Source organism: Ranitomeya variabilis, chromosome 4, assembly GCF_051348905.1.
Source record: "Ranitomeya variabilis isolate aRanVar5 chromosome 4, aRanVar5.hap1, whole genome shotgun sequence".
NCBI classification, from domain to species: domain Eukaryota; kingdom Metazoa; phylum Chordata; class Amphibia; order Anura; family Dendrobatidae; genus Ranitomeya; species Ranitomeya variabilis.
Window position 1 is genome coordinate 666857849 of NC_135235.1, and position 57940 is coordinate 666915788.

Here is a 57940-nt window from a genome sequence, read left to right on the forward strand (position 1 = left end):
CGGCATTTAGGTCATAGAAAGTTGAATAAAATGATACCTTGATATAATATCGAAAAGGAGGAGGACCGGGAGCATAGAGTACAAATATATGTAAGAGAATCTTTATTTATACAAAACATTAAAATCAGGACATCAGTAATCATAACAGGTATTCCACAACGTTACATGAAAAGGGGGAAGGTACAAACCCTCAACCTCGCCACCCCGAAGCTATAGGGAGTAATTATATAGACAATTGGATATATCCCCTTGAGGAAGCGGCGTGTGTACGCTGCGAAACGCGCGTCGGGGTGCATCCAGTGGCGGGATCCTTTCTCCTCTCCTCCCCTCTGCATGGGTAAGCGCACTTTGCACTTTATGGCTGCTGTGTCATCGGCTACTAATTTTAATCAGTTGCCGCACTTGCCTTAGACCCTTTGTTGAAGTTTTGACACGGCAACAATTTTGCTTTCTTTTTTCCTTCCATGCGATTACCTCTAGCTATATGGCGTTTATCGTCTACCAATTGTCTATATAATTACTCCCTATAGCTTCGGGGTGGCGAGGTTGAGGGTTTGTACCTTCCCCCTTTTCATGTAATGTTGTGGAATACCTGTTATGATTACTGATGTCCTGATTTTAATGTTTTGTATAAATAAAGATTCTCTTACATATATTTGTACTCTATGCTCCCGGTCCTCCTCCTTTTCGGCATTTAGTGTTTGGAGCGATGATTTAAATAATCTGGGTTATCACTATATATATATACCAGTATTTTTTCCCAGATTTTCTTGCTATGTATTCGGATTTTTGGTTATTCTTGATATAATATATGCAATCCAATGTCTTATTCCAGGGTAATGTACATTTTTCTTAATATGTAAATGAGTTAAGGTCTATGGGCTGGACACAGATCTCCCTGATAATCTGCCTAAATAGCTTATTTTAAAAGGGGGCAGTAACAGTGAGAACCAAGTAATGACTGACCGTCATAATCACACACAGCTCTGCAGTGAGATCAGAGCTAACAGTACAGCAGAAGTGAACTTTGTCTCATTACAAACACTTGCAGCAGGAATGGCAGTACATCAAGAAATTAGAGTTCTTTCAGAAGGCGACACAGAATCTGATTGTTTTGTTTGTAATGAGACAAGGTTCAACTCTGCTGCACTGTGTAATCACATAAGCACAACTCTGCTGCAGCAATGCCAACACTATGAGAGGACAAATGCCTCTGAAAATGTTTGTATTAAGACAAAGCTTATGCTGTAGTGTTTCAGCTCTCCTGTACTATGCTAAGTCTGATCTCACTGCAGAGTTGTGTGTAATCATGAATGCAAAGTGTCAGTTACATGTCTCATAGTGGCAACTCTCCTTTTTTTAAATAAGTTCTGGAGCCAGATTCTAAGGAAGATCTGTGTCTGGACCATAGCTCTTAACAGCTCATTTTTGTACAAGTAAAATCTGGGTTGATCTGCAACAAGACATTGGATAGCAGATATCAAGGTATCATTTTATTCAATTTTCTATAATCTGCATACCCATATAGAAAATGTAGGAGGTTTGATCCTACTGGAAGATTCCTTTTAACACAACTTGATTTATCTACATAAAATGTCCCACATTCTGTACAAAAGAAAAATCTCTACCCTGTGTGAATTCTCTGGTGTCTCATGAGATTTGATTTATCTGCAAAACATTTCTCACATTCTAAACATGAAAAAGGCTTCTCCCCTGTGTGAGCTCTCTGATGTATAATAAGATGTGATTTCTGGTTAAAATGTTTTCCACATTCCGAACATGAATGTGGCTTCACCCCTTTGTGAATTCTCTGATGTGTAACAAGATACGATTTATCGGCAAAACATTTCCCACATTCTGAACATAAATATAACTTCTCCCCTGTGTGAGTTCTCTGATGTCTATCAAAATGTGATTTAATGGCAAAATACTTCCCACATTCTAAACATGAAAAAGGCTTCTCCTCTAGATGAAATTTCTGGTGATTAACAAAATTTGATTTCCTTGCAAAATATTTCCCACATTCTGAACATGAATATGGCTTTTCTCCTGTGTGAATTATTTGGTGTTTAAGAAGACTTGCTTTCTCTGCAAAACATTTTCCACATTCTAAACATAAATATGGCTTTTCCCCTGTGTGAGTTCTCTGATGTGTAACTAGATGTGCTTTATCTACGAAACATTTTCCACATTCTGAGCATGAATTAGTCTTCTTCCGTTTCTTTCCTCTGTGAATACTCTGGTGTTTATACAGATAAGATTTCTTTCCAAAATACTTTCCACATTCTGAACATGAATATGGCTTCTCGCTTGTGTGAGTTTTTTGATGTTCAACAATACTTGATTTCTGTGAAAAACATTTCCCACATTCTGAACATGAATATGGCTTCTCAGTTGTGTGAATTCCCCGGTGTCTAGCAAGACCTGATGGTCCTGTAAAACATTTCCCACATTCTAAACATGAATATGGCTTCACTCCTGCATGAGATCTTTGATGCGTAAAAAGATTTGCTTTATCTGCAAAACATTTCCCGCATTCTGAACATGAATATGGCTTCTCCCCTGTGTGACTTCTCTGATGTCTAAGGAGATGTGATTTCTGATTAAAATGTCTCTCACATTCTGAACATGAATATAGCTTCTCTTCTGTGTGAGTTCTTTGATGTCTTAGAAGATATGATTTATATGCAAAACATTTCCCACATTGTGAACATGAATATGGCTTCTCCTCTTTGTGAATGCACTCATGCCTAAAAAGATCTGATTTCTGGTTAAAATATTTACCACACTTAGAACAAGAAAATATGTTATCTTCTGTTTGAATATTTTGTCGTGTAACAAAATATTTTTGAGGGGAGTAACTTTTTTTATATATTGAACATGCAAGTTGTTTTTTTTCTGTTGGAGCATGCTGATTATTAATGTCCTTTTTGTTACTTTTATTGTCCATAATCGTGTGTGATGAATTAGAAGATAGGACCTGTTTCAAAGGATCAGATGAAAGTTTTTTGCTGTGAAGGGCTGATGGTATATCTGGAGTAATGACATTCACTTCAATGGTATTCTGTATGATATCAAGATCATCTGATTTAGATACTGAAGATGTCAGTTGTTCCTCTGATCTCCTGTCACCGTCATCTGCCAAGAATAAAACCAAATTATTATTTTTAAATAAATTATTATAGGCTATTTTAAAATATTTCTATATAAAATGTCCATAGAAATAGCAAGTTATTTGGCAAAATTCAATGATCTATTAAAAGAAAAACAGTTCACAATTTAATAGAAGCCCTCAGATCACGAACCAGTAGAGCATGGTGCCAAATAGTGGAATAATAAACCAACAACAATGTTATGTAGGCTAAGATGATTCCAATAAAAATTTCTCATCCAGAAAAAAAGGCCCCACTCAGGTCCATCATCTGTCAATGGAAAAGTCTTAGTTACTTACTGCTAATGGGATTTTTCGGAACCCATGACTGCACCACAAGAGAGGGGATCTGCCCACCAAGGACCCGAAACCTACAGACTAAAAAGGGTGGCACCTCTCCAGCATCAGTTGGATTACAGAGCATGAGAGGACCTCCAATGGCTATTGCAGCAACAACATAACCAACACCACATAACACCTATAAGTGTGGAATCTTAAGAATTTTTGTAAAAAAGCAGTGCTCACTGTTGTGAATTCCGCTTGGGCTCCCTCCGGTGGTTGTAAGTGGCACTTTTGTGAGTTCTGCTCTTGGGCTCCCTCCGGTGGTTTTAAGTGGTACTGCTGCTCCTTGGATTTAGTAGTCAGCAGCTGCTTCCACTGATTGTCTTTCTGGCTCGGCTATTTAGCCTGGTTCTATCCTTCAGCCTGGGCCAGTTGTCAATGGTTCCTGGTTGGATTCACATCTCTGCTTGGATTTCCCTGATATTCTGACCAGTTCAGCAAAGATAAGTCCTTGCTTTGTTCTTTTGCAGTCCACTTGTTGTGGACTTAATCTTTCTGCACTTTCTATGTTCTTTCTAGTCCAGCTTGTCAGTATGGATTTATTCAGTTAAGCTGGAAGCTCTGGGAAGCAGATTTACCCTCCACACCTTTAGTCAGGTGTGGAGATTTTTGTAAACTCTGTGGTGGATTTTTCTAGTTTTTAATACTGACCGCACAGTATTCTGTCCTGTTCTATCTATCTAGCTAGACTGGCCTCCTTTGCTACATCCTGGTTTCATTCTGCGTATGTCATTTCCCTCTCCACTCACAGTCAATATTTGTGGGGGGCTGTCCTATCCTTTGAGGATTTTCTCTGAGGCAAGATAGCTTTCCTGTTTCTATCTTTAGGGGTAGTTATTCCTCCGGCTGTGATGAGGTGTCTAGGGAGTGACAGGAACATCCCACGGCTACTTCTAGTGTTGTGTTAAGCTCAGGAACTGCGGTCAGTACAGGTACCACCTCCTCCAGAGCACGTCCCATGTTGCTCCTTAACCACCAGGTCATAACAGTTCACCCACACGAGACGAGAAGGAATAAAAGGGTGCTGTCATGAGTTCTGAAGAATCCCGTAACCGTTAAATAACTAAGACTTTATTCGATCACTTATGACAGCACCATGAAAGGATTACAGAGATCAAAAAATAATCTAGGGAGGGACCACAGCCTGTAGCACTCTTCTAAAAAAGGCGAGATCGGCAGAAGCACCAATATCTATTTTATACTGTCTATAGAATGTAGACATAGAGGTCAAGGTAGCATTCTTACAAATCTTTTCTGTAGAGACATCTGCTTTTTCTGCCCAGGAGGTTGCCACAGCCGGAGAGGAATCAGCCTTTAAGCCTTCCGGCACTTTTGCCGCTTGATGAGTAGGTTACTGAAATGGCTTCCCTAATCCATCTAGCAGTAGTAGGTATTGAGGCTCTACACCCCATTCTAGAGCCCTGGAAGGATACAAAAAAGACCTATCCTTTCTACACTCCTTAGTAGCTGAAAGTTACCTGCCTACACATCCCCTAACATCTAAAGTATGCAATCTCTCCTCCCCCTGGTTCTTCGGACTGAGACAAAAGGAGGTAAGAACGACTTCCTGTAGTCTATGGAACCGACTCGTCACCTTAGGAAGGTAGGCCGGATCTGGTTTAAAGATCACCCTATCATCTACAATCTGGGTAAATGGTGGGGCTTAAGAAAAGGTCCTGAATATCACTAACTCTCCAGGCTGAAGTTAATGCTACTAGCAGGGCTGATGTGAAAAAAAGAACCGGAAGGGTTGCTGACTCTAGGGGTTCAAACGGTGAATCAGTTAAGGCAGTCATGACCAAATTTAAATCCAATGGTGACAAATTTACATTTGAAATGCATCTAGATCTTAAAGATGCATTAATGAATCGTGATACCCAATAGTTACCTGCCAAGTCACAACTATACAGGGCTCCGAGAGCTGACACCTGTACCTTTAGCATGCTGGTGGACAACCCTAATTCAAGGCCCCTCTGTTAAAACGTCCAGATCTTTCCTATTGGTGCCACCTCCTCCACTCTAGAATTTTAGAAGGATAAAAACTTTTTCCAAGTTCTTGTGTATATCCGAGTCGTGTCTGATTTCCTACTCTGAAACAAAGTACATATGACATTGGCAGAAAAACCTTTCTTTTCTAACAGTATCCTTTCCAGTTCCACTCCCTCAAGTGGAGGCCGGTTACTTGCGGATGGAACATCGGCCTTTGGACAAGGAGGTTCGGGATTTCCGGTAAAACCCACGGATCTGACATGGACATCCTTCTCAGATATGAGAACCAAGGTCTCTTAGGCCAGAAGGGGCAAATCAAGACAATACTCACCTTGTCTTCCCTGATTTTTCTTACAACCAGGAGAATCAGTGAAACTGGAGAGAAGGCGTACACACCAGGCTGAAATCCCAGAGAATCAGGAGAGCATCTACAGCTAAGGGATCTTCCCTGGGGCTCAGGGAACAGAACTCCCTCACCTTCAGGTTTAGTTTTATGGCAAACAGATCTATCACCAGGAGGCCCCACATCCAAACTATCTTTGCAAAAAATGTCTTGATCCTGCACCCAGTCCCCTTGTCTCAGAGGATTGAGGCGTAGAAAATCCACCTTGGTATTTTCGTTCCCCCTCATATGTAGTGCCGTCAGGGAAAGGAGATGCTTCTCTTTCTGAAATAGTCAATCTGTCACTTCCATCAATGTTTTTGACCGAATGCCCCCTGGCGGTTTATGTAGGCCACAGATACTCGATTGTCGGAGAGAATCTTGACACTCTGGCCATGTCGCGATAAAAGGAACCTGCTTACAGCCCGTTCTATAGCTAGTAACTCTTTAACATTGGAAGAGAAGCTTTTCTCACTCTCAGTCCAGATTCCATAGACCACCTCCCTAGCAGATGGGCTTCACATCCTGTGGGACTTACATCCGTGGTGACTATCTGAGTGATATTATCAATCCAGGGAACCCCCCTGGATATGTGCCCTCTAAAAAGGAAAAACTTGTTACGTACCACATTCCACTGCAGCACACTGGAATAGAATTGAACCCATAAAGCCAATGGGAAGCATGATGTCAAAGTACCCAGCAGAGACATTGCATCCCTAAGACACATGGAGGGGACTTCTAGTTTTTTTCACCAGGCACTGGATTTTCTCTATTTTAGATAGTGGGAGATGATACCCGTGAAACAGAGTCCAGCATAATCCCGAGAAACTGCTGAGTTTTTCAGGGCACTAATCTGGATTTCTCTATATTCAACAACCAGCCCAGACATCTTAGGGTGATCATTATTTCCTCTAGGTGTCTATTACATTGGTGGGCCAAATTTCCTATCACCTAGAAATCGTCCAGATAAGGGATGATTAAGATACCTCATTCTCAGACATGAGCCATGACTTCCGCCACTACCTTTGTAAATACCCTAGGTCAGGGGTCTCATACTGCATTCCTTGAGGGATGCAAACCGTGCATGTTTTTAAGATTTCCTTAGCATTGAACTAGGTGCTAGAATCATTATCTGTGCAGGTGATTAAATTATCACCTGTTCAATAGAAGAAAATCCTGAAAACATGACCCGTTTGCGGCCCTTGAGGAATGCAGCTTGAGACCTCTACCCCAGGGGCTACGGAATTGAAAGTGCCTAATCAACCCATCCATGACCATTGCCCCCCCTAAGATATCCCCGATGTTCTAAATGTACCCAGGGGCTGCTGAATTGAAAGTGCCTAATCAACCCATCCATGACCATTGCCCCCCTAAGATATCCCTGATGTTCTAAATGTATGTGCACATTCTTTTAAAACAAGTACCACAAAATACCAACCGGAAAAAACAGGTTTATTGTCAACTTTATAGTACAAACATTTAAAATGGAGTCTATCAGGAATTTATTTAGGGCTTCTAATTAGCAATAGTCCTGAAAGATCCATCGGGTTTGGAAATCAGAAAAAAGAGGAGTAAAAACCCTTCCCACTTTGGGACATCTACAAGGACGGCCTTCTGGATTAAATTCAGGACTTCTTTCTGTAGGGCCGACTGCTAACTCAGGGAGGAATGTGAAGGGGACAGAACAAACATTTTTTTGAGGAACCAATTGAAACTCTATCCTTAGACCTTACCTAATCAAGCTGAAGATCCATTGACTGTCTGTAATGCTTTCCTAGGCAGGAAAGAAATAGCAAAGCCTTTCCCCTACCTGGGCTGGGAGTCATTGACTCGATTTTCGGAGCCCCTGAGAGGAGGACCCGAATAACAGCCTTCTACCTCTTCCTCTGCGATCTTGCCATTTATCCTGATCCTTAGAAGGCTTCCTTCGGTCAAATTTTTTATTCCGTAAAGATCGCCCATAGGTAGGTGTGAGGATACAGCATTGTATCTTAATTAACCAGACATTTACTTTCAGCAAGCCAGGAAGAATACTCTGTTGTCTATATGTTGACTTTTGAATTTGTGTTTATCTTTCTGGTTGGGCGAGAAAACAGACTGTTGCTTCTGTAAGCCTGTAATACAGTGCCTTGCGAAAGTATTCGGCTCCCTGGAACTTTTCAACCTTTTCCCACATATCATGCTTCAAACATAAAGATACCAAATGTAACAAAAATGTATTTATTGGTTATTTTAAATTTTTGTGGAAAATCAAAAACTGAAATGTGGGGCGTGCAACATTATTCGGCCCCTTTAACTTAATACTTTGTTGCGCCACCTTTTGCTGTGATTACAGCTGCAAGTCACTTGGGGTATGTCTCTATCAGTTTTGTACATCGAGAGACTGAAATTATTGCCCATTCTTTCTTGGCAAACAGCTCGAGCTCAGTGAGGTTTGATGGAGATCGTTTGTGAACAGCAGTTTTCAGCTCTTTCCACAGATTCTCGATTGGATTGAGGTCTGGACTTTGACTTGGCCATTCTAACACCTGGCTACGTTTATTTGTGAACCATTCCATTGTAGATTTTGCTTTATGTTTGGGATCATTGTCTTGTTGGAAGACAAATCTCCGTCCCAGTCTCAGGTCTTTTGCAGACTCCAACAGGTTTTCTTCAAGAATGGTCCTGTATTTGGCTCCATCCATCTTCCCATCAATTTTAACCATCTTCCCTGTCCCTGCTGAAGAAAAGCAGGCCCAAACCATGATGCTGTCACCACCATGTTTGACAGTGGGGACGGTGTGTTCAGGGTGATGAGCTGTGTTGCCTTTACGCCAAACATATCGTTTGGCATTGTTGCAAAAAGTTTGATTTTGGTTTCATCTGACTAGAGAACTTTCTTCCACATGTTTGGTGTGTCTCCCAGGTGGCTTGTTGTAAACTTTAAACAACACTTTTATGCATATCTTTAAGAAATGGCTTTCTTCTTGCCACACTTCCATAAAGGCCAGATTTATGCAGTGTACGACTGATTGTTGTCCTATGGACAGACTGTCCCACCTCAGCTGTAGATCTCTGCAGTTCATCCAGAGTGATCATGGGCCTCTTGGCTGCATCTCTGATCAGTCTTCTCCTTGTTTGAGATGAAAGTTTAGAGGGACGGCCGGTAGTCTTGGTAGATTTACAGTGGTATGATACTCCTTCCATTTCAATATGATCGCTTGCACAGTGCTCCTTGGGAGGTTTAAAGTTTTGGAAATCATTTTGTATCCAAATCCGGCTTTAAACTTCTCCACAACAGTATCACGGACCTGCCTGTTGTGTTCCTTGGTCTTCATGATGCTCTCTGTGCTTCAAACAGAACCCTGAGACTATCACAGAGCAGGTGCATTTATACGGAGACTTGATTACACACAGGTGGATTATATTTATCATCATTAGGTATTTAGGACAACATTGGATCATTCACAGATCCACAATGAACGTCTGGAGTGAGTTTGCTGCACTGAAAGTAAAGGGGCCACATAATATTGCACGTCCCACTTTTTAGTTTTTGATTTTCCACAAAAATTTAAAATAACCAATAAATTTCGTTAAACTTCACAATTGTGTTCCACTTGTGTTAATTCTTCACCAAAAATGTACATATGTTTGAAGCATGATATGTGGGAAAAGGTTGAAAAGCTCCAGGAAGCCGAATACTTTCGCAAGGCACTGTATATATTATCTATCTATAAACACACATACACAATTTTGAACATGTACATACAATATACAGTATTTGCTTATATTTTCTTCCCAACATATACAGTATGTTTTCCACATCTTTGCGGGCTCTCCTCCAAATTTCACTGTTTCCTCAGAGAACAATTTCAACGTAGTGGTGTAAAGGCAGAATGTTGATAATTTGAAAGTGATATGTCAGGACTACACCACTTACAAAGCAGCCACAGCCAGTGACTGAGAAGAATTTTCCCTGCATTTATTGGTTACTTCTCACCTGGGCAGTTATCTGTAGGAATCTCCTCTTTACAACATTCATCACTCCTCATATATGTCCCTGTTGTATTAATATGGATCAGATGTGCACCCTGAAACAAATATTGGAAAAGTCACAGACAGATGGAGAAGTCACATCTATGATCAGCTCTAATCCTGTCATTTCCACTGTTCTCATTACACAAGTACAAAACATATAATACTGGTGGATAAAACAAGACTGAGCACAAGACCTTCACAGCCGTCTACACATCATAGGGGAGATCTCATGACACCTTCTGTCCATCTACCTGATGATCCTGAGGAATATCGGGATCTTCTTGTTTACAGTCCTGTGGAAGAAGAGGACGGGGACATCTCTCTGGTGTTGTCCTCTTACTGGATAGAACTGGAAGAAACACATACAGGGACTGAATTCATTTTTTACATACAGATAATTATAGGCCGTGTGTATTTAGTCCTGTTATTACCTGGTGATGTGAGGAGCTGGGGAACCTCCATCATGACGTCCTCGTACAGATCTTTGTGTCCTTCTAAATACTCCCACTCCTCCATGGAGAAATAGACGGCGACATCCTGACACCTTATAGGAACCTGACACATACAATTATACCATGAACCCCCAATCCCTTCATAGCATTACTGTATAATGTCCCAGCATTCCCAGCAGTGTCACCTCTCCAGTCAGCAGCTCAATCATCTTGTAGGTGAGTTCTAGGATCTTCTGGTCATTGATGTCCTCATGTATCAGGGGGTGAGGTGGAGGACCCGTGATTGGGCTCAGGGGTCTTCCCCATCCCTCAGACTCCAGGTCCTGACAGCGATCACTAGAGGTCTTCTTCACTACTGTGTAATTCTGGTTATGGAGAGACACATTAATAAATCTCACTACAGACATTTCCAGAGTCCTCACCTCTCCAGTTCTGTCCATCTGTTATTCCCATAGATAAGAATGATGTAATGTGACGTCATCAGAATCTCTCACCTCTCCAGTAAGCCGGAAGAGGATCTCTAGGGTGAGGTGTAATATCCTTTCCGCCATCTTGTCTCTGTCCCTATCCATCCTTAATGAGTCAATAGTAAAATTCTCTTAAGTAGAAAATCTCCACTGAGTGGATCCAATATTGTACGAACCTGAATGGGAAGAAGACCTCCTTAGAACACCTTGGGTGTTGAACACCTTAGATACGGAGTTCATATGGGCTGTTGCTTATCTACATGGATAAGCATTAGACTTTGTAATTGCGGGGTCTCGATTGTTGCTGTTTTTTCCTCAAGACATGTGACATTTATTTTTTAAAAATTCTATAAATATTTGATTTCTCAGTAATTGTACATTTAAAATGCAAAGGTAATTATGTAATTTCTGCCTTTTCCATCCCTCCTTAGAAATCGATCTTTACATGTTATGTACCGCAAAGTGGCGACAAAACAACTCATCAAGGAAAACAATAGCTGCAATATAGAGACATGGGAGAAGAAAAAACACATGTAGAGATGCAAAACTCCAAAGATATGTTTAGTACTGAAGGGGTTACTGCCCCCCACCCAGTAATGGGGAATCTCCAGCACCTACCTCCACCTGCAGAGCCGCACACCACATATATGGCTGTTCTGTGCGCACAGGACCTGTGATGAGGTCACAGGAGGGGAGGAGTCAGGGGTCACATGATCAGGGGCCTCAGTGTATGCAGGACTGTGCTGTGCTGGTTGTCATGGTGCTGGATGAGGGGAAGTTTATGTGTGGGGTCAGGAGGGGTTTACAGTGTGGATGTAGCAGAGCCGTGTGTGTACGAGGTGTTCGGAGCAGAGCCGTGTGTATACGAGGTGTACAGAGCAGAGCCGTGTGTGTACGAGGTGTACGGAGCGGAGCCGTGTGTGTACGAGGTGTACGGAGCGGAGCCGTCTGCATGCGAACTGTACGGAGCACAGCCGTGTGTATACGAGGTGTACAGAGCGGGGCCGTTTCATGTGTATGAGATGTATGAAGTGAAGCCATGGGTGTATGAGGTGTACAGAGCGGAGCCGTGTGTGTTCGAGGTGTATAGAGCTGAGTCGCGTGTGTACAGAGCGGAGCCGTGTGTGTACGAGGTGTACGGAGCAGAGCCGTGTGTACTATGTGTACAGAGCTGAGCCGTGAGTGTACGAGGTGTACGGAGCTGAGCCGTGAGTGTACATGGTGTATGGAGCCGAGCTGTGTGTGTGCGAGGTATATAGAGCTGAGCTGTGTATGTGCAGGGCGTACGGAGCGGAGCCGTGTTTGTGTGTGTATGTGTAACGGTGGTGGAAGCTCATGGATTGCTCCCTGAGACCCAATGTCACAAGGGAACTAGGTGAGCGAGAGCTAATAACCCGGGCCCCTGCAATTTCCCTCAGACTAGGGAAATCCTGACTGACCCTCTACCTGGAGTTTACACTGATGGTGTGCATGTCCAGGCCTCGAACCTCACCCTGTCTCCTGTTTCAACCGTAGGCTGAAACCTCACCCACCACCCAGTGAAGAGGTAACACACCAATACCCACAGTTAGCACAGACAAGGATAAAGGAAAATATACACCACGCCGCAATCACTCAGGAATACACTATAAATGTGCAGGGCAAAATAAATACAAATATAGGAAGGAGTAAATAAGAGTAAGGAAAATACACCACCAGCAACGATACTCCAACTACTTAGCTCACCACTCCAGACCGAGATAACCAAGCACTAGACAGAAGCTATAATCGGCGACGCCCAATGATCAGGAGAACTATTTAAAGGCAATGGGCATGGCCCAGCTTCCAATCCGAGGATCAGGTAACATAACCCCGGAACAGCTAAAATCAAGCCGACGCCAATGAGCAAATAATGGTCAAAAGCGGAATTACCGCTGTCTGTCGCACGACCTGGTCTGAACAGCGTCCGACATGACAGTACCCCGCCTTCTACGAGGGACCCCAGGGCCCTCACAGCTTATAGGACCCGGCTTATCTGGATGGCGACAATGAAAAAACCTGACCAGCCGATCCGCATGAATATCCGAGGCTGGTACCCAGGACCTCTCAGACCCATAACCACGCCAGTGTACCAAGTACTGTAAAGTGTGACGCACTACACGAGAGTCAACCACCTTGGAGACTTCAAACTCCAAATTACCATCCACCAAGACTGGAGGTGGCATAGGCGCCGCGTCCACAGAACCCACCACCTTCTTTAGAAGAGACCTGTGGAACACGTTGTGTATCTTATACACCGTAGGGAGCTCCAATCGGTACGCTACTGGGTTAATGACGGCGGTGACCCTAAATGGACCAATAAACCGTGGACCCAATTTAAGGGACGGTATTTTGAGTCTTATGTTTTTTGTGGATAACCACACCCAGTCATCCACACTCAGGTCCGGACCTGGCACACGCCTACTGTCAGCCACACGTTTGTACCTAGCACCCACACTCAACAGGCGCTGTTTAACTCTCCTCCAGACTGATGACAATTGTGCTCCTAACTGATCCTCCTCCGGAACGCCGGAAGAGCCCCTCTGACTCAAGGTACAAAATTGAGGATGTAGCCCGTAAACACAAAAAACGGAGACTCCCCAGACGACTCCTGGCGGTGATTATTGATGGCAAACTCAGCCAAAGGAAGGAAGGTAGACCACTCCTCCTGGTTATCAGAGACAAAGCAGCGTAAGTACTGTTCCAAATTTTGGTTCATACGCTCAGTCTGACCATTTGAGGATGGAACGCCGAAGAATGAGACAACTTGATCCCCAGCCGTGAGCAAATTGCTTTCCAAAATTTTGCCACAAACTGAGACGCCCTATCAGACACGATGTCAGACGGAACCCCATGAAGTCTGACCACCTCCTGCACAAATACCTGAGCCAGAGTCTTAGTGTTAGGAAACGAAGGCAAAGACACAAAGTGCGACATTTTAGAAAACCGATCAACAATCACCAAGATGACCGTGTTCCCAGCTGATGAGGGCAAATCAGTGATGAAATCCATGGATATTTCCGTCCATGGCTTACTAGGTACTTCAAGAGTGATAACAAAATCAGGCAGCATATTAGATACAGACGGGGGGGGGGGGGAGAGAGAGAGACTAAGCACTAAATAGTGCAAACCAACCCCCCACCGAGAAGAGAAAACAACTCCATAGCAATTAATAATAAAGGAGAAAACTAGGAGCATGCAGATATATTTAGTTAAAACAAGGCTTTATTAGTAAGTATATAATTGAAACGCTTAATAGCACAGTACAAAAAACATACAAAGCACACATGAGTACATAAATAAAGCAAGGATGTGTTTTAAAAAAAAGAAAGTGGATAAACCCCCGGTGTACACATGCCAGTGAGCCTAATTGTGCATAGCTATGCTACACACAGGCAGCTGCTGCAGACACCCATATTAGTATGATGGTGAGGCAAATGCCAAGTGGCATAAAAGTGAGACACTAGAGTGGCAGCGCTTACCCGTCAGAGACACTAGGCAGGATACACCGGTTAGGGTCCACAGAACGCGACCCCCATGTTTTTTTTTAAAACACATCCTTGCTTTATTTATGTACTCATGTGTGCTTTGTATGTTTTTTGTACTGTGCTATTAAGCGTTTCAATTATATACTTACTAATAAAGCCTTGTTTTAACTAAATATATCTGCATGCTCCTAGTTTTCTCCTTTATTATTAGGTACTTCAAGAGGAAGTAGTGTGCCAACAGGACGGGAGCGGGGCGTCTTAGCCCTAGCGCACGTGGTACAAGCTGACACGTATGAGACCACGTCCTGTCGGATCTTGGGCCACCAAAACCGACGTGACACCAACTCCAAGGTACCTCTAACCCCTGGGTGGCCAGCCAGTACAGCATCATGATGCTCCGCCAAAACCTTTAAGCGGAGATGAAGCGGTACAAAAGATTTGTTGATGGGAAGCTCAGATGGTACCTCCTCCTGAGCCTCGGCAATCTCAGCCTCAACCTCGGTAGTGAGAGCCGAAACCACAACACCCTTTTGGAGGATGGGTACTGGATCTTCCCGAGGTTCACCCCCCGGAAAACACCTGGACAGAGCATCCGCCATAGTGTTTTTAGACCCCAGTCTGTAAGTGACAACAAAAATGAACCGCGTGAAAAACAATGCCCAGCGAGCCTGCGTGGGGGACAGACGCTTGGCTGACTCCAAATACAGCAGATTCTTATGATCGGTAATAACAGTAACCTGATGTACCGACCCCTCCAAGAAGTGTCGCCATTCCTCAAAGGCCAACTTGATTGCCAATAACTCCCTGTTGCCGATATCGTAGTTACGTTCGGCGGACGACAGTTTCTTGGAGAAATAGGTGCACGGACGCAAACCACTCAAAGATGAGCCTTGAGATAGTACCGCCCCCACACCAACCTCAGACGCATCGACTTCCACAACAAAGGGTTTTGATACGTCTGGCTGCACAAGAATGGGGGCTGAAACAAAACTGTTCTTAAGAAATTCAAATGTGCGCACAGCAGCCTCAGGCCAAATGGAGAAATTGGTACCCTTTTTAGTCATGTCAGTTAGCGGTTTAGCAATGATGGAAAAATCCTTGATAAATTTCCTATAGTAGTTAGAAAACTCAAGGAACCGCTGAAGTGCTTTCAGGTTATCAGGACGTTCCCAATGCAGCACAGCTTGCACCTTAGCGGCGTCCATTTTAAAACCAGAAGCAGACACAATATAACCCAAGAAAGGAAACTCTTGAACAGAAAATACACATTTCTCAAGTTTAGCATACAGCTTATTCGTTCTGAGAAGCTGTAACACCTGCCTGACATGATCTAAATGAGCATCACGGTCGCAAGAATATATGAGGATGTCATCTAGGTACACGATAACGAATTTCCCCAAAACATGCGAGAACACATCATTGATGAAATGTTGGAACACTGCAGGTGCGTTAGTCAACCCAAAAGGCATCACCAAATTTTCAAAATGACCCTCAGGGGTATTAAAAGCCGTCTTCCACTCATCACCTTGACGGACTCTTATGAGGTTGTACGCCCCCCTGAGGTCAAGCTTGGTAAACCACTTAGCACCCGCCACCTGGTTGAACAAATCTGGTATCAGTGGCATCGGGTATGGATCACGAACCGTTATCTGGTTCAACTCCCTGAAATCCAAACACGGGCGTAATCCGCCATCTTTCTTCTTCACGAAGAAGAACCCTGCTGCCACCGGCGAGGATGAAGGCCTGATGTGCCCTTTGCTCAAGCTTTCAGCAATATAATCTTTTAACACTTGTCTCTCCGGACCGGAGATGTTAAACATCCTTGCTTTAGGCAACTTGGCCCCTGGTTTAAACCTGATAGAACAGTCATAGGGACGATGTGGCGGCAACTCTGAACAACCCTTTTCAGAGAACACATCCACAAAATCCAGAAGTGACTCTGGAACGCTTGAAGTCACCGCAGCCCCACATGTGGCCAGGCAATTCTCCTGGCAGAACTCGCTCCACTGAATTATGTCCTGAGTTTTCCAGTCAATTACCGGGTTGTGCATGGACAACCAAGGAAAACCCAAAACCACCTGAGCAGGAAGATTCCTGAGCACCTTACATGTAACTCGCTCGGAATGTAGAACCCCAATGTGGAGTTTCACCTCAGCCACAAATTCAGTAATCTCCCCCTGAGAGAGAGGAGCAGCATTGATGGTGACCACGCGGATAGGATGAGACAGTTTTTCAATCCTAAAACCTGCTGTGCGCGCAAACTCCTCATCAATGAGATTTGTGGCTGAACCACTATCCACAAAAACAGTAATTGGCAGCTCACTGCCAGCGATAAAACCTTAGCAGGGAGCATGCATTGAGAAACCACCATGGAGGATATACATAAGCTCAGATTGGTCTCCTCCACACCCTCTGAGCTTAGAAGTTTTCCGCCGTTGCGTTTTTCTTATGTGTTGAAGGATAAGACGTGCACTCTCGCTAGTGCAGGTGCAGACTGAACATGGAGGGATACTCCAAACTATAATCCTGTACAACAACAGTCGCACTCAATAAAGGAATTTTTAGAATTTCTCGTTAATCAAAAAAACGTGATTTCTTTATTGTGAACAAACACCAAAATCAGGGTATCACCGCAGTGTTTCAAGGTAGGTAACGTTTCGACCCGCAGGGTCTTTCTCAAACCTTACTGAAACAAAACAAAACAAAAAGGTACATGGTATCACAAAATCTGGACATAACTTATATTACAAGACATGCAATACAAAACAATATTTACAAATACAAAGTCCCTATGTTGTAGATTTTTATGTTACGTCGTCATGGCAACAGACGGGGCGGCAGGGTTACAGGATACAATAAGTGGGATACATTGATTGGAGGTATCGAGGTTGTCGTAGGACGTAGTCTTGGCGGTGCAGTGCCCTAAGGACATCAGCGTGGCAAACTAGCCACAGACATGGGGTTCGCCATGGAAGCAATAGCATGGAGAGATATGGAGTCCCATAAAATTAGCCAGTACTTCAAATAAATAAGAGCAATATCAGTTAAACAAAATCAGATAGGCAAAAAGCCCTGATGCGAAATATATATATATATATATATATATAAACACATGTGAGAATCTGAACAACCCAGGTGGTGGATGCTAGTAGGGGTAAGAGACTTGCGTTTTTCTTAGACAGCAGAGGACAGATGTTAATAAAATGACCAGTTTTACCACAGTAAAAACAGGCTCCCTGCTTCCTGAGCTCAGGGGCTCGACGCTTCACAGGGGACACCCCTGTGATTTGCATAGGCTCTGTGGGCTCACCTGCAGCAACCTCACGTGAGCCTAAACCCTCTCCCATAGGCGGTGTCTCATGCTCCCCCTGATGCAAACGGCGATCAATGCGGACAACCAGACTCATAGCGGAATCTAGAGAAGCAGGAGTCTCGTACATCAGAAGAGCTTTTTTAACCCTTCCAGAAAACCCTGAATAAACTGACTCCGCAATGCTGGATCATTCCATTATGTATCGATCGCCCAGCGACGAAATTCAGAACAGTAATCCTCTGCAACTCGCTCCCCCTGGCGAATAGTGCGTATCTTAGATTCTGCTAGAGCCATTCTGTCCGGTTCATCCTTTCCAAGAGAGGACAAAAAACTCTCCAGAGTCAAATAGCAGCAGAATCAGATGGCAAAGAAAACGCCCATGCTTGGGGATCCTCGCTTAACAATGACAACACCAGGCCCACACACTGAGCCTCATTACCCGAGGAGATCGGCGCATACGGAAATATAGTTTGCAAGCTTCACGAAAAGAAACAAATTTACTACGTTCCCCAGCACATTTTTCAGGCAAAGGGAATTTAGGCTCAGCAACTCTTCCTGTCGCTCCAGCTTGCACATTAGATACTGCTAGTCCCTGTTGCTGAACTGCCCCCCTCAACTCAGTGACCTGTAGGGACAGCGCCTCCAACTGGCGGGTTATGGAAGTCATGGGATCCATGACAAAAGAAAAAAAAAAAACCCTTTTTTTTTTTTTATTCTTTTTTGTTGTTGGGCCGATTATAATGTCACGGGGGAACTAGGTGAGCGAGAGCTAATAACCCGGGCCCCTGCAATTTCCCTCAGACTAGGGAAATCCTGACTGACCCTCTACCTGGAGTTTACACTGATGGTGTGCATGTCCAGGCCTCGAACCTCACCCTGTCTCCTGTTTCAACCCTAGGCTGAAACCTCCGCCCACCACCCAGTGAAGAGGTAACACACCAATACCCACAGTTAGCACAGACAAGGATAAAGGAAAATATACACCACGCCGCAGTCACTCAGGAATACGAGGTGTACGGAGCGGAGCCGTGTGTGTACGAGGTGTACGGAGCGGAGCCGTCTGCATGCGAACTGTACGGAGCACAGCCGTGTGTATACGAGGTGTACAGAGTGGGGCCGTTTCATGTGTATGAGATGTATGAAGTGAAGCCATAGGTGTATGAGGTGTACAGAGCGGAGCCGTGTCTGTTCGAGGTGTATAGATCTGAGTCGCGTGTGTACAGAGCGGAGCCGTGTGTGTACGAGGTGTACGGAGCAGAGCCGTGTGTACTAGGTGTACAGAGCTGAGCCGTGAGTGTACGAGGTGTACGGAGCTGAGCCGTGAGTGTACATGGTGTATGGAGCCGAGCTGTGTGTGTACGAGGTATATAGAGCTGAGCTGTGTATGTGCAGGGCGTACGGAGCGGAGCCGTGTTTGTGTGTGTATGTGTAACGGTGGTGGAAGCTCATGGATTGCTCCCTGAGACCCAATGTCACAAGGGAACTAGGTGAGCGAGAGCTAATAACCCGGGCCCCTGCAATTTCCCTCAGACTAGGGAAATCCTGACTGACCCTCTACCTGGAGTTTACACTGATGGTGTGCATGTCCAGGCCTCGAACCTCACCCTGTCTCCTGTTTCAACCCTAGGCTGAAACCTCCGCCCACCACCCAGTGAAGAGGTAACACACCAATACCCACAGTTAGCACAGACAAGGATAAAGGAAAATATACACCACGCCGCAGTCACTCAGGAATACACTATAAATGTGCAGGGCAAAATAAATACAAATATAGGAAGGAGTAAATAAGATTAAGGAAAATACACCACCAGCAACGAATCTCCAACAACCAGCTCTCCACTCCAGACCGAGATAACAACGCACAAGACAGAAGCTATAATCGGCGACGCCCAATGATCAGGAGAACTATTTAAAGGCAATGGGCATGGCCCAGCTTCCAATCCGAGGATCAGGTAAATTAACCCCGGAACAGCTAGATAAAATCTAGCCGACGACAATGAGCAAATAGTGGTCAAAAGCAGAATTACCGCTGTCTGTCGAACGACCTGGTCTGAACAGCGTCCGACATGACACCCAAAGATTAAATGTATTTTTATGTACTTGTATGTAAAACAGACATAATACCCCCTGGGGCTGCAGCTAACTGCAACAATGTTAACTGAAGTGTCCAGCCCAGTTGGGGAGAGGGAACTGAGGGATAGTGACAGAGGCAGGAAGTGACAGTCAGTTAATGCGAAGGCTTCAATGAGTATGCTACAGGACTTGGTCTGCTAGGGAAAACGTGAGCCTAATACTCAGGGCAGTGGATCAACGTGAGCCTAATACTCAGGGCAGTGGATTGCCGCAAATACCCTTCTGTGATTCTAATGGCCAAGGGCAACCTCGAGATGGATGTCGGGGGCTAGGGGCACTCTCAGCTTGTGAAGCTACAGGAAAAGATGGACTCAGACCACATGGTGCGGAAGGTATTACAATGCAGATATACTGCTAGACTTGAGGAAGATCCCCAAGGGCTAAGAAAGCCAGAGAGGGGGATATGCCACCTATATCAAGAACCAGGGCTGAAGTTGTATCCGGGAATGAGAAAGATGTCAACCTGTTGTGCCTTATCCTTTGATCCTGCTTGTAAATACTGTACAGACTGACATTCACAAAGTAAAAGTTTGTTTTTTTATTAACCATGTAACTCCTGGATTATTTTCTGCACTGGTTCCAGAAGAAGGATTCCTGGAGTCAGAAGAGGCCTGCAGGGCAGAAGTGGAAAGCACCACATACACAGCAGCCCACCAGGACTGAGATACACCTTGTCTGTAGGATGCCAGAGATACCCCGCACAAAGGACGCGGGAAGATGTGGCTTATGGCACAGATGGAAGAGCTCCGGAAAACATGTGTACCAAGATGGCAGCAAGAAGCATGGATTCCAAGATGGTGACGGCAGTGGTGGAGAAGAAAAACTGCCTATCGCGGGCGTGGACGGCGCCCGAGAGCACAAAAAGATGTTCAGCCCCCACGAGTAACTTCCTGTAGAAGGATGGGCCCAGTGAAGAGACGTCGGCCCGGAATGAGAGGCATGTTCCGGAGAAAGGTGTGGTGCAGCGTGAGGCATGGCCCGCTGTGTGAGGACATGTGCTGGAAGGGGGCACAGCTGAGGGCGGAGCCAAGAGTGAAATGTGATGCAGCGGTCGCATCAGGAGTTCTGCCCAGGAAGAGGCAGAGACAGGCACGCAGGAAGCATGCCATTGGAAGGCATTTGGAGCCATTTTCTCTGCATCAAGTCGGTGAGACGTCCCACAGAGAGCTCTCAGTGAAAATTACTCATTGTCACCACATCCTAGCAAGCTGTATCGCAGTCTGGAGGATGTGAGCAATGATAATATGGAGATCGCCACCATGTAATAATTATAGAGGATAATTCAGGAGACTCTTTGCGTGGAACAAGACAACAGGACACAGTTTTATAAGTGGTAAAGTTTATATTATCACACGGTGATTCAAGCAGGTGCAGAGAGAAACTCAAGTCCACAACACTTGGTGCAAATAATAAACGCAGCTTAGCAGTCTATAGGAAACTTCAGAGGTAGATGCAAACAAACAGAAAGTCTATGAAGCACAGTTAGGCTGGTTTCACACTTGCGTTTTTTGCCGCTGCGTTTTAGCGCTAAAAAACGCATGCATTTTTTTTTCTATACTTAACATTAAAAACACATGCGGTTTTTTGCATGCGTTTTGACGCGTTTTTGGCAACGCATGCTTTTTTTATGCTTGCGTTTTGTTGCAGAAATGCAACCTGTAGTAATTTCTAGCGGCGTTTTTTTGCCGCAAAAAAGTGCATGCATTTTTTCGCGGCAAGAAAATGTATTGCTGTCTATGTAAACTCATGCGTTTTTAAGCACATGCGTTTGCATGCGTTTTTAAACGCATGCATTTCTATAGAAAAACACAAGAAAACACAAGAAAAAACAAGAAAACCTGAACCCTAAGGTTAGGATCCCTAGTAACCCTAGGGATCCTAACCCTAACCCTAGGGATCCTAACCCTAACCCTTAGGGTTAGGATCCCTAGGGTTACGGTTAGGGTTAGGATCCCTTGTAACCCTAGGGATCCTAACCCTAGGGATCCTAACCCTTAGGGTTAGGGTCCTAACCCTTAGGGTTAGGGTCCCTAGGGTTAGGGTTAGGATCCCTAGGGTTAGGGTTAGGATCCCTAGGGTTGGGATCCCTAGGGTTAGGGTTAGGGTCCCTAGGGTTAGGGTTAGGATCCCTAGGATTAGAGTTAGGGTTAGGATCCCTAGGGTTACTAGGGATCCTAACCCTAACCCTAGCTATTTCTGTTTATAGTGGGTTTTCTAGTTGATTTTGATGATTGGCAGCTGTCACACACTTCTCATCATGCGTTTCAAAAACGCAAACGCATGAAAAAACTTTTGTAAACGCATCAAAACGCAGCGTTTTTTTACCACATGCAAAAACGCATGCGTCTAAAAAACGCAGCGTTTAAACGTGCTTACATGCGTTTTTGCACCAAATGCGTTTGCGTTAAAAACGCTGCGTTTTTAAAAGCAAATGTGAAACCAGCCTTATTCTTGAGGAAACTTGACACGAATAGATCCTTAACTTAGTCCAGACACAGATAGATATGCTATTAGGCAGTTAAAATCATATGTTAGCTCAACCAGGGAGGCCTGGTTAATAGTCTCAGGTTTTGCAGAGCAGAAACAGCTTACATGTCCAGCAAATGCAGATGGAAGTAACACAAGCAGCAGATGAAGGAGGATTACTGAACATTGGTGTATGCAGCAGGAACTCAGAGCAGAATGGAAGGATCTCCAACACAGGTTCACAGGAGCAGGTGCAGGTGCAAGGCCAGGGAGTAATCAGGAGCTGGATGCAAAGCAGAATAATCTAGCACAGACTGAAGGCTGGGGTGGAGTTTTATAGCAGGAAGACAAGTGCACATGAGACCAAAGACGCCATGTTGGAAAAGGGCAGTAATGCACAAAAGGTAAAAAATGTTCAGAGTCCTGACACACCATTGAGGTCGCCGCGAGTAGTCAGCTGACCACGGGAACTATTCTGGAGACGGTGGTGCCACCACCAATGCTGCTCCAATGGTGATGCCTCAACCAGATGTGGGTCTCCTAGCACACGAGCTCCGCATTATGTGCAGGAGCTGGATACCAGCCGGAGTGGTCCCTTCGGCGGAGAAGGAAGAATCCCCAGAGTCTGATATGATGGGTTAGAGAGTTCCAGAGTAGGGGGATGCACGAGAGAAATCTTGCATGTGATTTTGGGAAGAGGAGATAAGAGGGGAGTAGAGTAGGAGATCTTGTGAAGATAGATTGGAGGTTGAGTGTAGGTAAGTACCGAGAGACTAAAACACAGATGTATGGAGGATTGTGGATGGCGTTGTATGCCATGGTTGGCGTTTTGAACCATAGTATCTAGGTGCTGGGGAGCCAGTGAAGGGATTGACAGAGAGGAGAGGCCATGGAAATAACTGGATTAGTCGGACAGCAGAGTTTAGAATAGATTGGAGGGATGAGAGAGTGTTAGAAGGGAGGTCACAAAGTAGGAGGTTGCAGTAGTGAAGGCGGGAGATGATGAGTACATAGACTAGGGTTTTTGCAGATTCTTGGTTGAGGAATATAGGGATCCGGGAAATATTTTTGAGTTGAAGTTGGCAGGAAGTGGAAAGGGCTTGGATATGTGGTTTGAAGGAGAGATCAGAGTCAAGGATTATCCCAAGGCAGCGAGTTTGTGGGACTGGGAAGAGTGAGCAGCCATTTACTTTAATGCATAGGTCTGTTGGGGAAGTCGAGTGATATGGGTTGAAAGATGATGAATTATATTTGGTCCATATTAAGTTTTAGAAATTTAGCAGAGAAGGATCAAATAGTGACAGACATTGTGGGATTTTGGTTAGTAGGGAGGTGATATCTGGTCCAGAGAGGTAGATCTGTGTGTCATCACCACAGAGGTGATACTGCAAGCTGTGAGATTCTAGGAGCTGTCCCAGGCCAAAGGTGTAAATGGAGAAGAGCAGGGGCATTAGAACTGAATCTTGTGGGACTTAGATAGATGGTAAGGTGAGGAGGTGGTGTGCAAGTGGGAGATGCTGAATGTCTGGTCTTTTAGGTATGACGAGATCCAAGATAGTGCCCAGTCTGTGATGCCAAGAGATGAGAGTATCTGTAGTAATAGGGAGTGGTCCACTGTGTCAAAGGCAGAGGACAGGTCCAGAAGGAGGACAGAGTAGTGTCTCTTGGATTTGGCAGTTAGTAGGTCATTGGTAACTTTAGTTAGGGCAGATTTGGTGGAGTGATGCGGTCGGAAGCCAGATTGTAAGTGGTCGAAGAGAGAGCAGGAAGAGAGGTGAGAGGACAGTTTGAAATGGACGTGTTGATCCAGTAGTTTTGAGGCATAGCGGAGATGTGATATGGGGCGATAGCTAGATACAGAGGGCTTTTTGAGGTTTCATTGAGGCATGTTTGAAGCATGAGGGAAAATACCAGTTAGTGATAGGTTGAAGAGATGGGTTAGGGCTGGGTGAAGACTGGTGATGTTTGGGATAAAGTGGGATGGGATCGGGTCAAGTAGACAGGTGGTGAGATGTGATCTTGAGAGTAGGGCAGAAAGTTGATCTTCTGTAATGGTATAGAAATTGGTTTTGGAGGAGGGCTGAGCACTTAGGAAGAGGGGTTGTAGGCCAAAGCTTTCTCTAATGTTATCAATATTCTGCCTGAAGGAATGAAGCAGTCTTCAGCTGAGATGAATGGAGAGGGAGGAGGTGCTGGGAGACAGAGAAGAGAATTGAAAGTGTTGAATAGTTGTTTAGGGTTGTGAGACAGTAAGGATATGAGAGATGAGAAGTAGGTTTGTTTTGCTGTGGGGAGTGTGGTCTTGTAAGTAGTGATGGACTGTTTGAATGCGATGAAGTGCTCGTTGGAGCAGGATCTTTTCCATCTCCGCTCAGCAACCCTGGTAGCCCATCTCAGTTCTTTGGTCAGGCTGGTGTGCCAGGGTTGTCTGTTGATTTTGCGAGCTTTGGTATGTGTGAGAGGGGAATTCACTGGCAACGAAATTTACTTTAGCCTCAAGATGGCGAAACAGAAGTCCTTGCCATCCTGCCTGCACAACTTGTACCCCAGAGAGGTAGCGCGCCTTGTGAAGTGTTAGTGCAGGTGGGGGTGTTATGCCGCCAAGGTGGAGCAGCCCTATGCCTGGGAGGATATTCTGGAGAGGGATTGGGAAGCCTTCGCCCAGAGGGCTCAGCTAGAAGCCCAGCAGAAACAGGCCGAGGAAGCCAAACAGAAATGGGCCAGGGAGGCCCCAAAAGGGTTCGTGACTGCTGCAAGAGGTAGCAATTTTGGCTCAGAAGCTATGGAGCCTGATCAGCTAAATGAAAAGCTGGTAACTGGGGACAGGCCAATCAGAGGACGGGACCCCGTCACGATCACTGGAGGAGTGCAAGCTGCTGACTTGCCCCTAAGATCTGAGAACCAGAGCCAACACCGGACAGTTAATCTAGGAATTTCATGTGGTTAGCTATGGGCCCACCCAAGTGGTCTGTGGACATGCAAGAGCTGTGGAGGAAGACCCCAGTGCAGAGAAATTCCCTGAACAGCCATGGAGATGGAAGAGACCACCATCTTCCACTACTTGGGCCTCCTTAATGGAGAAGAGGAAGGAAAGAGCAAAGCCCTGATTGGACGACAGGACAAGTGGTGTCTTTTATAGCAAAGTTAGAGAAAGCTGCTGTGAATTGAAAGTTGCAGCATAATACTGTTGGGGCAGTTCCCTGTCCTGAATTTTACTGACCTAGTAATGGACTTTTGTTTTATCTATGTGATACAACACATTGGACCTAATAAATCAGTCCCTAGGTCATGTTCACACGTCATCTTCTAGACACAATGTAGCCACAGAGTTTTGCCAGAGAAAGACACTTCAGTGTTTTTCCTGTACTGAGGAAAAGATGACACATATCCATGGTGGTTTAAAGGGAGATATATATCTTACGAGATTCCTGAATTGACTAGAATTATTAGAACGTCTGACTCTGGGAAAAGTTATAACTACCGGTCAGACTAGGTAGTCAATAGGTCCAGGGTCAGATACCAAGAGAGCTTGTCATAAAGGCATACGGGAAAGACATAGTCAAGAAACAGTTCGAGGTCAGAATTCCAGCAAGGTAGTGGATCAAGACAAAAGGGCAAATAAAGCGGAAAGTCAAGGAAAGGTCGGGTAACAAAGATCAAAAACAGAACAAGCTAAATAGCCAGGTAATCACGCGAATATCAAGACACTTGGAGGAAGCTCAGGCATGTTCTGGCCCTGATTGGATAGTTGAACTGTCACTCAACATACTGACAGCTCAGCACTCCCCAGCCTCCGATTAGACAGCTGAACTGTCCATCAATATACTGACAACTCAGCACACTCCTGTCCTAGACTGAATTGCTGAATTTTCACTCGCTGCTTCCAGACACACCTATAGGAGGAATTGTGACATAAGTGACTCAGTGAACATAATGTTGAATTTTGAGTCAAATACCAGGAAATTCACAAGTTCTTGATCTTTTTTGAGAACCTGTGGTCATTCCTCAAAAAGCAAGCCGACAGAAAACTCAGAAAATGTGATAAATTCCAAGCACTGATTAGACATAAATGAGTCAGGATTTGGCCAAGAAACTGATATCCAGCTGCCAGGTCAAAGGGCAGAAGTCTGGAAAAATAAGGGTCAACACTGGAAATAATAAGACTTTGCATAAACTTAATGTATTTGTCAATAAAAGTGTAAACTGATGAAATGCTGATATGTACCTCGGTAATAGAAACATCAGACTAAAAGATCAAAAAACACTTAAACAGCAAACAGTATTTTTAATGATGGAGTCTGTCTCCAATTTAGTTCATAGTTCAGACAACATCAATCTCCTGGTAGGTTTGTTTTAAGACTCCAACTAAGGTAAATATTGTAGTAAAGTTGCCTAACAAATTTCACAGACCAAGATCTATAGTGTAAATCTCTCACTATTCATATCCAAAATGTCTACTAATTCTCCCTTAAAGAGAATGTGTCAGCAGGATTTTGGTAAATAAACTACAGGTATTGTCATGTTAGGGCTGTTACATTGATTAAAATGACACCTGCTATGAAGAAAACCATTTTGTGCTTCTTGTGTAATTAGTGTTTGAAGTTTTTAGTATGTGCTTTGGGGTGGGAATGTAGGTAGAGTCTTGATGCTCTACGCCAGAGAAACCAGGAAAAGACCTTCCCACAGGCCCGCCCCGAAGCAGGAGCATGTTCCTCATCATAGAGACAGAGCGCAAGCCTGGGAGCCAGCCAGTCAGAGTCAGAGAGGCAGCCATGGAGAAAGCCAGCCAGAGTGAGAGACACTCAAAGACAGTCTGTCTCTCTCAAGCTGGCTGTCTCTTTCTCTCACACTCTGGCTGTATCTCTCTCTAGCCGTCTCTTTCCCTGTCTCTCTCTTTGGCTGTCTCTTATACTATGGCTGTCTCTCTCTCTGGCTGTCTCTGTATGAAGAGACTCTGAAAAATGACGCCTATGGGCATTTGAAATGTTTGTTGCCGCATGCCTTGTCATGTGAACCATTCTTTCTGCCAGCAATTTTTAAAAGATGTTCTAATAAATTTTGGATTTTAAGAAAGAAGCTGGAACATACTTTTCTCTCTCTCTCTCTGGCTGAGTCTCTCTTGCTGGCTCTCTCTCTGGCTGTCTGTCTCTATGATGAGGAACATGTTTGTGCTTCCGGGCGGCCTGTGGCCAGGTCTTTCCTTGGTTTCTCTGGCCTAGGGCAGGAAGACAAGACTCTGCCTACAGTACTGTCCCAGAGCACGAGCATCTCATTACCTGAAAACTTCTAACACTGATTACACAAGAACCACAAAATGGATTTCCTCTCTGCCAGTATCATTTTAATTAGTGTAACAGCTCTAACATGACATTACCTGTAGTTTACTTAGTAAAATCCTGCTGAGAGGTTCTCTTTTGCTCAATCTGGGGTCTATGGGATGTTTATTGGACACAAAAAGATCACTGAAAGATGGTAATTTTGTTTTTGGCAACAGGCTTATTAGCTATACCAGGCTTCGTACTTATTAGCATAATCACCCCCTTTGTGTCTGAATCCTGTCTTATGTGTATGTCTTTAATGTATTACGTTTTTGGTTAAGCTTTTTCATACTGTTATTCCTTAATTTTGATTGTACTCCATTTTATTGAACTGGATTACGTTTAATTTAACTTGTTTTTAAGATTATCTGGATGCATACTGAAAAATCTAATAAATGTACAGTTATAAAAAAATAAAATAATGAAAGATGGGCACGAACAGAAGCAGACATGCTTATAAAGGAAATTGTCACAATTCCACCACTCACTGTGTCCGCAGGTAGTGACAGCTCAGCCGCCCTATAGAATCCGGGTCACACTAAGCTGTCGGTATTGTGAGTGACAGCTCACCCATCCAATCTGAGGCAGGGGTGTGCTGAGCTTTCAGTATTGTGAGTGATAGTCCAGCCGCCATTGAGGGCATGGGCGTGCTGAGTTTCTTCCAGGTGTCTCCTGCTCTGGGTGACTACCTGGCTATTTAGTGGCTGTCAGTAATTTTTGCCAGTCGCAGCTTTAGCTTGGTGGTGTGTGTGCGCCTTGTATTCCAGTGCTTGGTTTCTGATCTTTTGCTGCACCCCCTTAGCTTTGATCATCCGTTTGCGTAGCCCCTTTGTCTTGATCGGTTACCTTCCTGGAATTCTGACCTCGGACTGTGACCTGACTACACCTTTTTTACCTGTTTTTGACGTGCTCTCTTTGCATCTGATCCCGGACCTCTTGACTAACCTGTCTCATGGCTTGTTTGCAGTAGTAACTCAGAGGTACATTTGTGACACAGCATCACAGACATATTTTGTAACAATTGGTGATATGTCTTGACACCAGTTATACATTGATGCGAATAGTCAATGCAATACTGTTTTGATTTTATTAACATACTGTATTCAACATGAAAAGCATGAATACAGTAACGACAAACACGCGTCGGGTTCTTTCTGCCCTACTTGACTATGTGTGCTGTTTATACCAGCGTCATGACTGCTCCATATCATCCATGGGCAGCTACCTCAGCATTCGCTCAGATTTATACATTTTTTCTATCCTTCGTCTGATGCCCCACCTAGCTCTTTTCTCTATTAGGTCCTATTTTGGGCCATGAAGGACCTTTTTCCCTTTGTGGGCCTACTCACTTATGTAGGATCTACTGTTCATATTCTGGAGCTTGTATTTGGTAAGCTACCTATTGCTTTTTTCATTCGAGCATGGCAGGTCTGTTTCATTGAGGGTTATTATGTGGGTGTCTCTTGCATTTTCATTGTGTGGGGGATTAGTCATGTTTATATAGCCACTGAACACATCCGAGTCTGGTTTAAGGTTTAAAGCTTTATTATGAGCTTATGTAATGTCTTGTTATGGCACATGTATGACTATTTTAATGTTTTTATTGTGCGTCTTTTTGTATCCAATAAAATTTCTACATAATATCCATGCTTTTGTGGGGATCCCCTCCTTATGGCCTATATCTTTTTCTTGGATGATTTGGTGTTACTACTACTATAGGCCGTGGTTGGATCCCATTAAGATTTTCCTGTGGTGCCCCCTCAATCTATGTTACATCAATATGGAGATCCGCGCACCTGTGGTGGTTGTCAGTGAGCTGGTTTTGATTTTTTCTCATCAGTATGACTTCTCTGATGCATAATAAGATCTATTTTAGCCCTGTAACATTTCTCACAGTCTGAACATGAATATGGCTTCTCGCCTGTGTGAACTCTCTGATGTATAACAAGATGTGATTTCTGATTAAAGCGTTTCTCACATTCTAAACATGAATATGGTTTCTCCCCAGTATGAGTTCTTTCATGTGTAACAAGATTTGATTTCTGCTTAAAATATTTCCCACATTCAGAACATGAAAATGGCTTCTCCTCTGTGTGTTGTCTCTGATGTCTAAGAAGAACTGATTTCTTATTAAAACAATTCCCACATTCTAAACATGGAAATGGCTTCTCCACTGTGTGACTTCTCTGATGTGCAAGAAGATTTGACTTATTTGTAAAACATTTCCCACATTCTGAACATGAATATGGCTTCTCCCCTGTGTGAGTCCTTTCATGTATAAGAAGATGTGATTTCTGCTTAAAACATTTCCCACACTCTGAACATGAAAATGGTTTCTCTCCTGTGTGAATCCTTTGATGTCTAACAAGATCGGATTTCAGGTTAAAACATTTCCCACAGTCTGAACATGAAAATGACTTCTTTCCTGTGTAAATACTTTGAATTTTATCATCTTTTTTAAATTTGTTATCAGTCTGTAATGAGTCAGAAGATGGGACCGATTTTAACGGGTAATAAGGCAGATCTTGGCTGTAAAAGGTTGAGGGTATATCTTCGATAATTACATTCTTTTCATATATATCTGGTGTGATGCCAAAGTTATCCGATTTAAAAATTGAAGATGTGAGTTGTTCCTCTGATCTTCTGGTACATTCATCTGCTAAAAATAAAACTAATTATTATTTAGAATAAAATAACCTTAAACATTATATTCCTTACAACATTTTTTTCTAATAAATGTCTACACCAAGAACAAGTTGTATAGAAAAAAATTTAATTGTTCACTAGCTAAGACATCGGTGACAAAACACTTGACATTCTAAGATCTGACCTCTGAGCAAGGACCAGTAGGTCATAATGTAAGACCTCCAGGTGAGTTAGTCTCTATTAGTTTTCCAACTCAGAGTTGAAGCCAGCATCTTCATATTTTCATGATACACTGTTCCTGTGACCAATATTTGTAAAGAAATGTTTCATTGGAGAATCATTAAGGGACATGTTAGTACCATTATGTGGTGTCTCTCTTGCTCAGTCAATGATAGGTAAATGCCTTATAGTGTAGAACAGAGGAGATCTGTGTTAATGTTCGAAAAAGTAATGACTTTGGAGAAAGTGCATGTGTATCACATGTGACTTGTATCTTGTATCCTCAGGCCAGTGATGTGCTGCAGGGACCACATGGACATTGTAGCTACAGTGAAGTACAGAAAGTTTGGAGAGAAGCATTGGCGCAGCACTCGAAGAGAAGATGAGGAGACTAATAAGTAATTTTTGTCTTATTATTTCATCACATTTCACTCCCGCTATGTGAGGAGATAAGTTGAATGGCAAGCAAGAAGTTGGCAAAATGCTTTGACCACTGTGTAAGCCCATTTCATATAAATCCAAAAATGTTAGATGTGTAAGTGGATCCTTAATGAAAGTTCATTAAATGTAGAAGCATAGGTGACATCTGGGCCAGAGAGGTAGATCTGAGTGTCGTCCGCATATAGGTGGTACTGGAAGCCATGGGACTTTGAGTTGTCCTAGGCCAAGTGTATAGATGAAAAAGAGTAGGGTCCCCAGGACAGAGCCTTGAGGGACTCCAACAGAGAGAAGGCGGGATGAGGAGGTAGTGTTGGAATGGGAAACGCTAAATGTGCGGTCGGAAAGGTATGAGGCAATTCAGGACAGGGCAAGATATTTGATGCCAAGGGAAGAAAAAATCTGTAGCAGTAGGCAGTGGTCGACTGTGTCGAAGGCAGAGGACAGGTCAAGAACGAGGAGGATGGAGAACTGTTTGTTAGCTTTGGCTGTGAGTAAGACAGTAATTTTAGTCAAAGCAGTTTCGGTGGAGTGGTGGGGGTGGAAGCCAGATTGGAGGTTGTCAAGAAGAGAGTTAGAAGAGAGGTGGGAGCAAAGTTGAGCATGGACATGTTGCTCAAGGAGTCTGGAAGCAAACAGGAGCAGTGATATTGGGCAATAGCTGGGCAAGGCAGTTGGTCCAAGGTTAGGTTTTTTGAGGATGGGTGTGATGGTGGCATGTTTGATAGCAGAGGGGAAGGTACCAGAAGATATCGATATATTGAAGAGATGGGTTAGGACTTGGAATGAGCGTGAATTGAATGTGCTGAACAATTGTTTTGGGTTGTAGGATAATGAAGATACAAGGTTTGTGAAATAGGTCTGTTTAGCAGAGGTGAGGGCTAATTTGAAGGCAATTGTAGCTTGTTTGTAAGTGGTTATTAACACATTTCCTAATAATTATGGTGCTGTAACTGTAAAATCTTTCTTTCTGTCTTCTACTTCCAATAACCTGATCTTTTCAGCCATTATATTATCAAATAAATGTCCAGAATCTGGTTTATAATGCATACTTTAACATTCGAAAGTGTTGGAGGACATGAGTATTCTGATCTGAATTCGGACCTTAGCCTTGTTCTTACCTGGTAACTGTTGGTGAAGTGTGAAGAGTAATAAAATTTTGATCCTTTGCATTGGTCATCCTGATGGGCCGAAGAGGCTGGTACATGTTATTCACTTTTAAACCCGAAGGTGCGCATTTCAAGGTTTTCAAACCTCTTCATCAAAACCAAACCACAATAAGGTTTGGTTCTGATGAAGAGGCTTGAAAACCTTGAAACGCGTTGACAAAGTAAACCGCATTCATGTTCCACATGTGTGTGTGATTGTATCTTTGAACCTTGGTCAGTGCGGATTCTGAACCAATGTATTCCAACGTATCTCCTCCGTGGTCCTTCTGTAGCCTTCACATGCTTCTGTAGGAGATGTGACTGTCACAATCTCATCAGGTGAAAGTACCTATAATATTTTCTACCACTTGGTTATCAGATAAGACCCTATTTGTGCGTTTTGTTTCTCCAGATTTACCATTTGATTTTCTCTTTTAATCCTGACAGTCTTTGAGGAAAGATGGAGAATATTCAGGTTCTGTGATTGTTCTATTGAATATTAAAAGTTTCAGAAATTTCAAAGGCTTTCTTTCTCTTATTTCAAGGGAGAACAGACAACAAAAACAAGAGAATTATTGAAAAGTATGCTACAAGTTAGAAGAGATACATTTATGTAGAATTAGGGTGCGGTATAGTGGTATCCATAAAGAGACTGGTGTCTTCCAAGACATGATGTTAATGTTTCATGCTCAGGAAATGAAAAAAACCTCTTGTATGTGATGAAGTCTAGAATGATTATTTTACCGAGGAGACAGAGAAAAATCTACAAAAATCAAACTGAATACTCTAATAGTATAATTGTCCAGAAATGTTAAACTTTATCATAAGATCATACAAACATTGTATTGAACTTACATCCTGTGTGCTAAATAAAAACTGACTATAGACAATAAATTAACTACTGCACTGATTGCGCTCCACGTCCGCAGTCTTCATAGTCAATGGTTTAGTAACTAGTGGCGAAATATCTCTGGGTAATTATACAAGTGTCAGACTTTGGCAAACAAAACTAAACTACACAATGTCAGAAAAAGTATTGTTTCCCCTCCACATCTATGTACATACACTTTTATGGCATCCATATCATGATGGTGTTGGGACTTTAATTGCTAACCAGGTCGCTAGAACTAGGGGGCGCCCTAATTCTATCCCTGTCCCCAAGATTACTCCTGAAGGTGGAGAGGTCAGGTTCACATGTCTTGCTATGCTCTTATATCGACCCTGATCTGTCCCCTCCCCCACCCAGGGTAGTGGGAAGGTTAAGGTTAATACAAACAAACAAAAACAAACCAGACAAACAAGGGAAGATGGACAGGGATAAATGAAAATAACAACCAAACAAAATGCTCAAACAAAACAACAGAGTGGGAGACAGGGGAGTTAAAGGAAGGAGAAATCAAATAGTAGAAAATTGGGATTTGCACCCAGACAAAACTCCAAGCAACAATCTCCTGAACAATCTCCAAACACTAACTCCAACGACGAACAACACCTCCAACTCCAAAACCTGGCCGTATGAACTAACACTGGCAATCTCTAAGTGCCAGAGGCAAGCTTATATAGCAGAGGAGAGTAGCCAACACTGAACAGCTTTGACAATCCAAGTAGGAAAGCTATAGCAGCCTCCACTAAACAGATTAACCCTTGCGCTGCCAGCAAGGGAAAAACCTGCACTGTTTAATTTGATGGTGAAGTACTTCTAACCAGTGCAGGAGTTCAAGAAACCAGACACTGCGGCTTCTAGCTCCTCTCTGTTGCGGTAATCCTGTGACAATCCATAGGTGTTAAGATAAAGGTGGTCAACACTTTAAAGCTATAACAGCGTTAACTCTTCAAAGCTTTGAAACTCCTGAAATACTGTCTCTGAGTTTCGCAATATACACTAGAACAATCACAAAAATGCATTATTTTCTGTCTTTCCTCAAAGACAAATACAGTATGTTGTAAAAACAAACCATATCCGTAAAAATAACATATGTATGGGGGAGGGAGTTCTAACACTAAACCTGAGTTGCGGTCATTTATTATAGACCATTGGAACTCCTATGAGTTTTAACATGGAGTCATGCCACGTAGCCAGGGTTGCAAGCCATGTCAATGCATCAGTCAGGGCTTTGAAAAAAGATATGTATTCATTCTTTTCATACAGATAATTTTAGGCTGTGTGTATTAGTCCTGTCTACTACCTGGTAATGTGAGTGGCCGGGGAACCTCCATCATGACATCCTTGTACAGATCTTTGTGTCCTTCCAAATACTCCCACTCCTCCATGGAAAAATATACGGTGACATCCTGACACCTTATAGGAACCTGATACATACAATGATACAGTTATCTCCCGATCTCTTCATAGAGTTACTGTATAATATCCCAGCATTCCCAGCAATGTCACCTCTCCTGTCAGCAGCTCAATCATCTTGTAGGTGAGTTCTAGGATCTTCTGGTCATTAATGTCCTCATGTATCAGGGGTTGAGGTGGAGGCCCCGGTATGGGGCTCAGGGGTCTTCCCCATTCCTCAGACACAGGTGCCTGACAGCGCTCACTAGAGGTCTTCTTCACTACTGTGTAATCCTGGTTATGGAGAGACACATTAATAAATCTCATTACAGACATTTCCAGAGTCCTCACCTCTCCAGTTCTGTCCATCTGTTATTTCCATAGATAAGAATGATGTAATGTGACGTCATCAGAATCTCTCACCTCTCCAGTAAGCCGGCAGAGGATCTCTAGGGTGAGCTGTAATATCCTGTCCATCATCTTGTCTCTGTCCATATCCATCCTTGACTGGTCAATCAGGAAAATTTTCTTATATGGACTATCTCCATCCGATATCCAGGATCCGATATTGTGGGACCTAAATATGAAGGAATAAAGTATCCTGTGTAATAAAATTACTGAAAATAATAAGGTAATATGGTGGCTTCCACCTTATCAGTGTCCCTATACAGCCTAGAAAGGTGTTTGGTGGGGAGGGTCTCACCTGTGTGTTGGCAGGCAAATAGAGAAGGTTTAATAGGTGGCCAGGTAATGGGGGACGATGTATAATGTAGGGTCAGGTTTGGGGGTCAGATAGATTATAGTGAAGAGGGGATGAATAAGTGTGTTTGCCGCTGCTTTCTCTAACATTTATTTTTATATATTGGTCAGCATTAGTGATGAGCGGGTATACTCGTTGCTCAGTTTTCCTGAGCACGCTCGGTTGGTCTCCGAGTATTTGTGACTGCTCGGAGATTTAGTTTTCCTTGCTGCAGCTGCATGATTTGCAGCTACTAGACAGCTTGATTACATGTGGGGATTCCCTAACAACCAGGCAACCCCCACATGTACTCAGGCTGGCTAGCAGCTGCAAATCATGCAGCTGGGTCAACAAAAACTATATCTCCGAGCACTCACAAATACTCGGAGACCATGAGCAACGAGTATACTCGCTCATCACTAGTCAGCATGTTTTATTTTTGATAGGGGTGAGGATAGACAAAGCAATTCGGACTGGCAGTGACTTTTTTTATTTTTTTATTTATTACCTTTCTACTAGCTTTCTTCACTTTATTTATTTCACATATAATGCCTCTTGGAAGACCTTTGGGTAACTTACATTTTGGGTTCTCTCACACTGCCATATAACACAGCCGAGCACTATGTGATGTTTTATCAGATAGCACGCGGGCCAGTGTAATTCTATGGGGCAGCTCAGATCTGCGATTATTTTCTCATGCAAATTCGGAGAAAGCAATCGAGTGGCTGCGAGACTTGGGTCACATGCACCCATACAAGTCTATGGGTGCATGAGAAACATCTCACTGCACTCGGATGTCATCCGAGCTTCTGCTGCCTCCTGGGAACATGGTGTTTACGTGACGAGAAAAGGTCGAGCTGTCAGCCTCACCCAATCTGTATATATGGAGATCCTTCAGTGCCCTGTAGGCAGAGATGGTAACCAGGAGTCCGGCCATTTCCGACAAACGGCCATATGGCAGGGCCATATTTATAACTAGGCATATGAGGGCACGTGCCTAGGGTGGCAGTGAGGATGGGGCGGCTCTTTATAGCTAATAAATCATGTATTTTCCTTTTAACACATAAGCATTGCCGCCAACTTTTTTACTATACAACAGCAGCAGGAAAAGAGGGGGCAGGACTTTAGTATAGTGTCTGTCACGCCAAAGAAAGCCTAAGCTCAGGTCAGCTCGATGCTGCTGACATGAAATGTCAGCACCCAGTCTGACTGCGAGCAGTGGAGCAAGCGACCTGTGAATTAGAATGGAGCTGATAAGTTGTGACGTACCGAAATGTGCGCTCACAGAAGGGGAAATAATGTCTGCTCCACACAATGTATGCCCATCCTGCAGGAGCCCCAGCATCCCCCATCCCCTCATCCTCCTCCAGTGAAGTCCTGCTACAGTCTACAAAGATCCAGAAATTAGCAGGTATATTGTTTAAATGCAAAGGAGGTAAATGTATGGGTGCATTATGCATATGTTAGGAGTAGTAGAACTAGTGGTGGGAAGAATGGAGGCTGTAACTGCTGCAAGACGGATATTCATTGAGTGGAGCAGACCTGCACATAGGTGATCACCTCTTCTGTGAATCAGAACCAAAGACTATGCTGAAGTAAGGTGAACAATTGGACAGTGATGTTTTTTTCCCTTCTATGAAAGCTCTTTCACACTGCACTAGTTATCAGCTGCAAGTTTTCAGTGTGGTATATACACACACACACCTGCATTTAAGTGATTAAATCTGCACTTAAGGTATATACCCCTGTGCAGTCGCACAGCTTGCAACCATTATGTGTCTTGGCTTCAGTGTACAAGTGGATGAATGGCATGTTAGAGCGGAGTAAGGCTAGTTTCACACTAGCGTTAACTGCAATACGTCGCAAATGCGTCGTTTTGCCGAAAATACGCATCCAGCAAAAGCTCTTGCTGGATACGTTTTTTCGTCATAGACTAACATTAGCGACGCATTTGCGACGCATTGCCAAACGTTGCGTCCGTTTTGCGACGCTTGGGCGTGTGGTAGCGGACCGTCGGGAGAAAAAAACGTTACATGTAACGTTTTTTGCTCCCGACGGTCCGCTTTTTCCGACCGCGCATGCGCGGCCGGAACTCCGCCCCCACCTCCCCGCACTTCCCCGCACCTCACAATGGGGCAGCGGATGCGTGGGAAAAATGCATCCGCTGCCCCCGTTGTGCGGCGGAGACCACGCTAGCGTCGGGAACCTCGGCCCGACGCACAGCGACGGGTTGTTCCCGACGCTAGTGTGAAAGTAGCCTAAGAAGATTCACAAAATCCTGTCCCAGCTGCCACATACGTATACTCGGCTTATACTCAAGTATATATGGTAATAGATCTTAGAATAAAATATATGGAATAATACAATGTGTTATATATAAGAGCTGTAAAAAGCATATGGCCCAATGGCCTAATTTAAAAGTGTATTAAGAAAGGATAAAAAACCTTGAATAATACAGATAATAAAGTATGATGCTAACAAAAGTTCCCCGTAAGCACATTAAGATACCCCGCAGTAATTTCCTCCACATGCATGGTATGATGACCCTACTGTACCGCCCTGACATAAAATGGTGACCCATCACAGTATGATTCTTCAACTGTAATCCACACACCTCCCTACAGTATACAGTATAATGGCCAAAAAAAGTGCTCCATACAGAATAATGGGCACCACCTAGTCCTCCATACATTATAATGGCTCACATAGTGCTCCATACAGTATAATGTGCCCACATAATGGTTCATACAGTATAATGGCCCCGCATAGTGCTCCATACAGTATAATTGCCCCACATAGTGCTGCATATAGTATAATGAGCTCCACGTAGTGTTTCATACAGTATAGTGTGACACACATAGTGCTCCATACAGTATAATAAGCCCGATATAGTGCTCCATACAGTATAATGAGCCCCATATAGTGCTCCATTCAGTATAATGAGCCCCATATAGTGCTCCATACAGTATAATGAGCCCCATATAGTGTTCCATACAGTATAATGAGCCCCATATAGTGTTCCATACAGTATAATGAGCTCCACATAGTGCTCCATACAGCATAATGGGCCTCACATAGTGCTCCATACAGTATTATTGGCCTCATATATTGCTCCATACAGTATAATGGACCTCACAGAGTGCTCAATACAGTTCAAAGGGGCGCTACATAGTCCTCCATACAGTATAATGGCCCCACATAGTGTTCCATTTAGTATAATAGCCTCACATTTAAAAAAAAATAAATACTCACCTCTCCTCATTCCCTCGCTTCTTCAATCTCTTCATGGTGTCTACACATCCTCTGCACACCTAGATACAGGGGGCGCATTGTAACGACATCATTGCGCCCACTGTGCTGAGATGCCAGATGCAGAGGAGGAATGATGGGAAAGGGAGTGTCACCTGACACTCGCTCCTCCATCGTTACTGTCAACTCTATAAGCATACAGGATGCCGATATAATTAAAAGTGCGATGACAGGCTGTCCCCCGCCCGGTGTGCTGGGCCAAATATACTCACCCAGTGGGCCAGAGGTTGACATATGTGTCCTAGCTGGTAGAGCCTATGGCCGTTATTTGGCTGTGGATTGCCATGGCAGCCATCAGGGTCACGCAATCATGATCTTAGGGTGCCAATTAGGGAGCCACCACACTGTTAACCATCTAGATGTTGTAGTCACTACAGATAACAGCATCTAAGGGGTTAAACAGCCATGGTCGGCGCTAACCGTGATCACTGAAGGAGAGCTTACTCACCTCCTTTCCAAATCACACCTCACCACCTGTGCACTTGACCCCATCCCTTCCCACCTGCTCCCCAACCTCACTAACACACTCATTCCAGCCCTAACCCTTCAACCTATTGCTATCTTCTGGTACCTTCCCCTCTGCCTTCAAACATGCCACCATCACACCCATCCTCAAAAAAACTAACCTTGACTCAACTGCTATGCCCAGCTATCGCCCCATAACACTGCTCCCGTTTGCTTAAAAACTTCTTGAGCAGCATGTCCATGCTCAACTTTCCTCCCACCTCTCATCTAACTCTCTCTTTGACAACATCCAATCTGGCTTCCGCCCCCACCACTCCACCGAAACTGCTATGACCAAAACTACTAATGACTTACTCACAGCCAAAGCTAACAGACAGTTCTCCATCCTCCTCGACCTGTCCTCTGCCTTCGACACAGTAGACCACTGCCTACTGCTAGAGATTCTTTCTTCCCTTGGCATCAAAGACCTTGCACTGTCCTGGATTGCCTCATACCTTTCTGACCGCACATTTAGCGTTTCCCACTCTCACACTACCTCCTCATCCCACCCTCTCTCTGTTGGAGTCCCGCAAGGCTCTGTCCTATGGCAACTACTTTTTTCCATCTATACCCTTGGCCTAGGACAACTCAAAGTCCCATGGCTTCCAGTACCACCTGTATGTGGACGACACTCAGATCTACCGCTCTGGCCCAAATGTCACCTCTCTGCTATCCAGAATCCTGGAGTGTCTGTCAGCTATATCCTCCTTCTTCACCTCTCGCTTCCTAAAACTCAATGTAGACAAAACCGAACTCATCTTTTTTTCTCCAATCTCGCGTAACCCCCCCTACCTGATCTATCTATTTTGGTAAACAGCATCACGGTCTCTCCCGCTCCTGGAATCCGCTGCTTCGGGGTAACTCTCGACTCTGCCCTGTCCTTCAAACCGCACGTCCAAACTCTTGCCAGCTCTTGTCGCCTCCAACTCAAAAATATTACCAGAATCCGTCCATTCCTCAGCTCACAATCTACCAAAACTCTTGTGCATGCCCTCATCATCTCCCGCCTCAATTACTGCAACACCCTCCTCTGTGGCCTCCTCGCTAACTCTCTTGCACCACTCCAGTCTGTCCTCAACTCTGCTGCTCGGCTAATCCACCTCTCTCCTCGCTACTCCCCTGCTTCTCCCCTTTGCAAATCCCTCCACTGGCTCCCAATTCCCCATCGAATCCAGTTCAAACTACTAACACTGATCTACAAAGCCATCAACAACCTGTCCCCTCCCTATATCTCTGAACTAATCTCCCACTATCTTCCCTCACGTAATCTTCGATCCTCCCAAGACCTCCTACTCTCCTCCACACTTATTCGTTCCTCACACAACCTCCTCCAAGATTTCTCCCGAATATCCCCCATCCTCTGGAATTCCACGTCTCAACACGTCCGATTATCCACCACCCTCGGATCCTTCAGACGGAACCTGAAAACCCATCTCTGCAGGAAAGCCTACAGCCTGCAATAACCATTCTGCTGCCTCACCACCACCAGGGCCGCCCACCCCTACCTTCTGTCTCTACCCCATTATCTCATAGAATGTAAGTCCGCAAGGACAGGGTCCTCTCCCCTCTGTACCAGTCTGTCATTGTAAACTTGTTTACTGTAAACGATATCTATAACCCTGTATGTAACCCCTTTCTCATGTACAGCACCATGGAATTAATGGTGCTATATAAATAATAATAATAATAATAATCATGGCTGATGCAGCAAGTTGTCAGCTAAAGTATATAGCTGCCAGCTACAGGATTGTCACCTGTGGTGGGATGTCATTCTCCTGTATCTCAGGTCAGTATAACAATGTACTAGTGGTCACTAAGCACCTACCTCCACCTGCAGAGCCGCACACCACATAAATGGCTGCTCTGTGAAGTGCACAAGGACCTGTGCTGAGGTCACAGGAGGGGAGGAGTCAGGGGTCACATGATCAGGGGCCTCAGTGTATGCAGGACTCTGCTGTGCTGGTTGTCATGGTGCTGGATGAGGGGAAGATTATGTGTGGGGTCAGGAGGGGTTTACAGGGTGGATGTAGCAAAGCCGTGTGTGTACGAGGTGTACGGAGCGGAGCCATGTGTGTGTACGAGGTGTATGGAGCGGAGCCGTGTGTGTACGAGGTGTACGGAGCGGAGCCGCGCGTGTATGAGGTGTATGGAGCGGAGCCGCGTGTGTATGAGGTGTACGGAGCGGAGCCGCGTGTGTACGAGGTGTACGGAGCGGAGCCATGTGTGTACAAGGTGTATGGAGCGGAGCCGCGTGTGTATGAGGTGTACGGAGCGGAGCCGCGTGTGTATGGTGTACGGAGCGGAGCCGTGTGTGTACAAGGTGTATGGAGCGGAGCCGCGTGTGTATGAGGTGTACGGAGCGGAGCCATGTGTGTACGAGGTGTATGGAGCGGACTCCCATGTGTACGTGGTGTATGGAGCGGAGCCGTGTGTTTACGAGGTGTATGGAGTGGAACTGCGTGTGTACGAGGTGTGCGGAGCGGAGCCGTGTACGTACGAGGTGTATGGAGTGGAACTGCATGTGTGCGAGGTGTACGGAGGGGAGCCATGTGTGTACGAGGTGTACGGAGCAGAGCCGTGTGTACGAGGTGTATGGAGCGGAGCCACGTGTATCAGGTGTACGGAGCGGAGCCGTGCATGTACGAGGTATATGGAGCAGAGCCGCGTGTGTACGAGGTGTATGGAGCGGAGCCGCGTGTGTATGAGGTGTATGGAGCAGAGCCATGTGTGTACGAGGTGTATGGAGTGGAACTGCGTGTGTACGAGGTGTACGGAGCGGAGCCGTGTACGTACAAGGTGTATGGAGTGGAACTGCATGTGTACGAGGTGTATGGAGCAGAGCCGTATGTGTACGAGGTATATTGAGCGGAGCCGCATGTGTGCGAGGTGTACGGAGCGGAGCCGTGTGTGTACGAGGTGTACGGAGCAGAGCCGCGTGTGTGCGAGGTGTACGGAGTGGAGCCGCGTGTGTACAAGGTGTACGGAGTGGAGCCATGTGTGTGCCGTGTATGGAGCGGAGCCGTGTGGTTGATTTGTTCATTCTGCCTCCCAAAGATCACAGTAAGGCTCGGCGCACACTTACCGTGCATTGAGCACTTACATCGAGGTTTCCATGTAAATCTCTGAAATACATGGTTCAGACAGAAGATTCCCTATACTGAAGCAGATGGAGGCACTGTGGACGCTGTCTGGCCTATAATTTGATAGTGTCCTTCTGAAAATAAAGACAACACTGAACTAAACAGATACCAGACGGAGTCCAAAGTAATTCTGCTGCCTCATTATAGTGAATGGATCCCTCATGGATCCTGTCATGTCACTCAGAGATTTAGATGGAAGCTCCGATGTAAGTGCTCAGCGTAGAGCGCCGGATAAATGTGATTCCAAATGTTATGTAAAACGTTCCCAATAAAAGCTTCAAATTGTAGAGATTTGACTGAAAGAATCCATTGTATCTTTCTTCTGAGACATCTGGCTCATATCAAGAAACTTGAGCAAGTTGACATTTCCTTTTTATGCACGCATTCCTTCTGTTATTATAGCCTTTTACCTACATACTAGAGGTTGTAAATTTCACAGTATAGATAAGCTTTGTAAGAGAATGTGAAATAATGAGCGCTTGTGCGCATGTCTGTAAATGCATAACTCTTTTTCTTTATAAAGGAGGGGTAAAGCCCAGAGAGTCAGACGCGCTCCTGAGCTTCCCCTGTATATGATCACACAATACTTTGTTTGCGTGTCATTTACCTGGAAGCTTACCTCCAGTAAGCCAGGGACTGAGAAGGACTTAACATTTCTTTGGCGCATCGAACAGGGACCTGAGATAAGAGTATTTGCTCGAGATTTACCTGCGGATACGGACAACGGAGATCTGGGATAATGGACGGCAAATGAACTGAAAAACCTGGCCAGGTAAGAGACATTATTAGTTCTCTTTTATCTGCCCTGTATTATCCGAAAGATCTCTATGAGCCGTGTCACGCTGGGTTAGTCTAGTAGTGAGTAGATACCTATAAAACTCGGGTTACCATATTGTATAGACTTATGAGTCCTGTCCCTGGCAGTGTGTGAACAGTGTGAAGGTTGTGGTATGTTGTGAAAGAAGAGCAAAAGTGCATAGAAAAATAAGCCGAAATAGTTGGGGTATAAGCCTTATACACGGAAGTCAGCCTAACTGGGTCATGTGGTTGCGTCCTTCTGGGAGACCTCCGCCCATGCTTGACTATTCATTAAGTGCTTAACCTCCTTCATTTCTGGATAAGGTTTGATAGAATGAGCCCAGGACGCGGGTTTTCATGAGCCTGGGACAAGTATGCTAACTGACACAGAAAGTTTTGTGATCTGTATGGTGTTGATGGGTCTGTTTGCGTGCATAATAGCACTTAAGTACGTCCTGCATATTAGAAGAAACGGAGCAGACGAGCCCTTCAATATTTTAGCTCCCTAGGAGAGAAGGCAACGAGACGCCACCAACAGAGGAAGTGGTTGTCCAAACGTCACCTAGGGTAGTCATAGCTAATATTGAAAAGAAAAATGGGAAATAAACAGACCAAAACTGTCTTAGGACAAGTGGAAGCAGCAGATATCATACAGGAAAGATGTGGAAAGACAGTCAGAAGGCAGATTAGAAGGGTAAGAGGAAAATTGGGAATTTCAGAAGCACTTATGTTCAGTACAGAATGGGAAAGACTGAGTAAAGAACGAGGTGGAATTATCAAAGACAATGGGTGGGAAGAAATCATACATTGTATGATAGAGGTCTCAAAAACAGCTAAAGAGGAGAAATGATTGCCTAGCCTGTGGTACACCTAGATATGGCGCTGTACTTGCCCCTGTTAGGGTAGTACCAAGACCTTTTAGAGAAGCTGGTGCTGACGGGGTAATGAACACCAGATATCATCAGACCAGACAATACTTTCCTTGGTCCCCTGCTGAGGGTATGTCCCTCCTGCATAATGCGCCTGATCCCACTCAATACCCCATAAGGTTTGCGCAGTATATACAACAAATCATGCAGACTCATGCTGGGGTCTGGGCGGACGGGGAAGAATTATGTAGAATGAAAATGTCCCCCGGACTTTTTCAGGAATTATTGACACACCTACAGCCCAATAGACCAGTGGCAGAAGGGGGTGCCTTACAGACAGAAGCATCAGGTACCCAGTTCACAGAGGCATTAATAATTTTCATGAGAGGAAAACAGAGGGAAAGGGGGTCTACAGGTGTGATTATGCAGAAATTTGGGCAAAGTATTGAAGAATATAGTCAAGAACTAGAAAATAGCTTTAGGGATGAAGGATTGGATTTGACTGATGCTTCAGTAAGGAGACTTTTTACAAAACAATTAATAGAGGGGCTAGATCCGAAAATCAGAGAAAAATTTAAATCCTCTACTCCAGATTGGAGAACAATTGAACAACCAAATATTGTGAAACAACGATGTTTAGGAATAGCCATGGATATGAGAGAGAATCATAAGCCTGTTAGAATAGCACAAGCTAATACAGGAGGAAGAGTGAGACACAATTTTCTTTGCCACTACTGTAAAAAGCCAGGTCATTTCCAAAGAGAGTGCAGGAAGAAGTTGGCAGATATAAAGTCAGGCAAATTTGTTCCCAGAAATAACCCTTCCCAAACGGACAACCAGCAGAAATCTACCATCATAGATGGTCCCATACCAGATTCAGATTGACTCGATGTGTTACAAACTTCCCTACCAGCTAGAAGACCTATGATACAAGTGCAACTTCCTCAATTTTGAATCAAGATTTTCTTCCGAATCCGGAAGATATTTCAGAACAAACAACTTTTGCTGAGGGTTATGATGGGGTAATTCGAACACTGCCATATACTGTGCCCCTAGAGGTCTCATTAGGACCTAAATGTTTTGCATCCAGATTTTTGTATGCCAGAGGTGCCCCAACATGTCTGTTAGGAACTGATGTACTAAAGAAATTAGAAGCTAACATCAATTTTAGGGAAGATGGCACAGTTATGTTGACTATCCCTGATGATGCAGAATCATTAGAACAATATGTCAGAATTCAGGCTTTTGAGGATTATACTGAAGAAAAAGAGTACAACACAGATCTAGACCTCTCAACGGTCCCAGAAACACTGTGGGCACAGGGTGACACTGATGTGGGATTATTACATATCTCTCCTGTAAAATTATCTGTGCAACCAGGAGCTGTTCTCCCACAGCTCAGACAATACCCTGTGAGTGCCCAGCAGGAATTAGCAATTACAAAACAGATAGAGGGATATAGAGAGAAAGGAGTTCTGGTAGAGATACAATCACCTGCTAACACTCCTCTGTATCCAGTCAAGAAGAGAACTCTTGATAAGGGTTCTATGCCCAAATATCGTATGGTACATGATCTAAGAGAAATAAACAAAGTTCTAGATCCAATCACCCCAGTTGTACCCAATCCTCATACGTTACTATCACAGATACCAGCCAGTTCTCAAGTGTTTACTGTAATAGATCTTTCAAATGCATTTTTCTCGGTTCCTTTACACCAAGATAGTTGGCATTTGTTTGCATTTACATTTAAGGGCAAACAGTTGGCGTGGACACGCCTTCCACAGGGAATGATACACTCCCCTACTCTTTATTCAAATGCCCTACAAACAGTCCTTCAGAGGTTTGAACCCGAACCACAGGTAGTAATTTTGCAGTATGTGGATGACCTACTACTTTGCTGCCCAGATCTAGAAACTGCAGAAAGGTCCACTGTGAGTTTACTATGTTTTCTAGAAAAAGAAGGGTGTAAAGTGAATAGACAAAAGCTACAAGTTTGTCAGATCAAAGTGGTCTTTCTAGGTCATTGCATTTCTCAAGGTAAAAAGCATCTTACACCTCAAAGAACTGAAGCAATAAGACAGATGAATGAGCCTAGAAATCATAAACAGCTACGAGCATTTTTAGGAATAGTGTCTCATTGTAGACAATGGATTATACATGCCAGTCAACTAATGCAACCACTGTATGACTGTGTAAAAAGTGAACCTTATTTGTTGACAAAAGAAGGTCAGATTTCGTTCCAACAATTAAAAGATGCCCTTGTTTCAGCTCCAGCGTTAGGGCTACCAGACTACACCAAACCATTTCAGCTTATGGCTGCAGAAGTTGATTCCCATGCTACAGGAGTTCTTACCCAGAAGCATGCAGGGAAACAAAGACCAATTGCATATCTTTCAGCAAGGTTAGATCCAGTGGCTAAGGCAGCGCCAACCTGTGTACGTGTGGTTGTTGCTGTCTCGCTATTGTTGGACAAAGCATCAGAAATTGTCCTAGAGCATCCACTCACAGTTCAAACTACACATGATGTTTATGGGATATTAAACCAGGTCCAACCAAAACACATTTCCATGGCCAGACATTTGCGGCTACAGTGTTCTTTGCTGCTCCCCTCTACTATCACATTTGTAAGGCTTCAGACTCTCAATTTAGCTACACTGCTACCTCTCGAGTCTGAAGGGGGGAATAAGGACACTGATCCACACGCAAATTTTTTTCCCTACAGACACACATGATTGTACAGAGCTCATTTTACAAGAAACAGCAGGCTTACCCAATGTATCCGAAACACCACTTCAAAATCCAGATTTAGAGCTGTTTATAGATGGTAGTAGGTTTGCAGATGACACAGGTAACTTCCATACAGGGTATGCAGTTGTGTCAGAATCTGAAACTCTCAAAGCAGAACCACTTCCACCGAAACAGTCTGCATAAGAAGCAGAACTAACAGCATTGATTGAAGCGCTAAAAATAGCTGAGAATCAGACAGCTAATATATACACTGATTCTAGGTATGCACATGGTATTGTGTTTGACTTTGGAGTAATCTGGAGAGCTAGAGGTTACATGACAGCGTCAGGCCAACCTGTAAAACATGCTTCTCTGATCAAACAGATCTTAGAGGCTGCACAAGAAACAAAAGAAGTAGCAGTAATTAAGGTAGCTGCACATGTGAGACTCGACACTAGGGAATCTAGGGGAAATGATAGGGCTGATAAAGCAGCCAAGGCAGCAGCGGTCAAACCCTTACAGCAAGTTCATACTGTAAACCCCACAGAAAATACTGAAGATAGACTGAGACAAGCACAGGAAGATGCAGGAGAAGAGGAGAGGGACAGGTGGAAAAAGGAAGGGGCAGAAGAACAAGCAGGAATTTGGAAGAAAGATGGACTAATATGTCTACCTAGAGCCTGGTACCCGATTGTAGTTGGTGGACTGCACCACCCTACTCATGTGTCTGCAAATGCAATGACACTACTGGCAAAGCAAGTCTGGTTGGCTCCAGGTTTTGGCAACTACGCAAGAGACTATTGTGCTGCATGCGTTATATGCCTGGCACATAATCCCGGACAGACGACAAAGACCCCTATGAAGCACCACGTCCGACCTCTCTATCCGTTTCAGCGATTACAAATAGACTTTATCCAGCTGCCAAAAAGTAATGGGTATGAGTATGTGTTGGTGTGTGTGGACATGTTCTCAGGGTGGCCAGAGGCCTATCCAGTTCGGAAGGCTTCAGCTAAAAACACTGCTGTAAAGCTAGTTGCCGAACTGATACCCCGTTACGGTCTCCCTGAAGTGATCGAGTCAGATAGGGGTACTCATTTTACTGGAGAAATATTTCAAAATGTACTGAAAATGTTGGGTGTTGAAAGTCAGTTACACACTCCATACCATCCTCAAAGTTCTGGTAAGGTGGAACGCATGAATGGAACTTTAAAATTAAAAATACAGAAAGCCATGGCTGAAACAGGAAAGCCTTGGACAGAATGCCTTCCACTGGCCCTTTACTCAATACGCAATACCCCAAGGGGTAAGACTAAACTGTCTCCATATGAAATTTTGTTTGGCAGGACTGCCAATTTAGGATGTTATTTTCCACAACAACTTGTGTTAAATATTGAGTCATTGACTTCTTATGTGCAAAACCTCCAGAAACAATTAACTAAGGTGCATGCACAAGTTTTTGCTTACCTTACAGATCCTGACAACATTGAAGGAAGTCACAAGTTGGAACCAGGTGATCAAGTCTATGTAAAAAGACACACCAGAAAGGCTCTTGAACCAAGATTTGACGGACCCTTCCAAGTCCTGTTGACAACACCTACATCAGTCAAGCTTGAAGGAAAGGCATCATGGATACATGCAAGCCACTGCAAAAAAGCAGTACAAAACTCATGATATTGATGTTAATAATGTTAACACAGATGTGGGATAAACTGGTTAGGGCCACAGACTATCTAGATGATCAAATTTGGGATATATTGGATATACTAAACACTAGTATAGCTGTACAGAATCAGCTTATAATAGTCATATACGTACTATTCCAGATTGTGCTCAAGGGTATCTCAGTATGCACAGATAAACTTTGTGTAATAGATGCAAGAGTATAAAGTTTGTTTTTTTTTTTTTTTCTCTTCCTTCTTATGTTATCCTCTAGTGATTCTAATTAATATTACTGTACTAATTTTTGTTTTTATATTTTAGTATACTGCTAAAGAAGAAAATAATTTGCAATAGAAGAATTAATACTAGATTTGATTCTCTTATTGAATACAAGCATGTACATGTGTAATACCAAAAATAAAGGCTTTGTCTTTGGCCCTATGGTAATAAATAAAAGGAATATGTCAAAGGGGGGAATTGTAGAGATTAGACTGAAAGAATCCATTGTATCTTTCTTCTGAGACATCTGGCTCATATCAAGAAACTTGAGCAAGTTGACATTTCCTTTTTATGCACGCATTCCTTCTGTTATTATAGCCTTTTACCTACATACTAGAGGTTGTAAATTTCACAGTATAGATAAGCTTTGTAAGAGAATGTGAAATAATGAGCGCTTGTGCGCATGTCTGTAAATGCATAACTCTTTTTCTTTATAAAGGAGGGGTAAAGCCCAGAGAGTCAGACGCGCTCCTGAGCTTCCCCTGTATATGATCACACAATACTTTGTTTGCGTGTCATTTACCTGGAAGCTTACCTCCAGTAAGCCAGGGACTGAGAAGGACTTAACAAAATCAATCCACAAAAAAGCAAGTCCTAACTCAGGTCCGTCACTTGTCAATGGAAATATAGGGGGCTTCCACGTTACTGGTAGCACAAAGCCTCTGTAAAAGCGAAACGGCTCCTCACCCCCAAAAGAAATTCAGCAAATTCTCCGCTCCCAAATCCAAATGCACACTCCCTCTGAACCTCACACTGTGAGTAAACCATATTAAGCGCCCACATGTTTGGGATTTCTGTAGTGATGAGAGCCCCCCTAATTTACAGGTGCGTATCTCCAGAAGCACAGGTTGGGCATAACTTACTGGTGACTGCGACGTACTGGTCACTACAACGTCAGTTTGCAATTTTCACTCAGCAACATCAATGGCTGCTTATTTCTGAAAAACACCCATGGAGTCAAAATCGTCACTACACCTGTAGATAAATTCCCAAACATGGTATAATTTCCAAAAAGGGGCTCTGTATATGGAGTCCTCAAACTGTTCCAGGAAAATCTGCGCACCAGGAGGCAAATAGCTCTCAGTCCCTAAAGAGTCTCGCCCTATGGCTAGGCAGTACTGTACAGCCATATATGGGGTATTGCCACATTCAGCATAAATTGTGCCACACATTTTAGTGCCATTTTTACTCATTTCCCTGTGTGAAAATGTGAAATCTGGGGCTAAAACTAAATTTTGGTGTTAAAAAACGTAATTATTTTTTAATTCACATCCCAATGGTATAAAATCATGTGACCCACTTGTGGTGTCAATATGATCACTGCCCTCCTAGATGAATTCATTGATAGGTGTGTTAGGTGTAAAGTTCCGAAGGCTGAACAGTGGGAATCTCAAACCATGTCCGCCGCAGTCTCCCATTCTCCTTCAGCCTCAATGGAGCCTGCTCAGCAGAGACGTCAGTCCCAGGGTCTGGCTCAAGCTGTGCGTTTTGCGTTCAGTTACAGATACCATTCCAGGCTCAGCCTTTGTAACCAGCATTGATCAGTGGCGAGCAGACATTCCAGGGACCAAGTCCTGCTTTTCTTCTACTGAGCATGCCCACGGGACGACCTCTCATTGGTGGTCGGGGGTCACATGCTCAGGTCCTGTAGCGGCTCCGATTGGAGCACTAGGAAGGTCCTGGAAGGATACAGATATAAAAAGTTCGCATGGCCGCTCGGCCATGCGCTAGTATAAATCAGTTATTGTGTGTGAGGATGTGTGCCTGTTCTGGTGAAAGCTCGGAATCATTCCTATCCCTACTGTTGATGAATGCTTGCGAATGTTGGAGCTGTCTAGCGCCAGTTAGTGCCATCCAGCACCAGGCACAATCTATAGCGTCTAATAGCAGCGTTAGCCAGTGCGGCACCGTGCGCAACCAGTGCGCTTACCTGTTCTTAATTAGGATGAAGTAAAAATGTTCCGGTCATATGGAGCGCAAGCGACACAGTTCAGCTGGCATTAAAAAGTCTTCATTTAATATTTCCACAACGCGTTTCAGCAGAATAGTTCCTTCTTCTTCAGGTGGCAGTTAACTGGCACCTGAAGAAGACGGAACTATTCCGTTGAAACACATTGTGGAAATATTAAATGAAGACTTTTTAATACCAGCTGAACTGTGTCGCTTGCGCTCCATATGACAGGTACATTTTTACTTCATCCAGACTTATCCTCTTCTGAGGCATCCGGCCGGAGCTTCAGCGTGCAATCTGCACTAAAAAACTCCCATCACCAGCTTGGCGCTCCTGTGAAGCCGCCTATTCTGACTCTGTTCACAATCTATCCCTAGTTAGGGCGGTTAGTGGTGTTCGCCAGAGCGGCGCTGCATGCAGTCAGTGTGGTAAATATTTATTTAGGTTTTTCCCTGGCATCGCAGTTGCGGGCCGAGCGCTAATCGTCTAAAGGGACTCTTAACCGTGTGTCCTTGGGGCAGAGTCCTGTGACCCAATACTAACGTTCACTTTGCCGTATTGCGGCCCTGTGACGCAACAGGGTTCGCTTCCTTACATACCGGGTGAAGCTAACCCGTGTGTGTTCACATTATACCGCCATATACTGTCCGCCATTACCGAGCAGCATGTGTCATCTCTGCACGGTGGACCCTGGGCTGCGAACGCACCTTATACCATCCTTATAATTATTTGGTGCGTTCCTCCAGCCCTAACATTATACTAGCGCCAGGGCCTGGCTTGTAATGGCGGAGGAACAGCGACTACAGCAGTACATCCAGCAGCTGGAGGGCAGGTTGGCGGCTCTCGAGAGCACAACCTCAGCCATGGATGTTACTGCAGTTGCTGTTCAGGCTGCTAGCGTGGCTGAAGCTACTTTGTCCACTGCCACCCCTGCTCCAACATTATCCCATCTCCCATTGCCAAACAAGTTTGCTGGTGACAATAAACTGTGTCGGGGTTTCGTGAGCCAGTGTGCTATACATCTAGAGCTCCTGGCTGCACGTTTTCCCACAGAGCGGGCTAAGGTGGGATTTATTATATCCCTCCTGTCGGACAGGGCGTTGGAGTGGGCAACACCAGCTAGATGGTCCTTGTTCTTCTCCTGTTTCCACTTCACTCTCCATTATCTTTCTGGGGAGAAGAACATCTGTGCCAATACTCTCTCCCGCTCCGTAGTATCATCAGTGGAGGAGGAGCCTTGGTTAATTGTCCCTTCGGAGAGTCTGAGGACCGTGGCCCCGGTTTCGCTAGAGCCTGTGTCCCCGGGCAAGACTTTTGTGCCATCTAATTTGCGACCAGAGGTCCTCTCTTGGGCTCACTCATCCAGGGTGGGTGGCCATTTTGGGACTAAGAGGACAGCTGAGCTTCTGGCGAGGACTTACTGGTGGTCGCATATGGCCCGTGACGTCGGAGACTATATTCGGGCGTGTACAAAAAAAGGTTGCACTCTATCGTGCCAAAGCATGTCGAATATGAAATACCTGAAATATGTATAGAAAAATGGCTTTTTGAACATTAGGAAAAATATTTATGAGACGCTTTGCACAGAATTTGGCCAAATATTGTGAGCCCATCAACCATCGTCAAGGTGGCCTCATTAATCTGATGGGTCCCTGACCTCCCTGTCCAAATGTGATCACTTACCTAAGGCTATTGTCTGTATGCATGGGTGAATGTGGACACCTCTCTCAGTAAAGCCTACATATATGGGTTGGCCGGACCCATCAGATTAATGAGGCCACCTTGACGATGGTTGATGGGCTCACACTATTTAGCCAAATTCTGTGCAAAGCGTCTCATAAATATTTTTCCTAATGTTCAAAGCCATTTTGCTATTCACATTTCAGGTATTTCATATTCGACATGATTTGGCACGATAGAGTGCAACCTTTTTTTGTATATTGTATATGGCAGTAGCTGCTCCTGGTGTGCACCTATTCACACTAGTTTGGATGTGCCAGACGTTTTTCTGTCATTTCTATGTTAGCTTACTGACTGAGCACTCCTCCCTTCACCATGTGTTTTTTAATTACATCTAATCACACTTGGTTCCGGCCAACCCATATATGTAGGCTTTACTGAGAGAGGTGTCCACATTCACCCATGCATACAGACAATAGCCTTAGGTAAGTGTTCACATTTGGACAGGGAGGCCAGGGACCCATCAGATTAATGAGGCCACCTTAACGATGGTTGATGGGCTCACACTATTTGGCCAAATTCTGCGCAAAGCGTCTCATAAATATTTTTCCTAGTGTTCAAAAAGCCATTTTGCTATTCATATTTCAGGTATTTCATATTCGACATGCTTTGGCACGATAGAGTGCAAACATTTTTTGTATATTGTATATGGAGGTAGCTGCTCCTGGTATGCACCTATTCACAATAGTTTGGATGTGCCAGTCATTTTTCTGTCATTTCTATATATTCAAGCGTGTGTCTCCTGCGCCAAGAATAAGTCTCCTCGACAACGGCCTGCTGGGTTACTTTACCCCCTGCCGGTGGCAGACAGGCCCTGGGAAATGGTCGGGATGGACTTCATGGTGGGCTTACCCAAGACCCGTAACTGCACCATTATTTGGGTAGTCACCGACCACTTTTCCAAAATGGTGCACTTGGTGCCTCTTCCATGGCTACTTTCTGCATGGGCCTTGGCAGCGTTGTTTATCAAGCATATTTTCCACCTACACGGCAATGCCAGACAAAACTGTCAGTGACCGGGGTCCCCAGTTTGCGTCTCGGTTCTAGAGAGAGCTTTGTCGTCTACTCAGATCGAGCTGAATCTCTCTTCAGCATACCATCCTGAGACAAATGGGTTGGTAGGGAGGGCCAACCAGACCCTGGTCACATACCTGCGACTTTTTGTTTCAGCCAGGCAGGATGACTGGGCATCCTTGCTACCATGGGCGGAGTTTGCACTGAACAACACCGAAGCCGACTCCACTGGGCAGACCCCTTTCCTCCTTCACTACAGCCAGCATCCGTGGGTTCCTGTGCCCATTCCCATATCTTCCGCCGACTCCAGGGTGGCAGACTGGGCTGTGGAGGCACGTGACATTTGGGACAGCACACAGGATGCTATCCGGGCATCCAAGGAGAGAATGAGGGCCTCCGCCGATGCACATCGGCGCCCCGCTCCGACCTTTGCTCCTGGCGACTTTGTGTGGTTCTCCGCCCGTAATATCAAGCTGCGAGTTGAGTCCACTAAGTTTGCACCTCGCTACTTGGGTCCCTTCAAGGTCCTGGAACAGGTTAACCCTGTGGTCTACCGGCTGGCCCTTCCTACTCGCCTAGGTATCACCGACACCTTTCATGTGTTCCTCCTAAAGCCCCTTCACATGTCCCGGTTTTCCGAGTCATCTGCCGGGACATCGGGTTCATCCACAGACGATTACAAGGTGAACGCTATCATGGGGTGTGAGGTGGTACGTGGAAAAAATTCTATTTCGTGGATTGGAAGGGTTATGGCCCAGAGGACAGGTCCTGGGAGCCTGTTGAGCACATTCAGGCTCCGCAGCTCATTGCTGCCTTTGAGCGTAACGAGGCCCAAGGAGGGGGGGCATTGTTAGGTGTCGAGTTCCCACCACTGCACAGGGGGAATCTCAAACCATGTCTGCTGCGGTCTCCCATTCTCCTTCAGCTGCAGTGGAGCCTGCTCAGCAGAGACATCGGTCCCAGCGTCTGGCTCAAGCAGATACTGTGCATTTGGTTACAGCTACTATTCCAGGCTCAGCCTTTGTAACAAGCAATGATCAGACGCGAGCAGACATTCCAGGGAATAAGTCCTGCTTTTCTTCTACTGAGCATGCCCGCGGGACCACCTCTCATTTGTGGTTGGGGGTCACATGCTCAGGTCCTGTAGCTGCTCCAATTGGAGCACTAGGAAGGTCCTGGAAGGCTACAAGTATAAAAGGTTTGCATGGCCGCTCGGCCATGCTCTAGTATAAATCAGTTATTGTGTGTGTGTGGATGTGTGCCTGTTCTGGTGAAAGCTCCGAATCATTCCTATCCCTAGTGTTGATGAATACTCGCGAATGTTGGAGCTGTCTACCGCCAGTTAGTGCCATCCAGCACCAGGCACAATCTAACAGCAGCATTAGCCAGTGCGGCACCGTGCGCAACCAGTGCGCTTACCTGTCACTAATTAGGGCGGTTAGTGTTGTTCGCCAGATCGGCTCTGCACGTACTCAGTGCGGTAAATCTCTATTTAGGTTTTCCCCGGCATCGCAGTTGTGGGCCGAGCGCTAGTGGTCTAGAGGGACTCTAAGCCCATGTCCTTGGGGCAGAGTCCTGTGACCCAATACTAGCGTTCACTCTGCAGTATTGCGGCCCTGTGACGTAACAGGGTTCGCTTCCTTACGTACTGGGTGAAGCTAACCCGTGTGTGTTAACATTATACCGCCATATACTGTCCGCCATTACAGAGCAGCAGGTGTCATCTGTGCACGGTGGGCCCCGGGCTGCGAACGCACCTTATACCATCCTTATAAATATTTAGTGCGTTCCGCCAGCCCTAACAAGGTGTAGATTGTAAAATAGGGTCTCTTATGGGGGAGTTCTGCTGTTCTGGCACCTTAGGGGCTCAGCTAATGTGAAATGACAACCTCAAACCAGTCCAAAATCTTATCTACAATATGGTTCTTCTTCCATTCTGAGCTTTGTACTGTGCCTCAAAAGTAGTTTTCGACAACATATTGGGTATTGGTGTACTCAGGAGAAATTGTACAAGAAATTTTTGGGTCCATTTTACTATGCTATCCTTGCAAAAATAAAAAAAATGGGGCTAAAACATTTTTGAGTGAAAAATATTTTTTCTTCATTTCCAGAGATCAAAATTGTAAAATTCTGTGAATCACCTGTAGGTCCAAGATGCTCATGAAACATCTAGATAGATTTATTGAGGGGGTCTAGTTTCCAAAATGGGGTCACTTGTAGGATTTTTCCACTGTTTAGGCACATCAGGGGCTCTCCAAACACGACATGAAACAAACCAGCCGGACGACCATTCCATCAAAGTTTGCATTCCAAAACATCACTCCTTCTTTTCTGAGCCCTGTAGTGCACCCAAACAGTAGTTTACTCCCACATACAGTACAGACCAAAAGTTTGGACACACCTTCTCATTTAAAGATTTTTCTGTATTTTCATGACTATGAAAATTGTACATTCACACTGAAGGCATCAAACCTATGAATTAACACATGTGGAATTATATACTTAACAAAAAAGTGTGAAACAACTGAAAATATGTCTTACATTCTAGGTTCTTCAAAGTAGCCACCTTTTGCTTTGATGACTGCTTTGCACACTCTTGGCATTCTCTTGATGAGCTTCAAGAGGTAGTCACTGAAAATGGTCTTCCAACAATCTTGAAGGAGTTCCCAGAGATGCTTAGCACTTGTTGGCCCTTTTGCCTTCACTCTGCGGTCCAGCTCACCCCAAACCATCTCGATTGGGTTCAGGTCTGGTGACTGTGGAGGCCAAGTCATCTGGTGTAGCACCGCATCACTCTCATTCCTGGTCAAATATCCCTTACACAGCCTGGAGGTGTGTTTGGGGTCATTGTCCTGTTGAAAAATAAATGATGGTCCAACTAAACGCAAACCGTATGGAATAGCATGCCGCTGCAAGATGCTGTGGTAGCCAATTATGGTATTTTTGCATTAAAGGGCTTCTTGAACTTGTGCAAGCCTAGATAGTTCCATCAGTGTCTTCTTCTCTGTCATCTTTCCCTTGTTCCTTCTATTCTTCCGACCATGATGTCTTTCTCCATTGATTGATCTCTTCACATGATGTGTCCAAAGTAGGCAAGTCATAGCTTGGTGATCTGAGTGACATGTCTGGCTTGATTTGTTCCAAAATTGATTTGTTTGTTCTTCTTGCAATCCATGGTATTGACAGAATCCTTCTCCAGCACCACATTTCAAAGGCATTGATTCTTCTTCTGCCTTGTTTCTTTATCGTCCAGGTGTCACATCCATATGTTACCCTCCAAAAAAACAGACTATGTACAAGCCGTGTCTTCATCACCAGTGAAATGCTCCTCTATTTGAAGACCTTGTTCAGTTATTTAACCCCTTCATGACCCCAGCCTTTTTCGGTTTTGCGTTTTCGTTTTTCGCTCTCCTCCTTCCCAGAGACATAACTTTTTTATTTTTCCATCAATATGGCCATGTAAGGGCTTGTTTTTTGCGGGACAAGTTGCACTTTTGAATGACATCATTGGTTTTTGCATGTCATGTACTAGAAAACGGGAAAAAACTCCCGGGAAATGTGCAGTGAAATTGCAAAAAAAGTGCAATCCCACACTGGTTTTTTGTTTGGCTTTTTTGCTAGGTTCACTAAATGCTAAAACTAACCTGTCATTATGACTCTCCAGGTCATTATGAGTTCATAGACACCAAAAATGTATAGGTTGATTTTATCTAAGTGGTAAAAAAATTCCAAACTTTGCTTAAAAAAAAAATTGCGTAATTTTCGGATACCCGTAGCGTCTCCATTTTTCGTGATCTGGGGTTGGGTTATTTTTTGCATGTCGAGTTGATGTTTTTAATGATACCATTTTGGTGCAGATACGTTATTTTTATCCCCCGTTATTGCATTTTAATAAAAAAGTAATTCTGGCGTTTCTATTTTTTTCACGCTATGCCGTTTAGCAATCAGGTTAATCCTTTTTTTATGGATAGATCGGGCGATTCTGAACGCAACGATACCAAATATGTGTATATTTGATTTTTTTTATTGTTTTACTTTGAATGGGGCGAAAGGCGGGTGATTTAAACTTTTATATTTTTTTTATTTTTTTTATTTTTTTCATATTTTTTAAAATATTTATTTTTTACTTTTGCCATGCCTCAATAGCCTCCATGGGAGGCTAGAAGCTGGCATAGCCTGATCGGCTCTGCTACATAGGAGCAATGTACAGATCACCCCTATGTAGCGGGGGTTCTGACCTCGGACGTACTATCCCGTCCGAGGTCAGAAATGGGTTAGTCATTGATTTACCCATAACTCTTCTCCTATTGACTTCCGGTGTCGTCACTGCATCTTGAGTGATCATTAATCCGAGTAGTTTGAAGCCCTTTACAACTTGCAGTTCGTCGCCATCCATCTCAAAAGTGTCCCGGTTGTACCTGGCAATTGTCAGTATCTTTGTCTTCCTAGTATTGAGTAGAAGTCCCATGCTCGAGCTTTCTATCTTGACACTTTGTAATAAGTTCTTCATTCCATTTACGCTTCTTGCTACCAATGTTTAATAGTCTGTGTATTTAAGATTGATAATTAGTGATGAGCGAGTGTACTCGTTGCTCGGGTTTTCCAGAGCACGCTCGGGTGACCTCCGAGTATTTATGACTGCTCGGAGATTTAGTATTCATCACCTCAGCTGAATGATTTACAGCTATTAGCCAGCTTGATTACATGTGGGGATTCCCTAGCAACCAGTCAACCCCCACATATACTCAGGCTGACTAGTAGCTGTAAATCGTTCAGCTGCCGAGATGAAAACTAAATCTCCGAGTAGTCATAAATACTCGGAGGTCACCCGACCGTGCTCGGGAAAACCCGAGTCACGAGTATACTCGCTTATCACTATTGATAATTCATCCAGAAATGTTGAATCCTGCTTATTTTGTTGGAAGGTTAGCCTACTTGAAAATGGC

At 44.3% G+C, this 57940-nt stretch overlaps 1 protein-coding gene across 1 annotated transcript; it reads right to left on the reverse strand.

The window, feature by feature from the left end:
* Positions 1-649: 649 nt before the first annotated feature.
* LOC143768190 (uncharacterized) lies at positions 650-40634 on the reverse strand. Its single transcript, XM_077256880.1, has 10 exons — positions 40572-40634; positions 34689-34866; positions 34380-34559; positions 34174-34297; positions 29354-30195; positions 10519-10689; positions 10313-10436; positions 10133-10230; positions 9844-9934; positions 650-3138 (listed from the first exon to the last, which is right to left on the reverse strand). Exons 1-10 carry the CDS (start codon positions 40586-40588, stop codon positions 1625-1627), a joined length of 3339 nt encoding a protein of 1112 aa, XP_077112995.1. The 5' UTR covers positions 40589-40634; the 3' UTR covers positions 650-1624.
* Between the last annotated feature and the right edge of the window lie 17306 nt (positions 40635-57940).

Bases quoted from the DNA above. Each gene is read 5' to 3' on its own strand.
- LOC143768190 (XM_077256880.1), bottom strand. The intron at 34,560-34,688 runs GTGAGAGATTCT...CTCCATAACCAG, and splicing joins TCTGCCGGCTTACTGGAGAG to GATTACACAGTAGTGAAGAA. The intron at 30,196-34,173 runs GTAGTAGACAGG...TTTTATTTTTAG, and splicing joins CCGGCCACTCACATTACCAG to CAGATGAATGTACCAGAAGA.